The sequence below is a fragment of the Nyctereutes procyonoides genome, unplaced genomic scaffold, assembly GCF_905146905.1.
Source record: "Nyctereutes procyonoides isolate TBG_1078 unplaced genomic scaffold, NYPRO_anot_genome, whole genome shotgun sequence".
Taxonomy (NCBI): Eukaryota; Metazoa; Chordata; class Mammalia; order Carnivora; family Canidae; genus Nyctereutes; species Nyctereutes procyonoides.
The window spans coordinates 2,623,674-2,695,762 of record NW_026575042.1 but is presented as its reverse complement, the minus strand read 5'-3'; the positions used below and the strand labels follow the sequence as shown (position 1 = coordinate 2,695,762).

The 72,089-nt window shown below is 40.7% G+C and overlaps 1 pseudogene; it reads right to left on the bottom strand.

Annotated features, from left to right (window-relative positions):
- Positions 1 to 21,739: 21,739 nt before the first annotated feature.
- Positions 21,740 to 46,274, bottom strand: LOC129507291 (60 kDa heat shock protein, mitochondrial-like; annotated as a pseudogene).
- Between the last annotated feature and the right edge of the window lie 25,815 nt (positions 46,275 to 72,089).

Genomic DNA, 72,089 nt, shown 5'->3' with positions numbered 1-72,089 from the left:
GATTGGTTACAAGGACCAACAAAGACTGTATCAAGTCCACCGGGGCATCTGGTTATCCTGGAGAGAACTGAGCTCACTGGCATTGTCATTATTCCCAGAGATTTATTTTTTCACTGTTTAAATATTCTAAGAAGATATCCAACTCACTTTTTTTGTTTGTTTGGTTTGGTTTTTGTTTTGTTTTGTTTTGTTTTGTTTTTTGTTCTCCTCTGGGCTGGCCTCTCCTCCAGTTGGTTCCTGCATTCTGCACAAGCCATTCACTGGAGAGGTTTTTTTTTTTTTTCCTGTGTCTAGTTGGCCCTCACCCAGCCCACACACACAGCATCTCCATCGCAAACAGGAGGGACCATGCTGGACACTGTGGCCTGCCATTGGAATGTTTCAGGGTTGGATGATGCCCTGGTGTGCCCACTAGACTAACTTCGAGACTATACAAACTGATCTGTTGCTCCAAGGTAGAGCACTCAGGCAGTCTTCCACAGTAGACAAAGTATTACTTGTCTTGTATTCGCTGCTGCCCAGGAGATGATGGCAGCCTGTTTCTAGGCCCATTTACGGATGCCAGAGACAGTGATTCTCGAAGAAGTTTCCAGTTTCTTGATCATTTTTCTTCCCATAAATGTAAATTTTAGAATCTCAAACATAGAGAAAAGTTGCAAGACTAGGAAAGGAATACCCATACACTCTTTATTTAGATTCACTGATTTTAAATTTTAACTTTGTTCCTCCAACACTTCCATTTATGCACATGCACGCAGGGCTTATCTAGACATATGCCTATGAACAATAAAAAAGAAGAAGCAGGATTGAGCAGCAACCCCATCCACTTGCTGTGCAACTGGGCCAAAGTTTTGGGCAACCCAAAACAGAGTTTCAGAGCAGAGAGTGGCTGTTACAAAAGTCCTGTGCTGGGACAGATAGTTGGCCCATGCTCACTCATCAGCTGGGCTGGCAAGTGTGTCAACTTAAGGCTGGGGGTGCTCACTGCATCCTCCTAGCTTGGGGCAAGACCTTTCTTGAGGGAAGATCCAGGTGCAGCCCTGCGACTTCCAGAGAGCCTCACCACTGCACATAACTGTACCAGAGTCTTAGCAACACCTGCAGCATTTCCTATTTGCACATAAACCCCACATGTCCTTGACCCAGGGAGCAGATGTGATGGATACCAGCCCATAGGGCACAGTGCTCACCTGTACATGCAAGCTACCCAGTGAACACTTGCAACTCTGGCTGAAGGCACTTTGGGGGCACAAGACCATGTTCTGTGCATAGCTGGGGAAAGCCAGAAATGCTGGAGAGTTGCTGGCCCTGGAAGCAGCCCTCCTCTGAGGACCAATGGGACTTGGTGGGTACTTGTCCCAGCTTCCTTGCCAGCTCAGGTGGGACCTCCTGAGGTGCATTCTGCACAGTTTCTCAGAGACCCCAGTGGGACCAGGCCTCAGGGGCCCTCCACAGACACCTGCACAGAAAAGCATCCCACATGGACTTCATTCCCTGCCTGAACTCACTTCCCACTCCCTTCAAGGGCCTTCCTGGGCTTTCCTTCCAAATTAACTTGCACTTGAATTTCTTGCACTTGAATTTCTCATCTCAGGGTCTGACTTTTGGGGGGCCCAACTCAAAGCAATGCTCATGCATTTGCCATTTTGCTCTTGAGCAAAAGTGAATTGTTGCAAAGGAGGTCAGGCAGAGATGAATCACTAAGCTAGTGCCTGGGCTGCAGACCATGTGGCTCCTCATTTCACCCAGGCTTGGTCATTTCTACATGAGGTTGGAAGGATGCACTTTTACTTGTCAGCTTTACTTTGTGACCTCTCAAAGATGTCAGAGCATTAACACCCAACAAGTGACTCAACCAGTGAAGAGGGGAGTTTGTAGAACACAGCTCAGAATCACCCGACTGACAGGCTAGTTAGAGTGATAGATACTGGGGTATTTAGAGCTCACTGTCTCATAGATCCCCAGTGGGATTTGCCTGCTGCCCCTCGGGATCTATTTTGGCCTCTTTCCCTGTTTATTCTTCTTACTCCTTCCTGGGATATTTCAAATGAACTACTTTGGCCTAAATCTTTGTCTCTGCATTGGCTTTAGGGAAAATACAAACTAAGATGTCCCTACTTTTCAGATGAGGAAGCTGGCAGACTTCCTCACTGAGGAATCTATTCAAGGTTGAACAGCTATGATTGTAACCCCAAGGAAGTCTGGCTCTACAGCCTGAGTTCTTAATCTCTAACACAGGGGTTCTCAAGATGGGTCGTGCACTAGAATCATCCAGAAGGTATGCCAAACCCAAATTGGGGGGCCCCACTCTTGATGCCAAGAGCTTCTAGGGTCTGGTGAGGCCCTAGAATTTTCATTTCTAACCAGTTTCCAGTACTGTTATTGCTGTTCCCACACGACATTGTAAGAACCACTGCTATAGGACTTAGGCCTCAGTAACTAGGGACTCTGTCATCCTGCTGATGAAGATGTTTGTTAGAATTGATCCCTCTTATCAAGATAGTAGAGCCTATCCCTATGTAGGTTGCATGCCTCAGGGCAACTGAGCCCAGGTGTGATTCCTGCACTGCATGGTGTGCTCACACACACTCCTGCTACACTCAGTGATGTGCTCACACATACTCCTGCCATGCTCCCTGGTGTGCTCACATATACTATATCTGCTCTCCAACCTGTATTTTCTGAGTACCCACTATGGCAGATATTGTACAAAATACTGCAAAGATACAGAAACCTATAAGAACAATATCTACTCTCGGAGAATGTGGATCTAACCTAGGGTGGAACATTCAAGACCGAGTCCAAACCACGCTATTAGGCAGTTGATTTTGGAAGCCACTAGCAGAGGATCTGATGCCTACAATTAGTATCTCAGAACAGAGAAAGCAAAGACCAGAAATTCACCAAGTCAGTCATCAGAGGAAGTGGGAAGTCAAGCTCTGGTGTGGTGGGCACAGGGCAGTGGTGAACTATGGACACTGCTCCTGATTGTGTGATTCCTGTTTTATCTGCAGTTAATTAACAAAGCTTATGGGGTTGCCTCAGAATGAGATTCAATCAGAAAGCCCAAGTCTCTTGCAGTTTTGATTCTGACATTGGAACTCGTTACTCCACATTCTTCATTGTGCTAGCAAAAGGAGATTAATTGATGGGATGAAAAGAAACCATATTAATGGAAGGGACAATATAAATTTGTATTCAGTGAGGCAAATCAGCAGTGCTCTGCGACTACCAGAGCGGGAGGCAAAGAATGGCATGCTAAATTACTCCTGTCTTAGGTTGTCAATTTAAAACACCTTTTGTGCATTCTTTTCTTTAACCAAATACATGTGCATTTCATGCACAGTGTGAAGGCAATACCCGCTAACCTGCAGCGCTAGGCCCTCCCCCAAATATAAAGGGTTCAATAGCAAAGGCTTATAAGTTTAACTAGAGTTGCTTTTATTGGAAACCTTTTCTGTGTATAAATATAAGGTAGCTATTAATGTGTGTTGTGTGCATATGTGCGTGACTTAGTTGCAATTAAAAAAAAAGACTGCAATGGTTTGAATCATAATGATTTGCAACTAAAAATCCATTAGCCCTGTCTATGGATGATGCTAAATATACCAAATGTCAGGATGTGGTGGACTGGAAGGACAGTCTTAAAATAGTTCCTTTGAAAATAGCCCCTCCGGATGGTTTTTCTCCACAGATCTATCTCCTTGACATATATTCCTGGAGAAATAAAGCCAATGATCAGGGAACAGGGCAAATTCTACAGAGGGAAGAACAGACATGAATATTTTGCAGTGTGAGACCTCACGGATCCCAGGCCAGGGGTCCCCACACCTGGGATTGCCATCCAAGTCCTGGTGGCAGGACACCTGGATCTTTTAGCCTGGTGAGACAGCTGACCTCACTGTCAGGTACAGATTTGTTGCAGTTCTGCACTCAAGTTGTTATATGCAACATCTAATGTGCAGACTGTGTCAAGGAAGTATAAACAGGCTTTGGGTGTGGGGCTGAAAGACTCTTGAGGGAGCCACTTGAAATGGTTGGAGGTTGTGGCCAGACTTCCAGCTGCTTACATCCACCTTGCTTTTCCTGGGGGCTCTCCCTTGCTGCTTTGAACCCACTCTACTGGCTTCTTTCTTTTTTATTGCAAGCTCTGAGTGCCAGGGAATTCACTCCCCTAGGAGCAATCTTCACTCAAGGAATTGTTCACTAATACCCCAGCAACTTTGCCCTCAAGTGAGACAGATCTGAGGTGCACGTTTTACATTTATTCTTAGAGTTGCTCAAAGGGACTAACTTTCAGGGTCATCCAGTGGTAACCTGGTTACTCCATAACCTTTATTGACTGCCTTCATTTCCCTATCTTACTTCACCAGTGCCCTCCTGGAATTCCCTGACATCACTGCCAAAATTAACTATTTGTACCCCATTCTCATCTCAGGATCTGCTTCTGGGGGAACCCAAAGTAAGATGAATGTATGACTTCTATTATACCTATTCTGAGTCCTTATATATGTATTTTAACAGAATACAGACAAAAGGGAAAGTGCCAGATATTTGCACTTTTATATGCTTTAATTATATAATATATTATGCATATGATAATTATGCATATAATTAGGTACTGTGACCTAGGGGTAGAAGCTGGAAATTAGATTGATGGAAAGATGTTTGGTAGACCAAGAACAGTATCTGCCTCTAATCATCATCTTCATATTTTCCTTAGATTACAAGTATTGCTTTGGTCTAATTCTACATCTAGGGAACTCTAGTAGGTCAAACCAGCCCACTAAGAAGTTTTTTGTATAAATATTCTTTTGCCAAGGGTTCAGGTGCATGAAGACTTTGGGACTATTGGTCTGGATGAAGAACCAGGCTTGGAAAAGACAAAGGCTGCCCATCTACCCTACCTGTTGTCCTGGCCCTATCCCGAAGACAGGACTTGGCTCATGGGTTTAGCAGCATCAGTGTCACCTGGGAACTTGCTGGAAATGCAGATTCTCAGCCCCTGATGACCTACTAATCAGGATTTGCATTTCAGGAGAGCCCAAGTGCTCTGTGTGCACATTTGCCTCTGGGAAGGGGATGGAGATGGAACTATTCGTGGGCTATTGCTTTTAACTGGGTGGACATATGACTTTGATAAAAGTTTTACACCACCACAAAAAAGGAAATATATGTTTGAGAGTACGATTTAAAGGTGTAAAGTATAAAAACAAAAGAACTAAAAGTTTTAAAAGATACAATAGGTATAAAGGCAGGGTGAAGGCAGGGGAGTAGAACACATTGACCAGATGCTGGAACTTCCACATAGAGGAAAAATATGCAACTCAAGAAATAAGAATAAATATGTTATTTAGAAGAAATGTGGATAGCTACTGGGAAAAAATAGAAGCAGAATCATTTTAAAGCTCTTGGTTCCAGGGAGCAGTATTAGTGGAGAGGTGATGTGCAGGAAAGAAGCTTTTATTTTTATTTTGGGCATTCTATACCGTTTGAATTTTTATTGGAACATGCATACGTTATTTCCTTTGTTATTTATAACATTAAGCTTTAAAAAAGAAGAGAGCTAAATTAAAACTAAAGTACAAGGGCAAGAGGGCTTTTTAGAACATAAAATATTTGGACATATTTACAGGTAGAAGATAAAAGAAAAATAAAAAGATAGAAGAAAAGAGTGGCAGGTAGATCTTGGCCATTTAGCCATGTCTATGCCTCCGCCTGAACTTCCAAAGAACCTTGATTGGAACTTGTTTTTTACTGAATCCCAGAACATCACTATACAACTTTTCTTTGTTAAAATTTATTCTTTTCTTTTCAGTTGCAGAAGCTGACCACCAGTCCCCTCCCTTCCTTAAAGACAATCAATGTTGTTAGTTGGGCATGTTTTGTTTCTCTTTTGGTTAGTTAATGCTACAACACATCATTCTGGTGACACACTGCAATAGACATGTATTGCTTCGTGTCTAGTGTGGTCAGGTCGGCAGCTTTACTCACTTTGACTGGGTTTGCCCAAGTCAGGGGGTCACCTGACTATCAGCCAAATATAAGATAGCGTCATCTGGACAACTATGGAGACTAGGCTCTTGTCCCCCAGCAGACTAGCCTGGGTACGTTCTCTGAGTAATGGAACATGAGAGCAAGCCAGCCCCATTGCTCCAGACTCTCTCCAGCTCCCACTTGATTCAAAGTTATTACCATCCCATTGATTCAAAGCAAACCACATGGCTGAAGTCAGAGTCAGGAAGAGATGGGGAAACAAAGATACATAGCAAGAGTACAGATGTGGGAAAGGGTGAAGCATCAGGACCTTCATTACAATTAATCACACTACTAAGTCAGGAGCTGGAAAGTTATGGACCACAGGCTGAATCTGACCCACTACTTGATATTGTAAATAAAGGGTTTTTTTCTCTATCTATCATCTATCTATCTATCTATCTATCTATCTATCTATCTATCTATCTAAATTCAATTACTTAACATATCCTGTATTATTAGTTTCAGAGGTAGAGGTTAGTGATTCATTAATCTTATATAACACCCAGTACTCATTCCATCACGTGCCTTCCTTAATGTCCATCACCCAGTTACCCTATTTCCCCATCATCCTCCCCTCCAGCAACCCTCAGTTTGGTTCCTATGACTAAGTCTCTTATGCTTTGTCTTCCTTTCTGATTTTGTCTTGTTTTATTTCTTCCTCCCTTCCCCTATGATCCTCTGCTTTGTTTCTTAAATTCCACATATGGGTGAGATCATATGATAATTGTCTTTCTCTGATGTACTTATTTCCCTTAGCATAATAACCTCTGGTTCCATTCCATCCACATCATTGTAAATGGTGAGATTTCATTTTTGATGGCTGAGTAGTATTCCAGTGTGTGTGTGTGTGTGTGTGTGTGTGTGTGTGTGTGTGTGTGTACACCACATCTTCTTTATCCATTCATCTGTCAAAGGACATCTCAGCTCTTTCCATAGTTTGGCTATTGTGGGCATTGCTGCTATAAACATTGAGGTGCAGGTGCCCCTTCAGATTTGCTACATTTCTATCTTTGGGGTAAATCCCTAGTAGTGCAATGGCTGGATCATAGGGTAGCTCTATTTTCACCTTTTTGAGGAACCTCTTTACTGTTTTCTAGACTGGACATACCAGCCTGTATTCCCACCAACAGAGTAAGAGGGTTCTCCTTTCTCTGCATCCTCACCAACGTCTGTCATTTCCTGACTTGTTAATTTTAGCCATTCTGACTGGTGTAAGGTGGTATCTCATTGTCGTTTTGATTTTTATTTCCCTGATGCCAAGTGACGTGAAGCATTTTTTCATGGGTCTGTTGGCCATTTGTATGTCTTCTCTGGAGTAATGTCTATTCATGTTTTCTGCCCATTTCTTGATTAGATTATTTGTTCTTTGGGTGTTGAGTTTGTTAAGTTCTTTATAGGTCTTAGATATGAGCCCTTTATCTGATAAGACATTTGCAAATATCTTCTTCCATTTGTAGGTTGTCTTTGGTTCTGTCAACGGTTTCCTTTGCTGTTCAAAAGCTTCATATCTCGATAAAGTCCCAATAGTTCATTTTTGCTACGATTTCTCTTGCCTTTGGAGACTTGTCTAGCAAGAAGTTGCTGCAGCTAAGGTCATAGAGGTTGTTGTCTATGTTCTCCTCTAGGATTTTGATGGATATCTCACATTTAGGTATTTCATTCATTTTGAGTTTATTTTTGTATCTGATGTAAGGAAATGGTCCAGTTTCATTCTGTATGTGGATGTCCAATTTTCCTAACACCATTTATTGAAGAGACCGTCCTTTTTCCACTGGATATTCTTTCCTACTTTGTCAAAGATTAGTTGGCCATTTCTGGGTTCTCTCCTCTGTTCCATTGATCTATGTGTGTCTGCTTTTGTGCCAGTACCATACTGTCTTGATGATTGCAGTTTTGAAATAGAACTGAAGTCTGGGATTATGATGCCACCAGTTTTGATTTTCTTTTTCAGCATTCCTTTGGCTATTTGGGGGCTTTTCTGGTCCCATATAGAATTTGGATTATTTCTTCAAACTCTGTGTAAAAACTTGATGGTATTTTGATAGGGATTGCATTGAATGTGTAGATTGCTCTAGGTAGCATAAACATGTAAACAATATTTGTTCTTCCAATCCATGAGCATGAAACATTTTTCTATTTCTTTGTGTTCCTCAATTTCTTTCATGAATGTTCTATAGTTTTTGCAGTATATATCCTTTGCCTCTTTGGTTAGGTTTATTCCCAGGTAATTATGGTTTTGGGTGCAATTGTAAATGGGATCAACTCCTCAATTTCTTTCTTCTGCTTCATTGTTAGTGTTTAGAAATGCAACTGATTTCTGTGCATTGATTTTATATCCTGCCACATTGCTGAATTCCTGTATGAGATCTAGTGACTGGGGGTAGAGTCTTTTGGGGTTTCCACATAGAATATTGTGTTATCTAAAAAGAATTAGAGTTTGACTTTTTGCTGACTCATATGCCTTTTACTTCTTTTGTTGTCTGCTGTGGCTAGGACTTCTAGTACTATGTTGAACAGCAGTGGTGAGAGTGGACATCTTGCCGTGTTCCTGGTCTTATGAGAAAAGCTCTCAATTTTTCCCCATTGAGAATGATATTTGCTGTGGGTTTTTCATATATGGCTTTTATGATATTGAGGTATGTTCCCTCTATTCCTACACTGTGGAAAGTTTTAATCAAGATAGGATGCTGTATTTTGTCAAATGCTTTTTCTGCATCTATTGAGAGGAGCATATGGTTCTTGTTCTTTCTTTTATTAATGTAGTGAATCACATCAATTGATTTGTGAATGTTGAAACATCCTTGCAGTACAATAAAAAATCCTGCTTGATCATGGTGAATAATCCTCTTACTGTACTGTTGGATCCTACTCGCTAGTATCTTGGTGAGAATTTTGGCATTCATGTTCATCAGGGATATTGGTCTGTAGTTCTCCTTTTTGGTGGGGTCTTTGTTTGGTTTTGGGATCAAGGTAATTCTGGCCTCATAGAAAGAGTTTGGAAGTTTTTCTTCCATTTCTATTTTTTGAAACAACTTCAGAAGAATAGGTATTAATTCTTTAAATGTTTGGTAGAATTTTCCCCTGGGGAGCCATCTGTGCCTGGACTCTTGTTTGTTGGGGGATTTTTTATTACTGCTTCAATTTCCTTGATGCTTGTCAGCCTGTTCAGGTTTTCTATTTCTTCCTGTTTCAGTTTTGGTAGTTTATACATCACTAGGAATGCATCCAATTCTTCCAGATTGCCTGATTTGTTGGTATATAGTTGTTTATAATATTTTCTTATAATTGCTTGTATTTCTTTGTGTTGGTTGTGATCTCTCCTCTTTCACTCACGATATTATTAATTTGGGTCCTTTCTCTTTTCTTTTTCATAAGTCTGGCCAGTGGCTTATTGATATTATTAATTCTTTCAGTGAACCAGCTCCTAGTTTTGTTGATCTGTTCTACTGTTATTTTGGTTTATATTTCATTGCTTTCTGATCTAATATTTATTAATTTTCTTCTCCTGCTGGGTTTAGGCTCTATTTGCTGTTCTTTCTCCAGGTCTTTTAGGTGTATTGTTAGGTCATGTATTTGAGATCTTTCTTGTTTCTTGAGAAAGGCTTGTATTGCTATGTACTTCCTTCTTAAGACTACTTTTGCTGCATCCCGAAGTTTTGAACAGTTGTGTTTTCATTTTTATTAGTCTTCATTAATTTTTTAAATTCCTCTTTAATTTCCTGGTTAACGCATTCATTCTTTAGTAGGATGCTCTTTAGTCTCCATGTATTTGAGTTCTTTCCAAATTTCCTCTTCTAATTGAGTTCCAGTTTCAAAACATTTTGCTCTGAAAATATGTAGGGAATGACCCAATCTTTGTTACTGGTTGAGACCTAATCTGTTGTGGAGAATGTCCCACGTGCACTCAATAAGGATGTATATTCTGTTGCTTTAGGATGGAATGTTCTGAATATATCTGTTAAATCCATCTGGTCCAGTGTGTCATTAAAAGCCCTTGTTTCCTTGTTGATCTTAGAAGACCTGTCCACTGCAGTGAGTGGGACGTTAAAGTCCCCTACTATTATTATATTATTACCAATGTGTTTCTTTTTCTTGTTAATTGGTTTATATAATTGGCTGCTCCCATGTTAGGGGCATAAATATTTACAATTGTTAGATCTTCTTGTTGGATGGGCCCTTTAAATATTATATAGTACCTTTATTAATCTCTTATTACAATCTTTGGTTTAAAATCTAATTTGCCTGATATAAGGATTGCCACCCCAGCTTTCTTTTGATGTCCATTACCATGATAAGTGGTTCTCCACCCCCTCACTTTCAATCTTTGGGTCTAAAATGAGTCTCTTGCAGACAGCATATTGATGGGTCTTGCTTTTTTATCCAATATGATACCTGTGTCTTTTGACTGGAGCATTTAGCCCATTTATATTCAGAGTAATTATTGAAAGATATAAATATAATGCTATTGTATTATTCATAAGGTCTCTTTTTCTGTATATTGTCTCTGTTCCTTTCTGGTCTATGTTACTTTTGGGTTCTCTCTTTGCTTAAAAGATCCCTTTTAATATTTCTTACAGGGCTGGTTAAGTGATCACAAATTCTTATAGTTTCTGTTTGTCCTGGAATATATATAATTATATATAAACTATAAGAATTTGTGATCACTTAACCAGCCCTGTAAGAAATATATATATAAATATATAAATATAAATATATATAACCAGCCCTGTAAGAAATATATATAAATATATAAATATAAAAATATATATAAATATATGTGTGTATATATAACCAGCCCTGTAAGAAATATATATATGTAAATATATAAATATAAATATATATATTTATATAGTTTTATATATATATAGTTTTATATATATAGTATATAATAACATGCCAGTTCTTTTTGGCCTACCAAGTGTCTGTGATAGGTCTGCTGCCAGCCTTATATTTCTACCTCTGTAGGTTAAGGACCTCTTGTGGTGAGCTGCTGCTTTCAGGATTTTCCCTTTGTCTCTGGGATTTTCAAGTTTCACTATTATATGTCAGGGTGTTAATATATTTCTATTGATTTTGAGGGGGGGTTCTCTGTGTCTCCTGTACTTGAATGCCTCTTTCCTTCCTCAGATTAGGGAAGTTCTCCATTATAATTTGATCCAATATACCTTCTGTCCCCTTCTATCTCTATCTCTCTCTCTTTCCTCTTCTTCTGGGATCCCAATTATTCTAGTATTGTTTTGCTTTATGGTATTACTTATCTCTTGAATTCTCCCCTCATGATTCTAGTTGTTTATGTCTCTTTTTCTCAGCTTTTTATTCGCCATCATTTTGTCTTCTTTATCACTAATTCTCTCTTCTACCTCATTTATCCCAGCAGTTAAAGCCTCTATTTTATTGCATTTCATTAATAGCCTTTTTGATTTTTGACTTGATTAGATTTTAGTTCTTTTATTTCTTCAGAAAGGGATTCTGTAGTGTCTTTATGCTTTTTTTCAAGCCCAGCTAGTATTTTTCTAATCATCCTGAACTTTAGTTCCAACATCTTACTTATGTCCATACAGATTAGGTCCTTGGCAATCAGTACTGTCTCTTGTCCTCTTCTTTAAGGTGAGTTTTTCCATCTTGCCTTCTTGTAGGAAGAGGTCACTTTTCTATTTGTGGAGTAGCAGCTATTCTTTTCTCAGATCTCTAGTTGATTTTGCAGGTATTCAGAATGATTTGATAGCTATCTAGCTGAGTTTCTGAGATCAGAGGAAACTAAGGTCTCCTACTCCTCTGCCATCTTAGACTCCTCTCTGTAAATAAAGTTTTATTGGAAAACAGCCATGATCATTCATTTATGTGTTGTCCATGGCTAGTTTTACACTATGATGGAAAAGTTAAATAGTCACAATAGATATAATATTGACAAAAGTATTTAAACCAGGCTCTTTATAGATAAATATGCTGACTCTTGCTCTAGACCTTTCTAAGCATTTACACATATATATTTATACATATGCCATATTTATTTTTTTTAATTTTACATAAAGAGGAACACATCATACATATCATTTTATAATTTCTTTTTCTGCTTTCTTGGAGATCTTTTTATGTTGGTACATATAAATCTTCTCCATCCTTTTTAAAATCTTTTGCATAGCTTTCTGTTTTGTGAATAAATCATAGTATATTTAACCTCTCTCACACAGAGAGAGGCAGAGACATAGGCAGTGGGAGAAGCAAGCTCCCCAAGAGAAGCCTGAGGCAGGACTCAATCCCAGGACCCAGGGATCACAACTTGAGCTAAAAGCAGATGCTCAACCGCTGAGCCACCCAGGCATCCCACTGCCCTTATATTTTTAATTTTCTGCTATTACAAATAATACTGCAATGACCAGCATTATGTATGCCTCTTCGCATACCTGTGGATTATACTTCTCTAGGATAAATAACTAGACATAAATGGAGAGGGTGACGGGTGTATCTATTTTTTCCAATACTTGAATATGAATCTTTCAAACAGTGAAGATTAAATAAATTTAAGTGAGTACCAATATATCACTATCATTCTACCATTAACATTTTTGTATACTTGTTTTATTACACATCCACCAATTCCTCTGTCAATCCATTAATCTATCTAATTTTCTGATGCATTTCCAAGCAAATTTGAGAAATTATTACACTTCTCCCTAAATGCTTCAACTTGCATATAGTTGACTAGTGTGAAATATTTTTCAGAGTTTTCTTTTTATGTAAAATTCAAGTACAATAAAATATTCAGATATTAAATGAATGTTCTATTGAGTTTTGACAAATGTTATGCCTGTATCACAGTTAAATCCATTAAAATATAGAACAGTAACATCACCCAAAGTAGTTTCCTCATTCTATTTCCTGGTCACTTCCCATCCCCACACAAAGAAGCAATTACTTTTCTGATTGTTTTTTCATCTTTTTGTCTGTTAAACTTCATTTATGGAATAATACATCCTTACCAACATTTAATAGTGTCACTCTTTTTAATTTGAGCTTATTTGGGAGGTGTTTAGTATCTTACTGTTTTATATTGTATTTCTCTAATGACAATTGATACCAAATGTTTTCCAGTACTTAATATATATATATATATATATATATATATATATATATAAATATTTTGCCCATTTATCTCCAGTATTTGTGTTTTAATTGTTGTCAATGTTCATTTTTTTTAACTGTAGTCTATCTATGTCTTAAGGGAATTTGTTTTATTAAGTATAGTTGACAAATAATGTTACATTTGTTTCAGGTGTACAACATACTGATTCAACAAATTCAAACATTATGCTATGTACACCAGAAGTGTAGCTACCATCTGTCCTGATACATTGCTATTACATTATCACTGCCTATATTCTCTATGCTGTGCCTTTTATTCCTATGCCTTGTTCATTCTATGACAAAGCCTGTATCTCTCACTCCCCTTCACCCATTTTGGCCATCCCTCTACCCTTTTCTTCTCTGGCAACCATCAGTTTCTCCTTTGCATTTAGAGATGATTCTGCTTTTTGCTTTTTTACTCACTTTTTCTTGCTTTATTCAAAGTTCTTTATATATGCTGAATCCCAGATCCTTGTCAGATATGTTTTTCAAATATTTTCCTCAGTCTGTGGCTTACATATTTACTTCCTTAACAGTGTCTTTTGATGAGATGCTTTTAATTTTGGTAAAATTAAATTTTTCCATTTTTAAAAGGTTATTGCTTTCTGTAACCTAGAAACATCTTCCTACCCCAATTCATAAGATATTCTTCCATCTTTTTCCAGAAACAATTCATGATTTTAGCTTTTATGTTTAGGTCTCAGAGACATCTTGAATTAACTTTGGTGTATAAAGTGAGTTAGAACATAATTTTTATTTGAATAATCTGCTCTATTTGTTGAAAAAAAATTCCTGTCTACATTGGATTGTTTCAGCATCTATGTTACAAATCAACTAACTGACTGCATAAGCTTGAATGTATTTATGGGCCCATTGTTCTGTCATTAACCTAATTACTGACCTTTATCCCAATACAGTAAGTCTTGAGTATAAGTTTTCTGACTTGGTGTGCCTTTTAAGGATTGCTTTGGATATTCAAGGTTATTTGTTTTTCCATATAAATTTGAAAATCTAAAAAAATTTTTTTTGAAAATCTAGTTGTTATTTTCTTTTTAAAAACTGCTGGTTCAGGCTCCCTGCATGTTGCTTGCTTCTCTCTCTGCCTGTGTCTCTGCCTCTTTCTTTCTCTGTGTCTCTCATGAATAAATAAATAAATAAAATCTTTTTTAAAAAACCCTCTGCTGGGATTAAGATTGAAATGGAGAGAAAACTGAAGATCAAGTTAGGGCTAATTAACATTTTAATAATATTGGATTTTCCAGGTGATTGACATGATGTATTTTTCTATTTATTTAGGGCTTTTAAAATTTATCTCAGCATATTTTCCAGTTTTTAGTCTAAAGTTCTTGTTTAGCTTTTGTTAAAATTTATCCTAAATATTTTTCTTTTCTATTTTTTAAACAATGGAATTTATTTTCTAAAAATTCATTTCCAATTATTTGCTGCTAGTACATAAAAATATAATTCATTTTGGTATATTAATCTGTATCCCATGACCTATATAAATTAACTTCTGAGTTTAATAGTTTTTTTATAGACTCCATAGAATTTTCTAGAATTTATGTCATCTGCAAATAGAGACAGTTTTACTTCCTTCTTTCCAAATATTATGTCATTTATTTATTTTTTTCTTGCCTTACTGCAATGGCTAGCATCTCTAATACAATGCTGAGTAGAAGTGGCCAAAGTGGGTATCATTACCAGTCTTAGGGGTAAAATTTTCAAAATTTTACCGTTAAGCATGATGTTAGCTATGAGTTTTCAATAGATTTGTTTTATTGGGTTGAGGAATATCTTTTATTTCTGGTTTTCTATTAATTGTTATTATGAATAGATGTTAACTATTGTCAAATCCTTTATCTGTATCTGTTCAGATGATCATATATATGGTCTTTCTCTTTATTTTATTAATATGATGAATTTCATTGATTGATTTTCTTTAATGTTAAACCAACCTGCTGCTCAGATAAATATTATTTAATCAGGATACACCATTCTTTTAATATATTGTTAGACCCCAGTTGCTAATATTTTATTAAGGAAATATGTATCTATACTCACAAGGAATATTGGTATGTAAATTTTTTGGTAATACCTATGTGAGATTTTGGTATTGGGATTATATTAGTCTCACAAAATAACTGGGAAATATTACTTCCTCCTCTATTTTTTGAAAGAATTTTTTTTAGTTTAATAAACATTTATTCCTTTAGTTGAACAAACTCTACACACAAAATATATGGTTTAGGATCTCTTTTTGAGTGGAAAGGAATTTAGGTCTCAAGGTTTTGAGCCTGTTTTCTGGAAATCATTTAACTAAGCCCAAGACTCCTGAAAAAAATATAAAAACTGCTTCAAGGAAGCCAGCAATTAGATTTTTAAATTAAACTATGGATTAAGCCAGGAAACTTAGAACTGGGGCAATTCCTCTCCTTTATTTCCTCAAATTCACTCTGGGAAATAGAAAACTCATCTACTGGAAGACAGAATGGAAACAATGTGGTGGTATACCTTACATCAAGGTGGGCACAATTGGGCTGGCAAGTTTATGGAATGGCAAGTATTTTGAGGGGTCTGAATAAGGATGAGAAAAGTTAACTGTGGAGAACACATGTAAGGATGAGAATGGAAACTACTGACATTGACACCAACTATGAGACTTTTCTCAATAGCCTAAGGAAATTGGACAAGTGGGTTGACCTAGAGGAATTAGGACTTGGAATGAGTAATGATGTACTTTTAAAGCCAACCCTATTTTTTCCCCTAAGGTGTCTAGTGGATAAAGACCAGGGATAAAGTATTTAAAATTCTGATCAAAGCTAACTTTACCTTCACACTTAAAAGGCTGATGGTCACCATTTTCCGAATTTGAGCATTAGTTACTAGCTTACAAACCTTAAGGTAAAGTCTTCTCATTTACCTAATGTTCAATTTCCATCAGTTTTCATATAGACCAGAGTAAATACCATTAACTGACTGCTTAGTATAAAATTCAGTATTCTACATGAAGTTGTGGGATAAAACCAGGAGCCTCCACTTTTTATGTGGATTTCAATGGTACTGTGGAGGAAACCCATGCAAATTTGCTTCCATTGTGCAGGATTATTTTCATTTTTAAGAAAACCTTACAACAGGTTTGTTCAATTTTTTAAAAATGGTGGCATTCTTTCCAAAGCAGCAGTTACATAATTGGAACACTAGATTCAATCTAAAAATGTGTTTCCTATTTAACACTGTTCTGCATACAATCACGATTAAAGATTAGGATTGTATAAGATTGATGTTATTTCTTATATGTTTGATACAATTGATGAGTGAAACTATTTGGGCCCAGAATTTTGTGTGCCAGAAGGTTTTTTGTTATTGTTGTTGTTTTAAAGATTTTATTTATTTATTTATTCATGAGAGACAGAGAGAGAGAGACAGAGAGACAGAGAGAGGCAGAGTAATAGACAGAGGGAGAAGCAGGCTCCTCCCAGGAAGCCCAATGTGGACTCAATCCCAGATCTTGGGATCATGCCCTGGGCAAAGGCAGACGTTCAACCACTGAGCCACACAGGTGTCCCTCCAGAAGGTTTTTTTAATGCTGAATTCACTTTATAGTTATAGGATTATTCAAATTTTATCTTTCATCTTATATCCACGTTGGTAATTAGTGTTTGTCAAAAAATTTGAAGGAATTTATCCATTTTTATCTGTTTTTCAGATACATTGGCATAAAATGTTCCCCTCACTTGCCTTTTACATTTTGAAGATTCCTCACAGTTTCTGATTCACCAAAAATATTCCTTTTTTTTTTTATCTAGTGTAGTTATGGATTTATTAGTCTTTATTTTTATTTTCTACTTAATTATTTGGGAACAGGAAGAAGAGGGTAGAATAGAAGCTCAGTCCACAGCCATGCTAAGAAGTTTGGATTTTATGCTACAAAAAATCCAGTCTCAGTTGACCTTCCCAGCTCCAATCTCATCTCATCACATATTGTCTGCCCTGGAACCATGTGAAAGCTCTAGAGTTTCTTCATTTTTCCATGTATCTACAGTCCCTTATGTCTTTCCAATTCCATACCCTCCCATGTGCCAATTTCCTACTCATCTTTTAAGACCTAGAGCGTACCTAATCGCCTCAGTGAAGCATTCATGGACTTCCCCATCAGGGTAGTGAGCCCCTGCTCTCTCTAGTTTATATCTCTATCAGGACACTTCATTCACTGCTCCAGGGTCCAATTTTAAATTTATTGATGTGCTTTTTCCCCCCCCTGCCTTGCTAACTTTGTCTTAGGGCAGGGATTGGCAATTTTTCTGTAAAAAGCCAGATGGTAAATATTTTAGGCTTTACCAACCATACAGTGTGTGCTGTTAACAACCATACAGTGTATTATTCAACTCTGGCATTGTAGCGAAAGCAGCCACAGACATTCCATAAGTAAATGAGTGTTCTCATGTATTCCAATAGATGTTTATTTCTAATAAACATGTGTGTTCCAATAAAACTATTTACAAAAACAGGCAGTAAACTGGATTTGGCTTATGAGCCACAATCTGCTGACCCCTGTCCTAGGGGCCACTCATTATCCACATTGTGGGAAAGAGATTAGAAATGATTAGCAGACGCTGCTAGTGACTCACTCATATCCCCTTACTTTTTACTTTTAGTACTTGCTGCTAACTTGAAATGGCAAACTTCGGCATTTTTGTGTTTGTGAGCAAGCCTGGGGCTTGCTCAGACCTGGAGTCTACTTGGCTATCAATGAACCAGACTGGCAGTGCCAGAGAATTAATGCCCCCTACAAGCTGCTTTCTGCCAGTATGTATCACTTACCTCTTGAATGGATTAACTCTGGGTTGCATGTTTATAGGAGTTAGAACCAACAGCAAATTTGGAGGGAGTACATTCACACAATACTATCCTTGCTACTGATACCAATTGCTTTTGGGCACCCCCAAAGCCACCTTTAGTTACAAAAATTTACCAGAAGGACTCATAGAGTTTACTGAATGCTATTATACTCATGGTTACAATTTATAACAGAGAAAAGAAATAGGTTAAAATCAGCCAAATAAAGAGATGCATAGAGTAGAGTCCAGGAGGGTCCAGATGTGTGGCTTCCAGTTGTCCTCTCTCAGTGGAATCATGGAAAGGATTATCTTTTCTCAGCTATAGTGTCCATGATACACATGAAATATTGCCCACCAAGGAGGCCCACAGAGCCTCAGCATCCAGAGTTTTTATTAGGACTCAATCACATACTGCTTGTATTCCTGACCTTTTAGTCTCAGGCCTAAAGGCTCCACTATAAATTAATTGTTACACTGTTTGGTGGTCAAAGCTGCCAGGCAAAAACTGACACTCCTTCAGGCAGGACATTTCCAGAAGCCTAGAGATCACCTCTCATTAGCCAAGCACAAAAGCCAGATCTCTCTTTGGGTAATGTTAATTCCTCACTACACAGTATTCTACACTGGCTCTTTGAGTTCCCAGAACAGCTAAGTTCCAGTTGCCCATGGTAGTAACTTCTTGACTATATTCTCTTTATTGCCTTCCTACATCTCTTAACACATGTATATTCTTCGCTCCCATGTTGATGTTTCCTGGGATCTTTTCCCAAATAAAGTAAGCACACTTGATTCTTTTTTTTTTTTTTAAGATTTTATTTATTTATTTGACAGAAAGAGAGAGAGAATGACTTGCCTACAAGTAGGCAGAGTAGCAAGCAGAGGGAGAGGAAGAAGCAGGCTCCCGCTGAGCAGAGAGCCTGATACTGGGCTCAATCCCAGGACTCTGGGACCATGACCTGAGCCAAAGACAGATGCTCAACTGACTGAGCCACCCAGGTGCCCTGCACACTTGAATCATTATCTCATGACCTTCTTTTGGGGAACCACACAGGGACAAAATGTTGCAAAAAGTACACAAAAATATCAAGAATTAAATTTTGTTCCAAGACAACAATCTGGCCTGGCTATTGCCTGAGAGATTACATTTTTCAACTGCTTTAGTTCTTATTTATATTATCATTCTCCTTGTCCTGAGAGTCAATTCTCGTAAGGTTCTCTACTAGTACAGGTAAAATTCTTCTGTCAGCCATTAAGATTTAGATGAAATCATAAAAGGGGATAAGATATCCAAATAGAAAAAGAAAGGAAAAAGTCTATGCATCTGAGGCTCCAAGAGTTCTTGGGAGGGAGAAGTGGGTAAGAACAAAACAGATGAGTGAGACAAGCAGGTACCCATCACACACAGAGCCACCTACTATATAAGGGTAGTAGTACCAGAGGAGAGTCTCTACTCACTCCCTTTTTTATGGTTAGGCTTGTAAATCAGTGGTTCTGAAATCTGTGCATCAAAACCGGAACCACTTGGGAAGAAAATCAGACTGATGAATCTGTTGCCTCTGAGAGTGGGGTCTCCGAATTTGTGTATCTCTCAATAGCTATCTGGCTGATTCTAGCATAGCTGGTTATAGTTTGAAAGCCATCTTGGATGATTTGTGAACTCCCACACCTCACCACCCCACCCCACCTCAGCTGCCTAAAATTCTGAATTTAAGTGATATTTGTTGTTATTCTTCACAGTGTGTTTCCTGAAAAGAGCTCCCATTGTCACATCAGTGTTGATCTCATTGAAGGCTCTGGGTCCTATTGTCTTCCTTTGCTTAGGAAAATACTTTTCACTCAAGTAGGAAATGGGTTGTGAACATTTGTAAATAATGCTGACATCCTCCTACCCTTCCTACCTCTTCCTTCCACCTGCACATCCTCAGGGCTGAAAGGAAGAAGAGGAGCCATTGTGTGTCTAAATGGGCTCCCATTTGTACAGTCACAAAACTATGCGCTTAAGCCTGAGTTTTCACATCACGCAAATTAGGGGTAATTTTTTGCTTTATAAAAATTATTCTTTGTTGTACAAAAGGATTCAATGTAGGCTTTCTTTTAATATCCAAGTTCTTTAGTGCATTTCAAATATAATTCAGTTTCCAACAATTCAGTTGACTTTTTTTTTTTTTAGGAATACATTGATTGTGTAAAACCAGGTATGCCAGAAAGTTCCTCATTATTGGTTTTTATGTCTTTGAAGTTCAAGAATGAAATTCTATAAATTCATAGTAGACATTGGAGGACCTGGTTATGGTTTCTAGAAATGGAATCTCCCACTGAGTAGTTCAGATGTAAAAAAAAGCTAAGAAGAAAATCACAGGCTACCCTGAGACCCTATAACCTACACTCATTCTCTACTTTTGATAATGTCATTTTTTAGCAAAAATCATCATTAAAATTTTGCAAAACAATAACTATAGCTGGTATTTCACAAGGTTGTACAAACTTCACCATTATCCATTTGCAGAATTTTTTTCTTTCATCATCTCAAAAAGAAACTCGCTTTTTCTTGTTTTTTCAATTGCATCTAGATTTTTTTAAATATAGTTTATTGAAGCATAAATTGACATACAATGCTACATTGGTTTTAGGTGTGCAACATATTCATTCAACAACTCTATATACTATGCTCACCACAAGTGTGGCTCCCATCTGTCCCCATACAAGGCTATTACAATATCATTGACTATATTCCCTATGGTGTGTCCTTCAGCCCTTTGACTTATTCATTCCAAAACTGTCTCCTTCACCCATTTTGCCCATCCTCCCAACTCCCTTCCTTCTGGCAATCACCAGTTTGTTCTCTGTATTTATGGGTCTGTTTCTGCCTTTTTTGTGTGTACTAGCCTTGTTTTTTAGATTCCACATATAAGTGAAACATACAGTATTTGTCTTTCTCTGTCTGATTTCTTTCACTTAGCATAATACCCTCTAGGTCCATCAATGTTGTTGCAAATGGCAAGATTGCATCCTTTTTTATGGCTGAATAATAATCCATTGTGTATGGAATATAACATGGAATATTGTCATACCTTCTTTATCCATTCACTTATTGACAGACATTTAGATTGCTTCCATGTCTTGGCTATTATAAATAATGCTGCAATAAACATGGAGGTGCATATATCTTTTTCAATTCATGCTTTTGTTTTGTTTGCATAAATACCCAGTAGTAGAATTAATGGGTTGTGTGATACTTCTTTTTTTTTTTTACTTTAAACAAATTTTTGTTACACAAAGGTTGTCACAAATGTGGATATTTCTCTACTTTTTTCATCTACTTTGTACACAATTATTCTTACTCTCCACAGAATGGCTACTTCTGAGCTTCTCATCTAGTGATGGCAAGCACTAAAATCCTGATTTTAACAGAATAGTAGTAAAAACGCCTCAGTGATTTAAGTTGAAAGTAGTACTTTGGTACATGGCTCTTGTACTCAGTTACCAGGAATGTACAAATATCTTTTTATTCAAAAGCACAAAGCAAATTATCTGTAGGTATGGACAGTGACAGCAGTAAACCATCATATGCTGTCAATTGAAACCAGTAAACTGATGGTTACAGTGATTTTCTTAAACATCAGCCAGCCCTTTCTTCAGTCATTTCCTTCAACGGACTTCTCTGGTTATCGTTGAGGAGCTCTGCCTTGAGCTTCCTCTCATAGTTCATTAGTAATGGTAAAGCACTATTCTAGGAATTAGAAAATGTCACCATGCATACCATCTCCCATTCTACCCATTCTGCCCACTCCTAGGTCTTTCTCTTCTTTGGGAACCCTGGTGACTACAACTTCTGCTGTGATTAATAGAGAGGCCACTCCAGCAGCATCCAAGAAAGGTTCTTACAACCTTAGTTGAATCAATGATTCCTTTTTTCCATTATATTCACAAAATCTTCAAGCACAGCATCATAACCAATTTCTGAGGAAGGTCACATAATTTTCTCAACTATCCATGATCCTTCCACACCTACATTCTTAGCAATAGTCACTGCAGGAATTTTGAGTACTCATTTAATAATTTCTATACCAATTTTTTAATCTCCATTAGCTGGGGTTATTGAATGCAAGGCTAGAGTGCACTGAAGCAGGGCACAGCCCCTTGCCAGAACAATGCCTTTTTCAGCAGCAGCTTGTATAGCACCGAGGGCACCTGTAACCTTTTTTCTTTTCATTCACTTCAACATCACTTGTTCCACCAATCTTCAGCACAGCTACTCAGAGAGAGTTTTGCCAGATGTACATTCAGTTTTTCCTTTTCATATTCACTTGTTGAAATATCTAACGACTCAATGATTTCTTTTTTTAAAAAATAAGATTTTATTTATTTATTCAGGACAGACATACACAGAGAGAGAAGCAGAGACACAGGCAGAGGGAGAAGCAGGCTCCATGCAGGGAGCCTGACATGGGAATCTATCCCCGGTCTCCAGAATCAGGCCCTGGGCTGAAGGTGGCGCCAAACCATTGGGTCACCGGGGCTGCCCCTCAGTGATTTCTTGAGTACATTTATCAATTTGAAATGTGCTTGTCATCTTTTCCTTTCAAGAGCATAGCATCAACTCTGGTCACAATGGCCTCTCTAACTTCTCCTAAAGCATGAAGCTGAACATCTGCAAGATTTGGTCAATTCTTCTCCAAATACTGCACCACCAGTACAGTAGCCCTATGTTTAAGTTGGTTCTGTCTATTGTTGCCAAAACCTGGAGTTTTGAGTGCTACAGCCTCAAGACCAAATTTTAGCCTACTCAACAGTGTACTTAGAGTGTTTCCATCAATATCTTCAGCAGTTATGACTAACAGCTTACACTGCCCATCGGCAATTTCAAGAGCAGGTATAATGGATAAGACACTAAAAATTTTCTTTTCACTCAGGAGAACATAGGCATCTCAGAATTCATATTCCTGACCCTTTGATTTATTAATAAAGCACAGAAAAATATAACCTCAATCAAACATCATACCTCCAATAATTTCTAATTCATCATTTAGTGTTTTTCTATCTTTACTGTGATGACACCCTCTCTTCAAACCATTTTCAATAATTTCTAATTCATCATTTAGTGTTTTTCTATCTTTACTGTGATGACACCCTCTCTTCAAACCATTTTCATTGTATCAGAAATGATGTTGCCAATTTCTTAGTCTCTATTTGCAGAAATCATAACAACTTGAGCAATTTCTTCAAGGGTTGTTACACCTTTAGACTACTTAGATTCAGCAATTATAGCATCAACAGCTACCATTTCCACAGGACTAGCACCTTTTCTAATCTTCTTAAAGCCTTCCTTGGCTTTAAGTGTGCTAGTACAGTAGCAGTAGTGGTGCCATCCCCAGCCTCTTCATTTGTATTACTGGCAACAACTGAACAAGTTTAGCACCAATATTCTTATCTTTATCTTCTTATCTATATTTATCTTTTAAGTCAGTGGACTTTGCAACACTATCTGTTGTTACTTTGGGACTTACCCAATTCTGTTTAATAACCACTGTTCTTCCCTTTGGCCCCATATTAATGGCTACAGCATAAGCTAAAAGGTCTGCATTTTGATGCATTAAGGCTCAAATTTTGGCATAAGCCCAAGTGAGATAAGGAGCCAGTGCCCTCTCTGGACACTGGCCTAATTTGGCAAAAGACTGTGTATAATCAAAGTGTTTCTGTGGGGCAGCAGCAGGGGGTGCTGGAAGCTATAGGAGGTGAGTGAGGAATAGAAGGATAGAATGCATGGCATATATGGCCAGAATTGTATATTTCTGTTAGTACTCTCCTACTGTTTTCCACAGTGGCTGCACCAATTTACATTCCCACCAACAGTGTATGAGGATTCCTTTCTCTCCACATCCTTACCAACACTTGTTATTTCTTTTGGATATTAGCCATTCTGACAGGTGTAAGGTGATATCTCGTAGTTTTGATTTGCATTTCTCTGATGACTAGTGATATTGAGCATCTTTTCATATGTTGGCCATCTGTGCAACTCCTTTGGAAAAGTGCCTATTCAGGTCGTTTGTCCATTTTTAGTCAAATTATTTGTGTTTTTTTTTTTTTTTGGTTTTGAGTTACATAAGTTCTTTATATATCTTGGATATTAATCCCTTATGTATCACTTGCAAATATCTTTTCCCATTCGGTAGGTTGCCTTTTTGTTTAATTGATAGTTTTCTTCACCATGCAATATCTTTTTATTTTGGCATACTCTCAATAGTTTATTTTTGCCAGGAAGAAACTCTTTACCCCTTGACCAATAATTCCCTATTCCTTTCTCTCCTCAGCCCATAGTAACCTTTATCATGTAACCTTTTCATCTACTTTCATCTCTGTAAATTTGTTATTCTAGTTACCGCATACAAGTGGAACATATTTTCCTTTTTGTATCTGACTTCAGGGTTGAGTAATATTATATATCTATATCACATTTTGTTTATCCATGCATCTTATGATGGACATTTGAGTTTTTCCATCTTTTGGCTATTGTGAATAATGCTGATATAAACACTGGCATACAAGTATCTGTTTGAGTTCCTGCCCTCAGTTCCTTGGGGTATACACCTAGATGTGGAATTGCTGTATCATGTGGTAAATCTAGGTTTAATATTTTGAGGAACTATCAAAAAACTTTCCACAGAAGCCATACCATTTTTATTCCCACCAGCAATACACAGGGTCCAATTTTTCCATATCCTCAAAACACCGGTTATTTTATTTTTGTTTGTTTATAGTATGTGTGTTCATTTATAACAGGTGTGAAGTGGTATCCCATTATGATTTTTGATTTCCATTTCTCTAATAACTAGGGTTGTTGAACATCTTTTTATGTGCTTTTGGTCATTTGTATGTCTTCTTTAAAGAAATGTCTATTCAAGTCTTTTACCAATTTTTTAATTGAGCCATTTGTTTTTATGTTGTTGAGTTCTTCATATAATCCCATATCACATATATGATTTGCAAATGTATTCTGCACTCTGTAGGTTGTTTTTCCACTCTCTGAGTAGTGTGCTATAATGCACAAAAGCTTTTGATTTTGGTGAATTTACCTATTTTTCTTTTGTTACCTATGTTTTTGGTATTATAACCAAAACCCATAGTCAAATCCAATGTTATGAAATCATAGCAGCTTTTTATGAGAAAAAAAAATGACTTTTGGAATTTTGTCAATTGCCAACAACAACAAACTTTAAAACAGGCATGAATGTTTTAATTCTGTGATGTAGGAATGTTGAAATTTAAGGATGGAAACATTAATTTTTTTAAAAAGCAGGAGTGACTATATTAATAACAGACAAAATGAACTTCAGAACAAATAAAATTACTAGAGAAAAAGAGGGAAGGTATGTGATGATAAAAAGATCAAGCTACACAAAGACATAACAATGCTAAGTGTGTATGCACCAAATCACAGAGTCTCAAAATATATGCAATAAAAGCTGATAAAGTTTAAAGGGGAAATAGACAAATCTGCAAATGTAGTTGGAGGCTTCAATATTCCTTTCTCAGTAAAGGATAGAATTACTAGACAGAAACTCATTAAGGACATAGAAGAATTTAACAATATCATCAATTTACAGAATCTAATTGACATTTATAGAACACTCCACTCAACAATAGCAGAATACACTTTTTTTTTTTCAAAAGCCCATGGGACATTCACCAAGATAGACCATATCTTGGTTCATAATACAAACTCCAACAAGCTTAAAAAATGGAATCATACAGAGTTTGTTCTTTGCCCATAACAGAATCAAATAGAAATCAATAACAGAAAAATAACAGAAAAATCTCCAAACACTTGGAAATTAAACAACATGCTTCTCAAAAGAAAAATTTTAGTATCTTATAATTGAATGAGAATGAAAACACAACATGTCAAACAATGTGAGACATATTTAGAGCAGTGCCAAGAGGGAAATTAATAGCAGTAAATGCTTGAGGAAACACCAAAATAATTTCCACAGAAGCTGCACCAAATAGGAAAGATTTCAAACCAATAATGTAATTTCCTATCTCAGAAAACTAGAAAGTTAAAGCAAAATAAATTCAAAGCATAGAAAGAAAGGAAAAATGAAGATAAAAATAAATATGAATAAAATTGAAAATAAGAACAAAATTGAAAATAAGAACATAATTGAGAAAGATCAATGAAACTGACAAAAATAAAAATGGAGAAGACATAAATCACTTATATCATGAATGAAATTAGGCATATTGCTACAAATATTGCAGTCATTAAAAATAACGAGAATACTATGAACAACTTCATGCTCAGTTTCCTAGAAGAAATTTGACAGCTTAGAGGAAATGAATCAAGTTACTGAAAAACATAAACTACCAAAATGCAGCCAAGATCATCTGAATTGTCATATAACCATTAAAGAAATCAAAATCATCAACAAAAACTTATTTAAAAATTTCCAGGACCAAATGGTTTCACTCAAGAACTCTACAAAATATTGAAGAAGAATTAACACCAATTTTATACAATCTCTTCCAGAAAACAGAAGAGGAGAGAGCAATTTTCAATTCATTTTAGGAGGCTGATACCAAAACCAAGCAAAAGCAGTACAAAAAAAGAAAAGTTTGGGCAGCCTGGGTAGCTCAGCGGTTTAGTGCCACCTTCAACCCAGGCCATGATCCTGGAGACCCGGGATCGAGTCCCACATTAGGCTCCCTGCATGGAGTCTGCTTCTCCCTCTGCCTGTGTCTCTACCTCTCTGTCTCATGAATAAATATATAAAATCTTAAAAAAAAAGAAAAGCTTATGTCAATATCACTCTTCTAAAAAAATATATTCTATTTATTCAGGAGAGAGAGAGAGAGAGAGAGAGAGAGAGGCAGAGACACAGGCAGAGGGAGAGGCAGGCTCCATGCAGGGAGCCCCACGTGGGACTCCATCCTGGGTCTCCAGGATCCCACCCGGGGCTGAAGGTGGCACTAAACCACTGAGCCACCAGGTCTGCCCCAATATCACTCTTGAACTTAGGTGCAAAAATATTCAACAAAAGTTAGCAATCTGAAGTTAAGTATGTATAAGAATTATGCACCATAACCAAGTGGGATTTATTCCACATGTGCAAAACTTGTGCAACATTCAAAAATCAATCAGTTATATCAATTCATCACATCATATAATCATATCAATTGGTGCAGAAAAGACATTTGACAAATTCCAACAACTATTAATTATGAAAACTCTAATCAAGTTAGGAATGGAGGAGAATTACCTCTACTTGTTAAAAAGCATCTGCAAAACCTTACAACTAATAACATACCTAAAGGTGAAAGACTAAATGCTTCCCCCTAAGATCAAGAGAAAACAAGGATTCTGTTCTCACCACTCTTACCCAGTAGAATGCTGGAAGTTCTAGCCACTAAAATAAGACAAGAAAAAAAAAAAAAGTACACAGATTGGAAAGGAAGAAATAAAACTGGCTGTCTTTGCAAATGGCATGATGGTTTATAGAGAAAATTCCGAGGCCACCAAAATATTCCTAGAACTAATACAGAAATTCAGCAAAGTTGCAAGATATAAAATGAATTCATGAATTCAGTTGTATATCTATACACTAACAATGAAGCATAAGAAAGAGAAATCAAGGAATCAATCCCATTCACAAATGCACCAAAAATCATAAGATATCTAGGAATAAACCTAACCAAAGAGGAAAAGGATCTACACTCTGAAAACTATAGAATACTATGAAAAAAACTAAGAGAGACACAAAGAAGTGGAAAATGTACCATGCTCATGGATTGGAAGAACAAATATTGTTAACATGTCTATGCTACCTAGAGCAATCTACACACTCAATCCAATCTCTATCAAAATACCATCAACATTTTTCATAGAGCTGGCACCAACAATTCTAAAACTGTATGGAACAGATAAGATCCCAAATAGCCAAAGGAATGCTGAAAAAGCTGGAGGCATCACAATACCGGAAATCAAGTATCTTACAAAGCTGTTAGCATCAAGACTGTGTGGTACTGGCATAAAAACAGACTCATAGATCAATGCAACAGAAGAGAAAACTCAGAAATGGACTCTCAACTCTACGGTCAGCTAATCTTTGACAAAGCAGGAAAATGGAAAAAAGACTGTCTCTTCAACAAATGGTGTTGGGAAATTGGACAGCTACATCCAGAATGAAACTGGACCATTTCCTTACACCATATAAAAAATAACTCAAAATGGATGAAAGACCTAAATGTGAGATATAAAACCATCAAAATCCTAGAGGAGAACACAGGCAGCAACCTCTTTGGCTTTGACTACAGCAACTTCTTGCTAGACATGTCTCCAAAGGCAAGGGAAACAGTAGCAAAAATGAACTATTGGGACTTCATCAGGATAAAAATCTTTTGCACAGCAAAGGAAACAGTCAACAAAACTGAAAAGCAACCTACAGAATGGAAGAAGATATTTGCAAATGACTTATCAGATGCAGGCTAGTATCCAAAACCTATAAAGATCTTATCAAACTCAATACCCCAAAAAACAAAAAATCCAGTCAAGAAGTGGGCAGAAGACATGAATAGACATTTCTCCAAAGAAGACATACAGATGGCCAATAGATACATGAAAAGATGCTCAACATCATTCATCATCAGGGAAATACAAATCAAAACTATGAGAAGATACTGCCTCGTGCCTGTCAGAATGGCTAAAATTAACAACTCAGGAAATGACAGATGTTGGTGAGGATGCAGATAAAGTGTAATATTCTTATGATGTCGATGGGAATGCAAACTGGTGCAACCACTGGAAAATAGTATGGAGGTTCATTAAAAAGGTAAAAACAGAGGAGTTCCTGGGTGCTCGGTTGGTTAAGCATCTTCCTTTGGCTCAGGTCATGATCTTAGGGTCCTGGGATGGGAGCCCATGTTGGGCTTCCTGCTCAGTGGGAAATCTGCTTCTCTCTCTCTCCCTGCCCCTCACCCCCTTGCTCATGCTCTCTGTCTCTGTCTCTCTCTTTCTCTCTCAAATAAATAAATAAAATCTTATTTTAAAAAGGTAAGAATAGAACTACCCTACAATTCAGCAATTGCACTACTAGGTATTTATCCAAAGGATACAAACACCATGATTCAAAGGGGCACATGCACCCCAATGTTTATAGCAGAAATGTCCACAATAGACAAAATATGGAAAGACCCCAGATGTCCATCAGCAGATGAATGGATAAAGAAGATGTGGAATATATATATAATGGAATATTACTCAGCCATCAAAAAGAGTTGAATCTTGCCATTTGCAACAACATGAATGGGACTAGAGGTTATTAAGCTAAGCGAAATAAGTCAGTAAGAGAAAGACAAATACCATATGATTTCACTTATATGTGGAACTTAAGAAACAAAACAGATGAACATAGGCAAAGGGAAGGAAAAATAAAGTAAGAGGAAACAGAGAGAGAGAGAGAAACCATAAGAGACTCTTAACTAGAGGAAACAAACTGAGAGTTGCTGGAGGGGAGGTAGGTGTGGGAATGGGGTAATTGGGTGATAGGCATTAAGGAGGGCACTTAATGTAAATGACCACTGGGTGTTATATGCAACTGATGAATCACTAAACTCTACCCTTGAAACTAATAATACAGTATATGTTAACTTCAATTTAAATTTAAATTAAAAAAAAGAAAATTCCTAGAACTGATAAGTAAATTCAGCAAGGTTGCAGGACACAAGATCAACACACCAGTATTAAATTGCATTTCTTTTTTTTTTAAATTGCATTTCTATATACTAACAATGGTGATGTGGAAACCAAAGTTAAAAGTATAATATCACTTAAAATTTATCAAAGGAAATGAAAACTTTAAGTATAAATCTAACAGAACACAAATAGCATCATCTGTATGCTGAAAATTGCAAAATACTGATGAAAGAAATCAATAAAAACCTAAATACAAGAATATGTATACCATGTCCTTGGAATAGAAGATTCAACATAGAAAAGATGTCAGCTTTCCCCCCAAAGTGATCTATAGATTTAATGCAATTCCTATCAAAATCACTCCAAGAGTTTTTGTAAATATAGAAAGTCCATTGTAAAATTTATATAGACTAGCACAAGTAAAATAGCTAAACTAATCTTGTAAAAAGAATTAAATGAAAGGAATCACTGTATTTGATATTAGAGCTTGCTATAGATTATTATAGCTACAGTAATTAAGATTATTTGGCATTGGTAAAGGGATAGACACATAAATCAATGGTATTAAATAGAAAACACAGAAGCAGACCTGCACAAATATGCCAACTGACTTTTTATAAATGTGCAAAAGCAATTTAATGGAGGAAAGATAGCTTTTTCAACAAATGATGCTAGAACAATTTGGTATCCATGAGCAAAAAAGAATCATCTCATACCTACACATCACACCTTGTAGAATAATTAACTCAAAATGGGCACAGGCTTAAATATAAAACCATAAATTTCATTTTAAAAATTGGAGAAAAATCTTCAGACTTTATGGATAAGAAAAATTCCTTAGACTTGATACCAAAGCAAGACCCATAGATCGAAAGATTGACAAGTTGGATCTTATAAAAAATGGAAATTTTGCTCTGCACAAGTTCATGTGAAGAGAATGAAAAGACAAGCTACAGATTGGGACAAAATATTTGCAGGGCACATACTTGGAAAAGGACTTTTTAAAAGAATATATAAAGAACTCTCAGAAGAGTGATGATCCCAGAAGATCCCGGAACTTGTCATCCTATAAAAATACCAATTTAATAACCATCCATGCACAGAAAAGCTTAGGAGAGCTCCAAAATTCAGGTCAGTGGCTACAGCACACCAGTGGAATACAGAAATGAGGAAAGTAATTAAGGGTAAGAAAACAGTTTCACTTTATCTGCTTTAGGTTCCCCCAAGCCAGCACAGTGCAGTGACAAGAGAGATCCCCTCAGCCAATGAGCTTTCTTCTGGGGGAAAGAAAGAGCAAGCCCACCCACAGAGTCCAGCGCTGGGTCCACCCATGGTCTCCATCAACTGGCCTGTCCAAAATCTGTGGCTAGGCTGATTGGTTAAGGGCTTTCCCTGACAAAAGCAGGTTATAAAGACTGCAGAGGTGATTGCTTTTTAAATACTCAGAAACAAATGCAAGGCCACAATAATCATGAAGTATTGGGGGAACATGATACCACCAAAGGAACAAAATAAAATGCCAGTTACCAGCTCTAAATAAATGGAGACCTATGAACTGCCTGACAAAGAATTCAAAATAACCATCTTAAAGAAGCTCAGTGAGCTACAAGATAACACTGATAGACAACTAAATGCAACAGGGAAAAAAAATACATGAACAAAATAAATAGTACAACAAAGAGGTAGAAACCATAAAATAAAGGAACCAAACAAATTCTGAGGAATACAATGACTAAATTGAAATAACTTTTAGAGCATTTCAACAACAGACTTCACCAAGCAGAAGAAAGAATTAGTGAACTTAAAGAGAAGTTTGAAATTGTAATGATAATTTGAAATTATCCAGTCAAAAGAAAAAAAATACAGGGAAAGAGCATGAAAAGAATGAAGAAAGCCTGTGAGACTTAAGAAAACCATAAGTAAACCAAAAAACATTGTGTGAGCACCAGGAGAAGAGAAAACAAGGGAGTACAGAATGCTTATTAAAAGTAATAATGAATAAAAACTTCCCAAATCTGTGGAGGGAAATAGCCAGATTCATGAAGTCCAAATGACCCCCAAAATATTGACTCTAAAGAGGTCTATACCAAGACACATTATACTCAAGTTATCAGAAGTCAAAGGCAAAAGTAGTATAGTACACAGGGAGTCCCCAAAACTATTGGCTAGGAAAATGAGAGTGCCTTATTATTATGAGTTTTTACAACCAGAGAAGTTCAAAGATTGAAGTTTTAGAAGTTTGTGCAGTGACTGGGTGGAGCCTAGCACACAGAGCTATGCTCCTGTGGAGGGTGGCAAAGGCCCAGAAGCAGACAGCATGCTCTTGAGGACCCCCCGGGTCAAACGGAGAAAAATAGTTCCCCTTCTTGGAGTGCAGTGGGGAGAGGTGGCACTGTGTCTCAGAGGACAAAAGAGTTGGCAGTGCCATTGTGCTGCCCTGTTCATTAGCATAGGGACAGAGACACCTGCTGAGGGCAGCTAACCTGGATGCTGGCTTTTGCTGTGTTTTACTCTAAACACCAAGTGCCTGTGCATTCATGCAACTACCTTTCTGGGACAAACCAGCCCTAGCCCCAGGATGGTGAGACCCTCCCCCAGAGGATCTGTGTGGGTCCATGCCACACCAGGTCCCTAAAATTTTGAAACTCAGCTAAGGTGCTTGAGATAAAGCACAGGTACACTGTGCTGTCTGGTGGGCAGATGGCTTAGACACAGGGTGAGAGCCGTGATCTATGGGATGCCTGGAACACATGGGAAGAGATTGTTTGCTCTTCTGTGAAGGCTTCCTGGAGAACAGTGTAAGGAAACTCCCCTCAATAGGGACGAGAGAGTGGGTTAGCACTATGTTAATGCTCTGTCCTTCAGCATGGTCAGATGGAAGTGTGCAGCACAGCCACCCACAGCAGAGGCTTGAGCAACTTACACCAAGCCCTGTCCCCCTGTGCCCGGCACATACTTTTTTTTACTAGGGCAAGTGTGCCTGAGAGCCAGATCAGCAGCAGGCCTCTCCCCGAGAAGACCACCAGAGTCCCCCCTCCAACAATCCTCATGTGCACCAAGTCTACTGACCATAGACTTCAGCAAAGTTTCAGCTCTAGTTGCTGTTCTGCTGTTTTAACAAGCAGCCCAGAGCATACCTACTTAAAACTTGCCACACTCTGGACAAGGATCAAACACCCGCCACTGCAGGCAAGGAGAAACTCTGCGAGGACCAGCCTGAGGGAAAGACTAGCCAAAACACAGCAGAGTGCACACAGCATATGCAAGAAACACTTTCTGAAGAGATAGGCACTGGACAGTATATGACCACTTCTTAATAAAGCCATTAGTCTCAGCAGTAGGAAACATAATGGGCTTTCCTAACACAGAGAAGAAGAAGACAGAGACCTAGAAAATGCCAAGACAAAGGAATTCATCCCAAAGAAAGAACAAGAAAAGGTCACAGCCAGTGATCTAATTGAAACAGATATAAGTAATATGCTTGATCCAGAATATAAAACAACAATCATAAGGATATTAGCTGGGCCTGAGAAAAGCATAGAAGATACCAGGGAGTCCCTTACCACAGAGATAAAAGACCTAAAAACTAATCAGGCTGAAATAAGAAATGTTATAACCAAGATGTGAAACTGACTGGATATAATGACCACAAAATGGAAGAAGCATAGAAATGAATAAATGATATAGAAGATAAACTTATGGAAAATAGTGAAGCTAAAAAGAAGAGGGAAAGAAAACTATTGGATCATGAATGTAGACTTAGACAATTCAGCAAATACATAAAGTGTAATAACATTTATATCATAGAAGGCCTGAAAGAAGAAGAATGAGAAAAGGGGACAGAAGGTTTATTTGAGAAATTACAGCTGAAAATTTCCCTAATCTGGAGAGGGAAACAGACATCCAAATCCAGGGGGCACAGAGAACTCCCATCAAATTCAACATAAGCAGGACAGCACCAAGACATATTGTGGTAAAATTTGCAAAATACAGAGATAAGGAAAAAAATCCTAAAAGCAGCAAGGGAAGAGAAATTTCGAACTTACAAGAGAAGACAAATAAGGTTAGCAGCAGACATCCACAAAAACTTGGCAGACCAGAAGACAGTGGCATGATTTATTCAACATGCTGAATGGGAAAAATATGCAGCCAAGAATATTTTATCCGTCAAGGCTGCCATTCAGAATAGAAGGAGATATTAAGAGTTTCCCAAACAAACAAAAATTAAAGGAGTTCATGACCACTAAATCATCCCTGCAAGAAATAATAAAGGGGATTCTTTAAGTGGGAAAGAAAGACCAAAAGCAGCAAAGACTAGAAAGGAACAGAATAAATCTCCAGAAACACCAACTTTACAATGAATACAATGGAATTAAATCCATATCTATCAATAATCCTTCTGACTGTAATGGACTAAATGCTCCAATCAAGACATAGGATATCAGAATGTCTGATAAAAACAAGACCTATCTCTATACTGTCTATAAGAGACTCAGTTCAGACCTAAAGACACCTACAGATTGAAAGTGAGGGGATGGAGAACCATCTATTATGCTAATGGATGTGAAAGAAAGCCAGAGTAGCCATAGTTTTATCAAACAAACTAGATTTTAAACCAGAGACTGTAACAAGAGATGAAGAAGGGCACTATGTCATAATTAAGGGGTCTATCCAACAAGAAGATCTAACAATTGTAAATACTTATGCCACAAACTTGGGAGCACCTAAATATATAAATCAATAACAAACATAAAGAAACTCATTGATAATTATACAATAATATGGGGATCCCTGGGTGGCGCAGTGGTTTAGCGCCTGCCTTTGGCCCAGGGCGCGATCCTGGAGACCCGGGATCGAATCCCACGTCGGGCTCCCGGTGCATGGAGCCTGCTTCTCCCTCTGCCTGTGTCTCTGCCTCTCTCTCTCTCTCTCTCTCTCTCTCTCTCTGTGTGTGTGTGTGTGTGTGTGTGACTATCATAAATAAATAAAAAGATTTTTAAAAAAATACAATAATATTAGGGGATTTTCACATGCCACTTACAGCAATGGACAGGTCATCTAAACAAACAAACTAAATCAACAAAGAAACAATGGCTTTGAATGACACACTGGACCAGATGGACTTAACAGATATATTCAGAACATTTCATCCTAAAGCTGAAGAATATACATTTTTTTTTTAGTGCAGATAGAACATTCTCCAGAATAGATCATATACTGGGTCACAAATCATCCCTCAGCAAGTACAAAAAGATTGAGATCATACATACCATCCATATTTTCAGAACACAATGCTATCAAACTTGAAGTCAACTACAAGAAAAATTTTGGAAAGACCACAAATACATGGAAATTAAAGAACATCTAACTAAAGAATGAATGGGCTAACCAGGAAATTAAAGAAGAAATTTAAAAAGTACAGAGAAGCAAATGAAAATGAAAACAGGACAGTCCAAAAGCTTTGGGATGCAGCAAAAGCTGTCCTGAGAGGGAAATATATTGCAAAACAGGCCTACCACAAAAAGCAAGAAAATCCCAAATACACACCTAAACTTACCCCTAAAGGATGAGAAAAGGAATAGCAAATAAAGCCTAAAGCCAGCAGAAGAAGGGAAATAATAAAGATAAGAGCAAAAATAAATGATTTAGAAACCAAAAAAACAAAGTAAGAACAGATCAATGAAATCAGGAGCAGGTTCTTTGAAAGAATTAATAAATTGGTAATGCCCTAGTCAGACTTATCAAGAAGAAAAGAAAAAGGACCCAAATAAATAAATCATGAGTGAAAGAGGAGAGATAACAACGAATACAGAAATACAAGCAATTATAAGAGAATATTATGAAAAATTATATGCCAAACAAAGTGTGCAGTCTGGAAGAAATTATATCCTGGGAAGATATAATCTACCAAAACTGAAAGAAGAAGAAATAGAAAATTTGAACAGATACATAACCAGCAAAGAAATTGAATCGGTAATCAAAAATCTCCCAACAAACAAAAATATTGGGCCAGATGGCTTCCGAGGGGAATTCTATCAGAAATTTAAAGAAGAATTAATACCTATTCTCAAACCATTCCAAAAAAAATAGAAATGGAAGGAAAATTTCCAAACTCCTTTTATGAGGCCCATATTACCTTGATTCCAAAACCAAACAAAGACCCCTAAAAAAAAATTACAGGCCAATATCCCTAAAGAACATGGATGCAAAAATTCTCAACAAGATACTAGCACACTGAATCCAGTAGTACTTTAAAAGAATCATTCACCACAATGAAGTGCGACCTATTCCTGGATTGCAGGAGTGGTTCAATATCCACAAATCTAACAACATGATATACCATATTAATAAAAGAAAAGATAAGAACCATAAAATCCTCTCAACAGATGCAGAAAAAGCATTTGACAAAGTACAGCATCCATTCTCGATAAAAACCCTCAACAAAGTAGAGATAGAGGGAACATTTTATCATAAAGGAAGGCCATATATGAAAGACCCACAGCTCATATCATTCTCAATGGGGAAAAACTGGGAGCTTTTTCTCTATGGTCAGGAACAAGACAAGGATATCCACTTTCACCCCTGTTGTTCAACATAGTACTCAGCAATCAGACAACAAAAAGAAATAAAAGGCATCCAAGTCAGCAAGTAAGAAGTTGAACTTTCACTATTCACAGATGGAATGACACTCTATGTAGAAAAACCAAAGACTTCACCATTGCTAGAACTGATGCATGAATTTAGCAAAGTTGCAGGATATAAAAGCAACATGTAGAAATCTGTTGCATTTCTATACACTAGTAATGAAGGAGCAGAAAGAGAAATCAAAGAATTGATCCTATTTACAATTGCACCAAAACCCATAAGACACCTAGGAATAAACCTAACCAAAAGGGCAAAAGATCTGTACTCTGAAAACTATAGAACATTTATGAAAGAAATTGAAGAGGACACAAAGAAATGGAAAAACATTCTGTGCTCATGGGTTGGAAGAACCAATATTGTTAAAATGTCTATACTAAAAAAGAAAAGAGCAAACAAACAAAAGAAAATGTCTATACTATATTACTATAAAATAATCTACACATTTAATGCAACCCCTATCAAAATACCACCAGCATTTTCCACAGAGGTAGAATGAAGAATCCTACAATTTGCATGGAACCTGACTAGGCAAAGCAATCTGAAAAAGAAAGGAAAACCTGGAGGTCTCATGATTCTGGACCTCAAGCTATATTACCTAGCTATAATCATCAAGACAGTATGGTAACTGACACAAAGAAAGACATAGATCAATGGAACAGAACAGAGAACCCATAAATGGACACTCAACTATATGGTCAACTAATCTTTGACAAAGCAGGAAAGAATATTCAATAGAAAAAAGACAGTCTATTCAACAAATGGTGTTGGGAAAATTGGACAACCACATACAGAATGAAACTGGACTACTTTCCTATACCATACACAAAAATATACTTTTATAATAGATGAAAGACCTAAATGTGAGATAGGAAACCATAAAAATCTTAGAGGAAAATACAGGCAGCAACCTCTTTGACATCAGCTGCAGCAACTTCTTGCTAGACATGTCTCCCAAGGCAAGAGAAACAAAAGCAAAAATGAATTATTGGGACTTCATCAGAATAAAAATCTTTTCCACAGCAAAGGAAATAGTCAACAAAACTAAAAGGCAACAATGGAATGGGAGAAGATATTTGCAAATGACATATCTGATAAGAGATTAGTATCCAAAATCTATTATGAACCTATCAAACTCAACACACACACACACACAAAAAACAATCCAGCAAAATAAAGGGCTGAAGACATGAATAGACAGTTTTCCAAAAAAGACATCCAGATGGCTAAAAGACACATAAAAAGATGCTCAACATCACTCACATCAGGGAAATACAAATCAAAAGTATGATGAGATACCACCTCACACCTGTCCTATTGGCTAAAATCAACAACACAGTAAACAACGATGTTGTTGGGGATGTTGGTGGGGATACCAAGAGAACTGTCTTACACTGTTGGTGGGAATGCAAACTTGTGCAGCCACTCTGGAAAACACTATGTACATTCCTCAAAAAGTTAAAAATAGAACTATCCTATGATCCAGCAATTGCAATACTAGTTATTTACCCAAAGGATACTGATTTGAAGAGGCACATGCACCCCAACGTTTATAGCAACATAATCAAAATCACCTAATTATGGAAAGAGTCCAATGTCTATCAGTTGATGAATACATAAAGAAGATTGATAAATATAAATAGTCCAATTATCAATTGATTAATGGATAAAGAAGATGGATAAAGAATATATATATATGATGACATATGATATTAAGAATATATGATGCTATCTAAAGAATATATATATATGATAGAATATTCCTCAGGCATTAAAAAAATATAATCTTACCATTTGCAAGGACATGGATAAAACTAGAGTATATTATGCTAAGCAAAATAAGTCAGTCAGAGAAAGACAAAAACTATATGATTTCACTCATGTGGAATTTAAGAAAAGAAAGCAGGTGAACATAAGGGAAGAGAAAAAAAGAGAGGGAAGCAAACCATAAGAGACTCTTAATGGTAGGGTAGAAACTCAGGATTGATGGGGAGGAGGTGGGTAGGAGTTGGCCTAAATGGGTAATGAGTATTAAGGAGGGGACTTGTGATGAGCACTGGGTGTCACATGTTATTAATGAATCACTAAATTCTACTCCTGAAACCAATATTCCACTATTTGTTAATTAGCTAGAAATTAAAAACTTGAAACAAAAAGAAATTAAAAACAAAAAATAAAAATGAAGGAGAGATAAAGACTTTCTCAGATTAATAAAACTGAAAGAATTCATCACTAGACAAACTGAAATAAAAGAATGCTAAACAGTAACATGAAATCTTATGAAAGTATAAACTTTGCTGGTAAAGATAAATATATACAAAAATAGAGTAATGTGATAATGATGGTGTATGAGTCACTTTTAATCTTAGTACGAATGTTAAAAGACAAAAGCCATAAGAATAACTATAACCACAAAAATTTGTAAATGGATATACAATGTAAAAATAAGTAAATTTTGATATAAATAAAATAAAGAAGGGGTTAATAAAAGTGTAGTTTTAATGTAGTTGAATTTAAGTTGTTACCTAGATAGACTTGTATAATAAGAAATTTTATTCAATCTTCATGGTATTTACAAAGGAAAAACCTAGGGGTATTAAAAACATATAAAAGAATCAAAGTATGTCATTAAAAAAAAAAAGCCAAACACATGTCAAATCACAAAGACCGCAAGAATGGAAGAGAGGAACAATGGATTACACACCAGAAAAAAATGAACAAAATGACAAGTGACAATATAAGTCTTTACCTATAAGTAATTACTTTAAATGTAAATGGATTAAACTCACCAATCAAAAGAGATAGAGTGGCTGAATGGATAAAACACAAAATCCAACTATATGCTATTTATATAGATTTGCTTTAGATTTAAGGACATACATAGACCAAAAGTGAAGTGATGGAAAGACATTCTGTGCAAATGATAATCAAAAGAGAGCAAGAGTGTCTATATTTATATCAGATAGAAAATGACTTTACATCAAAACCTGTCATAAGAGACAAGGAAGTTCATTACATAATGATACAAGGATAAATTTTATAGTATTATACAACGATTATAAGTATGTATGCACCCAACAACAGAGCACTTTAAATATATAAAGCAAATATTGACAGATCTGAAGGAAAGATTAGACAACAATATAACAGTATTAGGAAACTCCAATTTCCCACTTTCAATAATGGATAGGTCATCCAGACAAAATCAATAAGGAAACAGCCAACCTGAACAAAATATATTCTGAAGAACCTAATATCCATATACAGAACAGTTTTTTCCAAAAGCAGCAGGATATACATTCTTTTCAAATGCACACAGAACATTCTTCAGGATAGGTCACATGGTAGGTCATAAAACAAGTCTTAACAAATTTAAGAAAACTGAAATCATTCTAAGTACTGTTTCTGAGCACAATGGAATAAAACTAGAAATCAATAACAGAAAACAGAAAAGTCATATTTGAATGGAAATTAAACACACTATTGAACAAAGAGGAAATCAAAAGGGAATTTTAAAAACATCTCAGACAAATGAAAATGAGAACACAACATACCCAAACCTATAGGATACAGCAAAAGCAGCACAAAGATGGAAAATTTATAGAAATAAATGCTTGCATTAAAAAAGAAGAAAGATTAAAAAAATAGAAGATCTCAAACAACTCAACTTTATGTTTCAATGAACTAGATAAAGAACAAATTAAGCCCAAAGTTAGCAGAAGGAAGAAAATAACAAAGGTTAAAACAAAAATAAATGTAATAGAGAATAGAAAAAAAATCAACAAAGCTAAGAATTGGTTTTTGAAAAGATAAAAAAAAAATTGACAAACTCTTAGCTAGACTAAGAAAAAAGACCCACATAATTAAAGTCAGAAGTTAAAGAGGAGATGTTGCAACTCACCCACAAAAATAAAAAAGATCATAAAGGACTATTATGAACAAGTATATGGCAATGAATTGGACAATATCGAAGGAATGTATAAATTCCTAAAAGCATACAACCTATCATGATGGTATCTAGAAGAAATAGAAAGCCTGAAGAGACCAATAATAAATAAAGAGATTGAATCAGTAATCAAAAATTTCCCAAAAAGAAAAGGCCAGGACAAGATCATTTCACAGGTTGACTCTACCAAACATTTAAGGCAGAATTACCAATCTTAAAAATTCTTCCAAAAATAAAAAAGGAACACTTCCAAACTCATTTTATGAGGACAGCATCACCTTGATATCAAGGTCAGTTAAAGACACCACAAGAAAAGAAAACTACAGGCCAATATCCCAGATAAAAAAAGATGCAACAATCCTCAAGAAAATATTAGCAAACCAAATTAAACAGTGCATTGAAATGATCATACGTGATCAAGTGGATTTGTCCCCGGGATACAAGGATAATGCAACATATACAAATCAATCAATGTGATACACCATACTAGCAGCATGGAGAATAAAAGTCATATGACTATCTCAATAAATGCCTAAAAAGCATTTGACAAAATTCAACACCGTCTCATGATGAAAACTCTCAACAAATTAGGTAGAGAAGGACATACTTCAACATGATAAAGGCCATATATGAAAAGTCCACAGCAAATACCATATCTAATGGTGAAAAACTGAAAGGTTTCCCTCTCAGATCTGGAACAAGGCAAAGATCTTACCACTTTCACTTACCAGAGTACTGAAAGTCCTAGCCAGAGATATTAGGTAAAAAGAAAAGAAAAGAAAAGGTATCCAGATCAGAAGGGAAGAAGTAAAATTATGTCTGTTTGCAGATGGCATGATCTCAAACGTAGAAATCCCTAAAGATTTCCTCTTCCCCCAAAAAACTGTTAGAACTAATAAACACATTTAGTCAAGTTTCACAATACAAAATCAGCATGCAAAAATGGGTTGCATTTCTACACTAAAAACAAACTATTCAAAATGAAAATTTAAAAAATTATCCCATTTACAATAGTATAAAATACTTAGTAATAGACTTAACTAGGCAGTTAAAGATTTTTACATGGAAAATTAAAAATTACTGCTGTAAGAAATTGAAGCAGACACAAATAAATGGAAAAGTATCACATGTTCAGGAATGGAAGAATTTATATTGTTAAAATGGCCATACTACCCAAAGCAACTATAGATTTAATGCAATCTCTATCAAAATTCTAATGCTATTCTTTATAGAAAAGAAAAAAAAGTCCTAAAGTCAGTAAGGAACCACAAAAAAAATCCTGACTAGCCAAAGAAATTTGAGCAAGAAGAACAAAGCCAATGACATTAAATTTCCTGACTTCAAAATATATTACAAATTTACAATAATCAAACTGGTTTTATGGTACTGACATAAAAACAGATGTACAGACCAATAGAACAGAACAGAGAGACAAGAAATAAGCCAAACATATATGGTTAACTGATCTTTGACAAAGGTGCCAAGAATAAACAATGGAGGAAGAATAGTCTCTTCAATAAACGGTGTTAGGAAAACTGGATATTCAAATGCAAAGAGTGATATTGGACCGTTTTCTTACACCATACACTAAATTTAACTCAAAAAGGATTAAAAATTTGGAGTGCCAGGTGGAACAATTGGTTAAACATCCAATTCGTGATTTTGGCTCAGGTCATGATGTCCAGGTCCTGGGATCAAGCCCTGTGTCTCCTGTGTCTAGCTCCACATTCAGTGGGGGGTAGGGGGGGTGTCCACTTGTCCCTCTCCCTTTGCCCCTCTCCTTCAACCTGCGCTTTCTCTCTCTCTCAAATGAATAAAATTCTTTTTCAAAAAAAGGATTAAAAATTTAAACACAAGGTCAGAAACCATTAAAGTCCTAAAAGAAAAGATAGGAGGTAAGTTTCTTGACACTGGTCTTGGCAATGATTTCTTAGATGTGGTAAAAAGAAAAAAAAAAAGCAAAAACAGACAAACTAAAGATCTGCACAATAAAGGAAACAATCAACAAAATGAAAGGCCACTGCAGAATGGGAGATATATATGGAAAATATATTTCTGCAAAGGGTTAATATCCAAAATATGTAAGGAACTTCTACACTAAATAGCAAAACAGCAGCAACAACAACTAACCCTGTTAAACATGGGCACAGGAACCAAACAGACATTCTCAAAAGAAGACATATAAATGGGGAACAGGAACATGAAAAGGTGCTTAACATAATTAATCATCAGGGAAATGCAAATCAACTTTGCAAAAAAGATATCATCTCACAAATGTTAGGATAGCTATTCTTATTAAAAAGAAAAAAAGAGATAAGAAGCATTGACCAGGATGTGGAGAAAATGGAACCCTTGTGCACTATTCATGGGTATGTAAACTGGAGCAGCCACTGTGGAAAACAGTACAGTGGGGTATTAAAAAAAAACTAAAAATAGAACTACCGCATTGAACCAAACATCCCACTTTTGGGTATATACCCAAAGGAACTGAAATCAGGGTCTTGAAGAAAGAGTTACCTACAATCCTATATTCATTGCAGCATTTTTCAAAATACCCTACATACTGAAGCAACTTAAATGTCCACAGATGGATGAGTTGATAAAAATATGAGGTATATACACATGTGTATATATATATATAATTTATAGTATATGTGGTATACATATGTATATGTATGCATGTATGTAGATTATATTTGTGTGTATACATAGACAGATGAATATATGTGTGGAATATATTCCATTACACACATAATGGAATATTGTTCAGCCTTAAAGAAGAAAACTCTGGTATTTGTGACAACATGGATGAACCTGAAGACCATTATGCTAAATGAAAGAAATAAGCCAGACACAGAATGACAAATACAACTTGACACCATTTACTGAATCAAACTCATAGACTTGGAGAGTATAATGGTAGTTGTTAAGGTCTGGAGGGAGAAGGAAACAGGGCAATAATAGTCAAAGGGTATGAAGTCTCACTTCTGCAAGATGGATAAGTCCTAGAGACCTACCGTATAGCATATCACCTGTAGTTAACAATACTGCATTTTATACTTAAAATTGTGCCAAGAGGGTCAATCTTATGTTGTGTTTTCATTGTACACAATAAAAACGATAGAGTAGGAGGAAACTTTTGGAGGTGATGGATGTATTTATGGCACAGCTTGTGATGATAGTTTCACAAATGTATACTTATCTCCAACTTATTAAGTTGTGTACATTAAATACGTACCGTTTTATTTATCAATCATACCTCAATAAGGGGCTTTTTAAAAAGAGCTCTCAAAGCTGAAAGTAAAATTCAAAGCAACAACCGCTAATTAGAAAATAGGCAAAATATGTGAAGAAACATTTCATTAAAAGGTTATAAAGATGGCAAATCAGCATATGGAAAGATATTCAGTATCATTAGCTATCAAGGAAATACAAATTAAAACCACAATAAGATATTGCTGCACCTATAAAATTCACTAAAATAAAAAGCAGTGACAATACCAAATGCTGTGGATGAGAGAAGCTGGATGTAAAATGGCACAAGCACTCTGGGACAGAGTATGGCAGATAACTAAAAACGTGCTTACCACATGACTCTGCAATTGCCCTCTTAGGCACTTATTCCAGAGAAATGGAAGAGTTACATTTACACAAAAACTTGCCCACAAATGTTCATGGCAGCTTTACTTGTAACAGCCAAAATCTGGAGACAACCCAAATGTCCTTCCACAGTGAATGGTGAAACAAACTGTATACACTTGTGGAACCCTCATAGCATGGCATAGTATCCAGCAATAAAAGGAATAAACTATTGATACACATAAGGACATGGATGAATTTCAAAGGAATTTTGCTGAGTGAATAAAGCCAGTTCAGGGGTGCCTGGGTGGCTCAGTGGGTTTAGGGACTGACTTCAGCTCAGATCACCATCTTAAAGTCCTGGGATTGAGTCCCAGATAGGGCTCCTAGCTCTAGCTCGGCCAGGAGTCTGCTCTCCCCCTCCCTCTCCTTCTACCCCTCCTCCTACTCTTGCTCTCTCTCTCTCAAATAAATAAACTCTTAAAAAATAAAATAAAGCTAATCTAAGGAGACTACATTACTTTATAATTCCGTTCATATAATGTTCTTGAAATGACAAAATTATAGCAAAACAAGTTAACGGCTGTCAGCTTGTCCCTTCTCTCCAAGCATGGTGGTCTATAAAAGGCAACAGGAGGAATTCTGTGGTAATGGAACAGTTCTGTATCTTGAGGGTGGTGGTGAATACCTACACATTTGACAAGATTCTATGGAACTAAATATATGTGCATAGAGGTAAAACCGGGGAAATCTAAATAATATTGGTGGGTCAAGGCCAATACCCTGGTTGTGATATTGTGCTTTGGTTTTGGGAACTGTTACCATGAATGGAAAACTGGGTGAAGGGTGGACAAGATCTCTGTGCACTGTTTCTGAACAACTGCATGTGAGTCATCTTAACATACTTTAATATATTAAACGTGCGTTTCTGCTGCAGCATCCACTATTGGGGTTCTTTATTCTTATATCAAAAATGTACAGTCCTTTTAAGATGCATTGTCCGAGGCCAGAAAGCCATTTCATAAATTTTAAGAAAGCACCTAGCCCGTAAGTGACACTCCCTCACCTTGCTGCCGGCTAGGCGATGTGCGCAGCACGGAATCGGAATCAGGAGTCCCGGGGGAGATGCCGGCCGTGGCCTCGCGGTATTCAGGTGTGCGTGTGCGTGTGTGTGTAGGTGGGCACTGGTACGAACGTGAGGAAGAGAGGAGAGGGGGAGCTTCTGTTACTGTCAAGGAAGGTGGCCGGCTGATGAAGGTACTGCCCACAGCCAGTGAAGGCTTACGAAGGGTGCTGGCGCCTCGGGAACGCCCTCCCGCTGCATCCTTGGGGCGGCGGGGGGCGGCGGGGGGCGGCGGCCCAACAGCCGGGGCGCAGGGACCGAACCCCCATCCGCAGGAAAAGGTGAGCGCGGGACGGAAGCGGCCCGCAGGCTGGCGGAGCAGCGTGGCCCGCAGTGGCGGCGCCGGGCCTGGACGCTGCAGCAGACACGCCAAGGAGCCTCGGACGCCAGGAGCTCGGCGTAGAGCCGGGGAGGGCGGGGCCGCCCGGAAATCCCGGCGGCGCAGGCCGGGGGCGCGCACACGAGGGGCACGTGGGTGTGGGTGAGCCGCCGCCGAGGAGCGGCGGGCGGGGTGGCTGCAGCGCCCCCGCGGCCCCGGCAGGCGGGCCAGGGCGGGGAGAGCGCGGGGGCCTGCGCCCGGAGGCGCTCTCCGCACGGTCTCCTACCCGCCGCCGGGGCGCCCCCCTCCCCCCCCCCCCCGCCGGTGCGGGAAACCCTGCGGCTTTGTCCGGGGATGGCCAAGGGTGAGGGCGGAGGACCAAGGGGCTTCCAAAGCCGGCGCGGGGGAAAGACGGGGATAGACAGAGACCGGCGGAGCAGCCGAGCTCCGGGGACTGGCGCCGGGGGCTGGCGGGACCAGCGGCTCCACGTGGTGGGCCCGAGCCGTGGGCCTCGGTGCGGTCGCAGGCGGCCGTCGTGTGCGCTGCCTTCGCCGGCACGCGAACGCGGGCGCACGGAGCCGGCTCTCCCCCGCCGCGGGCGGGGTTGGCGCCGGGAGCGCGCGGCGCGGAGCAGGCGGCCCCGCGGGGAAGGTGGGGTGGTGCGCGACTGGGGCGGGGCGGGGCGGCGCGGGGCGGGGCGGGGCGGGGCGAGGGGGCGGCGGGCGCCGCAGGGCCGTGGCCCCGCTGCCGCAGCGGCCCCGCAGTGGGCGCCCCGCGCGGAGGAGGCGCAGGGGGCAGCGAGGTCCCCGCCGCTGGCCGCACTGCGGTCCTCGCCCGCGGCAGAGTGTCCTCGGGCTGAAGGGAAGGGAGGACCATTTAAAGGGACCGGGCGGGCAGAGACTTGCTGGCTCCAGCCCGTGCGAGGGCTGTGGCCGCGGGGACGTGGGAGCTGCGGGGCGAGGGCAGGTGTCATAATGCGGGAAGGCGACCGCGAGCGCAGCGGCGCCTCCGCCGGGGCTGACCTCCCAGGAGCGCCGCGGGAGAGCGGGCGATCCTTTAAACTGGGCATTTCCCACGGTGGTCCTAAACCCAGCATTAACCCCTTCCCAAATCCTACCCCCGACACCGTCAAATTCCGAGTAGTCTAAGTCGGTTCTACCAGCTTCATGTTATGTTTAAAAAAAAAAAAAAAAAAAGACAAAATTTTCGCTTTGTTCACCTCTCCGCCCCCAAGTCCCCCATGAGGCAGCGTTTCACAGTCCGAAGACGTGGTAACTCCAAACCCGCATCAAGTTGCTCTGCGCCCGGCTTTCGCTCCGCACACCCCGGACGGTGCCACCGGGGGACGCTGAAGGCGAAGTCGCGGCGGCCGCCGGGCGCCCTTGACGCCGCCGCCGAGCGCAGTGCAGACAAGCCTCGCGTCCCCTCCCGAGGCGGGCGCTCGGCCCTGCACCGACACTTGCTGTGCGCGTCTGTGTCCCTGTCGGGTAGCGGGGTAGCGTTCATTTCCTCAACAGAGCGTGACCCGGTAGACGACGGACTCGGAATCCCGAGAACCCTCTTGCCCGTGGGCAGCATCCTCCTCCGGACACCCTGCACTTGGCTGCCGCCGGCGCCGCGTGTGCTCCTGGACCCCCCGGGCTCCGTCCTCAGCTCCCCGCTGCCTACCTCCCAGCAGCCCAGAGGGGGCATTCCCGACTTTCCTGTCTCAAGGCAGCAGCTACGTGGTGGCCATCCCCCTTTTCTGTTTGTCAAGGGCAGAGCCCATGAAACTTCCAGGCACCTGTGCCACTCACCTTCCCCCCAAACCCACCGTTTGGGGCGACCTCTCGGGGTGGCGTGTGTGTGTGTGTGTGTGTGTGTGTGTGTGTGTGTGTGTGTGTGAGAGAGAGAGAGAGAGACAGAGAGAGAGAGAGAGACAGAGAGACGCATGTGCCACATGGTAATTCCCGGAAGACAAAGCATTGGTCTGTACAAAGATGGTCCAGAGTTCAAGTTAAAAAAAAAAAAAAAAAAAAAAAGAAAGAAAAAGAAAATCTCAAGGCACTGAGAAAGTGCTTGTCGCCTGCCTCTGCTTCTGTGGCATCTGCATGGCGGAGAAGGGATTTTAACTCCGAATCTCCTCCAGATCCGCTTGGCAATTACCTCCTCTGGCAGTGCCGCATCAAGGGGCCCCGCCGCCACCCCGGACTACAGCCCCTGGTCCCCAGTCCTTGCTGGAGGAGGTGACTGGGCTGTGTGCAGGGGCGGGAGGGGGAGACTATTTTTAATTGTGAAAATTCTGTGTGCTGGTATTCTCTTGTCACAATCAACCCCTATTTTTAAAGCGGCGGCATCATCAAGATTAACACCTGGAAATGGAAAACTTAACCACTTTCCTATTAAAGAGGTGCTGTTTTTATAACCGAGCATTTTTCTTTCCGATGGATTTAACACTTTATTGATAAGACTTCCTCAACCTTTGCGGCTGGAGGAATTGGAGGCGGGGACTTAGGGAGAACACGTTTCTTTTTATATCTGATGTTTCTCTCCACCTCGCACCCCCCACCCCACCCCCACCCCCACCCCCAGTTTACATTGGTCAGATTCTCAGCTTCCTCAGAGGTTCCCTATGTAGCGTTTGTGCCAGAAGCTTTCTGGCTAAACCCCCTTTTCGGGTAAACCTGCTCGGTGCTTGTCCCGCGCCCAGCGAAACCTAGTACCAATGGGTCAGGGGCGCCTGACTTCCATACTGAGTCACAGTCTAGTCGGAAAGGCTCTCGGGGGCGACAGCCGTGTGGCCCAGCTGATGGAGTGGGGAACAGGGGCCGGGGCACCCAGGGACCCGTCTTCCTCCCCGAGGTCCCCTTGGCTCAGCAGAGTTCCGCGGCGACCTCACCCGCGTCCTCGCCCAAACCGAGTACAAAACTACCTTGCACAAAAGTTTGAGAGAATCTAGTGTAGAAACGGAGTTTTCCTTTAAATTTGGTTATAATAAATAATCATCTAAGTGTATCCACACAGCCACCCAAGTGGAGAGCAGATGCCCAGATTCGCGGTCCCCACGTGTTGCTGGCGCTGGCGCAGACGCGTCCGCGGGCACAGTGGCGAACGTGACACCGCATTTTCCCCGAATTCCTGCCTTCCGGGGTGGTGCAGGGCCCGGGGGTGGGGGAAGAGGCTGCGGAATCCGTCCGTACTGCAGGACCACAGCTCGGGGGTGGGGGGTCTCGTACGGCTCCGCTCTCCCACGTGAGGAAAGCAGTGCTCGCTACGGTGGATTCATAGCCGGGCTTTCCACGACCAGAGGAACGTCCCTGCCCGCACCACTAGCTGAATAGTTTTAATTTGACCTTTGTCCTCGGTAACACGCTCCCGGAGACTGGGAACAGGACGCGCACCCCGAGGGCTGCCCTCTCGCTCCTCCGCCCGGCGGCGTGCTTCCAGGGGAGGGTCGGAAACTCGCAGCTCCCGAGGCGCCCCCCTCCCCGTCCCCCGGGAGCGGGCCCCCTGCGACCTAATCCCGGGGCCGTCAGACCTCCCCGGGCGTGGTCCGGGCCCTCCAGGGCCTCGGAATTGGGCGGGGTCTGCAAGGCTTCGCTTTGGGTTCCCTCTGGCACAGGGTGCCGGTGTGCAGAGAGAAAAACCAAAGCAAACCAAAGCAAACCAAAGCAAACCCAGCGACACGCTCCTGAAGTGCCACTGGCATCTGTGGCGGCGGTGGTCTCCGCCGAGTGCCTGCGCCGGGAGACGTGGGGGAGGGTACCGCGGCCGAGGGCAGGGCAGCGTCCCAGCGAAGGCCCGCGGGCTCCCCGGGTTCAGCGGTCGGGAGCGCCCAGAGATGGGGCTGGAGGGGCGGGAGGCTCCCCCGCCTTCCCTGTGTCCCCCGGCTTTTCCAGCAGGAAGATGGGGTGCCCGGCGGGGGTGGGGCGCTCCGGGCCGCGGGGCCGGGCTGTCACGTGCCCCCCTCCCCCGCCACTGCTGCGGGAGTTCCAATCAGAGCGCGCCAGGGGGCTCCTCCTGGGCAGGAACCACCCGGCTCGGCGGCGCAGGGTGGGCCGCCGTCACCTGACCGCCCGCCCCCGCCCCCCGCGAGTAAGGGGCGGTGGTAGCGTCTGCTCGGTTACAAATGGCCCCTCCCGCCCCGCTCGCCCGCTCGCTCGAGCTCGGCGCGGACCCGCCCGGGCCGGGCGCGCTCCTCCCGCCGGCTCCCGGCGTCCCGCCGCCCAGCCCGGAGCGGGCCAGCGGTCCCCGCCGCCCTTGAGGGCGCCGCCGGCAGCCGGCGCGGAGGCTCGCCGGCGGAGGTCGCTGCGGGAGGCTAGACCCCGGCGGCGCGCCGCTCTCCCACCCGCAGGTGAGCGTGCAGGACGGGCGTGGGATGCTGCGGGCACGGTGCGGGGGCGCTTACGGGGCCTCGGTGCAGACGCGGATCCGTGCGACGCGCAGGTTAAGTTTGCAGAGGGAGCCCGAGGTTTCTCTCCCTCTCGGCCTCCTCTTGCTGCTCCAGCGGGCTGGGGTCTCCCGGGAGAGCCTGGGTTTGGGGGAAGGGCTTTGGGAAATTCTTGTCTTGAGATACTTGACAAAGGTTGAAAAGACATATCAGGTGGAGCGTGGAGCTGCAACTGAAGGGTTAGACAGGTGCATTCGAGTGTGCCTGCGGGTGTGCCTGCGGGTGTGTGTGTGTGTGTTTGAGACAGAGAAAGAGAGAGAGAGAGAGAGAGAGACTGACTCTTGGCTAGAAGGATGAGCCCAAGATAGGGCGAAGTCTCTGCGGTGGGTCATTCCATCTCCAGAAGCCACTTAGATGCCAGAGAGGGAAATTGCGCTGCTCTGAGGTGGTCACTGGATAGATGATATGGCAGCAAACCATTGACTTCCTCCCAACCCACACTGGATTTCCGATATGCCCTTATAATAGTAGAAGTGCAGGTGCTTATGAAGAATGTGTGAGATTTTCAGGCACCCAGAAAATATTCCTTTTACATTTTAACTTCTTGGCAGAAATTAATATTAAAAGCGCTGAATCATGCAAAAAGATGTGAAAAATAATGTACTTTATTTTTTTGGTAAAGTTTTTCAAAGCTACTAATATCTGCCTTTCTGGGTGAATGCTTTAAATTTAAGGTATAGGCACTGGATATTTAAAATTCACATTTTGAGACTATGCCCTTGGCTTTATGAGTATTAGCTGCTTTTCTTTCTTTAGTGTGAGTTGTATCCATTCATTATCTCCTACCACCACCACCCCGCGGGGGGGGGGGGGGAGAAAAGAAAACCCAAGCCTTTTTTTTTTTTTTTTTTTTTTTTGGTGTGTCCATGATTGTGAATGGAGTGGAGGAAACAGTCCTCGGAAATAGAAAACATCCCCCTTTGATGAGTGCAATGATGGGCAATTTGATTTGTCATATGCCACTGAAGGGAATGTCAAGCTGATAACATGCAGACTAGAGAGAAAAAGAAACAGGAGTTGCCCATGGAGGGATAAGCCCTAATCCAATTGTGCTAGTCAGTAAAAGAGCTGAAGGAGAGTGCTTCCACATTGGGGCCTGAGTCTTTGGTGGAGGTGAACGGCTGCAGTTTTTGATGCAAGTTCTGAGGTCAGACACCAAGTAACATAAAGATGATTAAAAAAAAAAAATCAGAGTCAGGATTAGTAAAATGGGTGTGTCCAAAGACAGCTCTTGTCCATTTACTCTGGGCTGCACTGTCTGAACTGCTCAGTGGCCTGCTGACTCATAAGGGAACCAGAATGGCTTACAGGGTTGGATTTTACTTGTAGATTCTGAAAGAACTGTACCTGCTGGCCCCCCCTCAATAAAAAAAACAATAATAGTAATAAAAGAAAGAGAAAGCTCCTGCAGACGTCCATAGACAGAAGTCCATTTCCTCTTCCCTTCATTTCTTCAGGGAGGTTTTTCCCGATTCCTTGACTTGTCACCTTCATTTCAATACCTGTCATCCATGCTCATGCACATAAGATTTAGTTTGGCATAAATATTTTAATCTAAATCTTAACATGAGAAATAATGGCACTCCTAAATATGATTATTTCCAAGATATTTGTGAAAGATACTGAAAAACGGGAATATGAACGATTAATTGAGTTTTCTTTGCAGCATAGACTCCCTTAACATTGCATGCAAGACTAGGGAGCCCCACCCTGTTTCTGAGCATCTGCATGAAAGGCCAGGAAAGGATTTCAAGAATTGCAGTGGTGCAGAGAGAGGCAGTTTCTAGGCTTGGGTGTTACATTTACTTAAATGATTGCTAAAATTGTGAAGGGTAGCCTTTAATCCATCGGTGGGTCTTGAAAAGCACAGTGTTATTCTGTTTCACCTGACAGCGTGTTAAATATCCATTTAACTTTCAGGGGTTGATTTTGATAGAAAAGCGATATGAGGTGGGAGCTGCTTCCAAATTTTAAGATCCTGGAGCAAAAAGACATGATTGGAAGGACAATGTCAAAGCATTTGGTAAAGCCAAAAAGTTATTTATTTTTTTTTTTTTGCTCTGATATTTTTTAATTTTTTTTTTTAATTTTTTATTTTTTTATTTATTTATGATAGTCACAGAGAGAGAGAGAGAGGCGCAGAGACATAGGCAGAGGGAGAAGCAGGCTCCATGCACCGGGAGCCTGACGTGGGATTCGATCCCAGGTCTCCAGGATCACGCCCTAGGCCAAAGGCAGGCGCCAAACTGCTGCGCCACCCAGGGATCCCTGCTCTGATATTTTTAATACAATTTATTTACAAAAGTAAGTTTTTCAGAAAGAGGGGGCTCATTTTCAGGCAATAAACCTGCTTGTAGAATAGACAAACACCTGGCATCTCACAACAGACATGCATAAGTGGAGCAAGAAAGATGTGAATGAGCTTACCTTCTCCTGCTTGGTCCTTCAATCAGAACACAGTCATGTCACGTCAGATTAGGAGAAGGCAAGGCATTTCTGCAACAAGACAAGGAGATTTCAAATCTTATTTTAAATACTATGGGAAAGAAAATGTTTTGAGTTGCTCTGAAGAAAGAGACAATCGGTATAAATTCAAGAATCATTATTATTATAGCCATGCTTATCTGCATTGTCTATTGCAGATAGCGGGTCTGACCATGATGAAGAGAGATACCAAGACTTTTTTCTTTCCTTTTTTTAAAAACAACTCAAAAGGATGCCTACTTGATGTTACCATTCATTTTTTAAGACAAATAAATTATTTAAAAAATAGAAAATAATACTTTTCCCCTGATGGCTAGAGTGAAGTAATGTGCTACTAAGTGTAGAAGCAGTAACCAGTTAACAGTATTTTAACAGTTATTCCAGAACGAAGTGAGACTCTAGGTAAAAATTGTATGTTCTCTTGAGAACCAATATGGGTTCAAAGCTGCTAAAACTACCTCCTGTTTTTTATTTTTCCTTTTTTCTTATACTGTCTCTCCTGTCTTTAAAATCCACAAACCACACCTACAAATCCTAGCACCTAGAAGGCTTTGGGGTTTCACTTGGAACACATAATCAGATAAACTGCCTATGATTGTGGGTCATTCTGAAATCAAAACAGATCTCAGCTTCAGCCTCAAGAATCAAATTGGTAGGATGCCTCCAGAGCTTTGCTTAGACACCAGTATCCTGGCATCCTATTTTCAAAAAGGGTCTTTTCCTGGGATCCCTGGGTGGCGCAGTGGTTTGGCGCCTGCCTTTGGCCCAGGGCGCGATCCTGGAGACCCGGGATCGAATCCCACATCGGGCTCCCGGTGCATGGAGCCTGCTTCTCCCTCTGCCTATGTCTCTGCCTCTCTCGCTTTCTCTCTCTGTGACTATCATAAATAAATAAATATTTTTTAAAAAAAAAAGGGTCTTTTCCTAAGATTTGCAGTGATTATTTTGTGGAAGTTAACTCTGCCCACTTGCACAGTTAATTGCATTGTGAGAAGGTTCCAGAACTGTATTTCCTTGAGTTCTGACAGTAAATATGTACACAGCATTGCATGAAGAGCATTCCAGAACACCCACCTCCCAGTGAAGTGAATGCGCTGGCTGAATAAACACCTGGGCTGCTTTAGCCTGCCAACAAATCTCATTTTTTACCGTAGGAGATGGTATTTCATCTAAGCTTTTGTCGGACCCTAGAGAGCTTTGCAGGATGAAGAAGATCTGATGTCTGACTTCCTTTAGAGTTGGCCTCCAGGAATCTACCTTTTTTCCATTTGACAATGTCAGGTTACACATCTTTGCAAGGAAATTGAAGAAAACTCACAATGCTAATCTTATTATAGTGAGTTGTAAGATTAGTAATATCAGTAATATCAGCAGATTTATGTATTTAAAAGTTAATTAATATATTGATATATTTTTCAGTGTGGGAGTATTGGGTTGGGTTAAGTGTTAGTAGGAAGTTGCCTTTAAAAACCATTTGGGGACAGCCCAGGTGGCTCAGAGGTTTAGCTCCGCCTTCAGCCCAGGGTGTGATCCTGGAGACCTGGTATCGAGTCCCATGTCAGGCTCCTGGCACGGAGCCTGCTTCTCCTTCTGCCTGTGTCTCTGCCTCTCTCTCTCTCTCTCTTTCTGTGTGTGTGTGTCTGTGTGTCTCTCATGAATAAATAAAATCTTAAAAAAAAATTTAAAAACCATTTGAGGAGCACGTGGGGTGGCTCAGTTGGTTTAGCATCTGCCTTTGGTTCAGGTCATGATCTTGGGGTCTTGGAATGGAGCCCAGGGTCAGGCTTTCTGCTCAGCAAAGAGTCTGCTTCTCCCTCTCCCTCTGTGATCTCTCTCATGCTTTCTCAAATAAATAAATAAAAATCTTTTTTTAAAAAAAATAAATCATTTGGAAATTGCTACTTCTTAAAAATCATGTGACATTACATACTTGCACCATATATCTCTGCAAAATTAAAGAACACACATTTTGCCACCTATGCATGCATCCTACACAAATTAGAATTGCTATTTAGGATTATTCAGTTATTTATTTTGAGTAGACTTGGGGTAGTGGGGAGCGTCTTTATTTCTTTTCTGGTGGATGTTGCGTTTTGATCCTTCTGTTTTTAATCCTTCTGTTGGGTATCTTCGTACTTACAAGCCTCAAAAAGAGGCAGCGAACAAATGCAGTAGTTTATATTATACATAAAGTATATTTTTTGCAATGTGTCTTTTAGGTTGCTGATTTAAAAGTACTCATGCTCTAGGTTTTAAAACTAAAAATACCATGAGAAATAACTTTCGTCCCAGTGTAGCTCAGGATGCATCTCTTTTGGTCAAATTTCTATAAATCTTCTTTGCTACTTATGGAATTTGGAAACTATCCAGACTGCTATTGATCTAAATATTTTCATCTTACAGGTCTTCCTTTGAAATAGTGGATGGTGACTCAGCTCTTCTGCCTGAGAGTGGTTCAAAATGTAAGTTAAACAACCCAGTAATGAAATATCAATAATTCTGGAGCTCCATGCAAAACAGTTTCTTATTTTTATCCCTTCTGCCCAAGACATTAGCCTCATAAGATACCACTTCCTTGGGTTGGGGGAAGGGGTGCCTAGCTTAGACCGTTTGTTCACCACGCAGCAAGGTAGCGACATTAGTTACCACATTGCCATCACAGCCATGGAATGCCATTCTCCCCTACCCTCCCCAACCTTATAATTTTTCTGGTAATAGAATATGAATCTTTGGTGTCTGGATGATGCTTGAATTGACACTTCCCCAGATGTCACATCTTTCTGGGTGGCCCTGCCTATTCTAATCTCAAGCAGACGGATTCCAGTGTGGACACACATCTAGCCTCAGGACTAGAGTTCTTTTGTGGCCAGATGAAATTCTGTGGCTACTGTCAAGCTCCCTTTCCTACCATATACATTGACTCATATACATTTCTTTAGCTCTGCTGTAAGTCATACTATAGGGATTTGGTAAATTTCATTTATAAAACAGGAAGAGTCAAAATCTGTAGGAGGCCATTTCTGTTTCACACAAAGACACTGGATGGTGCAGGATTTTGCAGATTTCCCAGGGTCAGTCTACCTTTTCCATTTTGCGGATATCAAGTACTTCCAAGTACAGCTCTTTACAGAGGGAGCTATATGTTCTCAGAAAAGGACTCCGTGCTGGGTTAGACCCTTCCCTGCTTTCTTAGAGACCTCAACATGAAATTTAAGATATTTTTGAAAGATTCTTAGGCATTTAATACATTTAATCAATGGTCAGGCCCTAGAAAGCTAATTTTTATTAGGAAACCCATCTGCCCTACCTTTTCTTCCCCTTGCTTTTTTGACTTCCTGTCTCTGTCCCTTTGCCCAGAACATGGATTTCCATGTAATTCCATTCACTAAATATCTCTCCATTTTTGTTTCACTGCAAAGTTTATTGCTAGAGCTGCTAATAGACTTTCAGCACAAATAGTATATTGATCACTTGAAATCTTGTTTGAGCTTGACTGAATATACATAATGGGGTGTCAATTGGGGAAAAAAATCTTATAATAAATGGCAGGCGACTTATATTCATGAGAAAAAATGTCTTGGGCAGCACACGAAATATCATGTTTACTGTAGCATGACAGACTATACCGTTCTCCATCACATTCCACGGGTAGATTTTTAATAGCAGAGGCAAGGTTAGAATACCAAGATCTTGGAAGCTTTCTTTCTTTGTTTATATGGGGAAACATTTTTGTACACTCTATAGAGTATAAACATCTTCTAGAACCACAGCCAGCAAGAAAGATCTTTTCTACCTGAGGAATTCAGAAATTGCAAACAAATCTGTTTAACTTGGTGTATATTTAAAATCAGCAACTGATTTATGCAGTCCATATTTTTTAAGTTTTTACCATGTGTGTATCAGTGCATACACTCACTGTATGCAAATATCATTTTCAATGTGTATATGGGAGAGCACAGTATATTTAGAGAAAAGCCTGCTTTACATAAATTATTCTTAAGAACAACCAAGCAGAGAAGTACCCGTGCGTTAGGAAAACTAAATCTTTTTTTTCCCTTTAAAATTTTCCAGTGAATAATGATAAGTAAAGAAATCTCAATTTTATTGTTTTATGTGCAATTCACTAAAATCTATTTCATGATAGAGCAGTGATTATGATGGTATGTAGTTCCGAGAAAGTGATATTTTTGGTTACTTTCTATAGTTGACATAGAGCTAACTTCCTGACTGCTTGTTGTCTGGGTGGAATCTGGCCACGGAGGGAACACGGAGTTTTGTAGTAGCTGTAATCCTGCTTTATCCCAGGATAGTGGGATCCATTATACTCTTCCACTGGGTGGGGTGCAACCTAGCTTCCATCAGGAGTTCTTTGTCTCCTATAAGTGAATAAAGTCAATGGGGTCTTTGCTAATCGGGTTTTAATTATTGGGTGTTTTTTTTTTTTTTAAATGGCAAAAATCAAATCACTCTCTACACAAATGTCTCTTCCAGTCCTGAGTAGTTTTCAAGAATTTTAAAAGTGTGCTGTGACGGAGTTTTTTTTTTTTTAAATCTCAGGTCATATCAGATAACCAGAAGAATCTACTGCTTATCACAAAAAATGGGTGAAACAGGACAAGTGAGGCTATCAAGGCATAAAAGACATGACATCAGGCCCTGATCATGTCTACTCTTCCATAGTGTTTCAAGAACTTTTGCTTGGTCTTATCTACTTCATTAAAGTGCTTTTGATTTATTTTTTAAGGTTTCCAGTTAGCAGTTAAGACAGTGCAAATTTTGCTGAGAAAATGGGGTTATCTGAGACCTAGCCAGTTCCAGAGGCTTAATAGTATGTGAATATAGGAGACCTATGTGTTTTAGTTATATTTTTTTAGAAGTAAAATCTTTTATCTATATATTCCCTTATGTATATACTAGTTTTGTAACGATTCGGAACTATTTGTCATACGTGTTTTTTTACGCAAAAAGAGGCAATCAAATTTGATAGTTTTAAGCTTGGGGAATTATGCATTGAGATTTTAGCAAAATCGAGGTTATATGAGAACCTTAAACTCGGGAATTAACTATTTGCATAAACTTCATTACTTTTAACCTACAGAGAAATGTATGTTTGCAAATGTCAAAACTGGGACTTATTGGATGTCACCAAATTAAATCCTAGGGAGAAGAAAACTGGAAAGAAAACATTTCCCAGAGAAATTTGAGTCTGAAAACTGCATTTACAGGCCTTGCTGTTTTCTTAAGTTTGGACAGTTTTACAAATTTATTTTAATTAAATGAAGGGATAAAAATTAATAGGACCTAAGGTAGAAGTTCTATGAACTATTTTCTGGTGAAAAGACACTAAAGATTTTATGTTGGTAATATAATACTCAGTTTGGTGATATAAATACCTAGTTTCAATAGATTGCTTTCTAACCAGTCCTTAACATCCTACAGTGAGAATATTTAAAGGCAGAACAAATGTAAGCACATATAGATCTCTTCAGTAGAATTAAAAATAACTTCAGTATACTCACCTGGTCCTCAGTAAAGCTTTTGAATTGTTTCAAATCTTTATTTACTATAAATTTCCAAAACACGGTCACATTTGCAGCTGTTTTGCAGAAATGGACATTATGATTTCTGAGGTTTAATATTTTATATATGCTAAATGGAAATTTGGAAGTAGCTGGAACTCCTGTATTTTTTTTTCTTGTAACTGCTATATTTTCAGAAACTGGAGTCTAAGCTCTTTTCCCTTTGATGCAGCCTAAAGTTACATTCATTTAATAGAAGAACAGCAGTGGGACTATTTTTTCTTTCAACAGTGATTTCAGTAATAGGTAATGGATTAAGGGTAATAATATGCTTTTTAAAAATTGATTTTTTTCACTTTAATAAAAACACATTCAGGCAAAATAAAGAAAAATTACAATGTACTAATTCAGTTATCAGTGAAATAGTTTGACATATACTACTTTTAGTAGATCTAGCTTCACATTTAATAAAAAGTTTATTTTCAGGTGTAACTGCTCATGCCAACAGAAAATCAACAGGCAGTTTGCTTAGGGCATGTACCTTCCAAGCTCTATGTAAGTTAGTGTCACTAAAAGAAACTCTGTGACACAGAGCAAACCTTTATTAAACTCCCATGTGCCTCTTAAGAATTCGTATTCTTAAAAGGATTAGCTGGGGTCACAGTCAGCCAATGACTTTTTGTACTTATTGTTATATTAATAATATATGTACATTGTATGAATTTATAACATATGCATATTGTTATATTTATTAATAGTTAAGTGCTTATGCCATTTCAAGGAGCCTAAACCATTCCAGTTTAATTCAAACCTAATACTGAGAAATAGGCATAAGCAAATGTCCTAACATTAAAGGAAATAGGCTTGACGATTTCCAAGCTTAGTTTTTGTTTGAAATACAATGTGGTGAGAGAAATCATCTATTGATAGGCAGACCCACCATGGTCATGTAGAAATTTGGTGAAAATACTATGTGGTAGACTTTTTGGTTTGTTCTGGTTTTGGAGAGCGTCTGTCTGTGGTGTGTTGGGGATAGGAGCTTTAAGTCTCATTTTTAAAAATAAAAACATCAAGTGAAACCAGTTAGCCTATTTTCAGGTTAAATCTCTTCATCTTGCTGCACTTTGTTCCCCTGGTGACCATGCTTTGCTCACACAGACAACTGTGAACATGCAGATCCATTGTCCGATGGACTTGATTTTGTCTCAGCCAAGCAGAGGGCATACCCCAATCTGTGAATTACGTACCTACATCAAGAATTTGAAAACCCAGTGTCCTAGCAGTGTTATTCTCCAGCAAGGTAACCATACCCTTTCAGAATCTTCATTTTGTTGCTGTGCTCTTCCGTAAATCCCTGCAAACACCCAGATCTTCCCATAAGTTCTTCAAGATCATTTTTCTCCCTTGTTAAAATAAAAGTTAACATTCAAGGTAAAACTTTAAAATATGAAACCTGTGATAGACCCATATTGTTAGGCTCTTCCACCTCTGAAAGTGGTTTGGGGGAGCATGAATTTTCAGCCTAGACAAAGTTCTAACTCAGGCCTTCATGAACACCCTTTAGGAGATGTGTCTTAGCCAAGTGTTTGCAGAACTAGGGTGCTGGTTATAGCAGGCAGACAAACATTTTCTAGGCAAGGACTTAAATAGAAAAATTAAGATAAAAGCTAAAACAGCACAAGGTGAACATTTAGAGAGATAACAATTACTGCTGTTTCTTTGGATATGTTAGCAAATGTAGGAAAACTGGCCAGATTCCAGGTTTTCTTCTTCTTTTTTTTTTTTCTTGTATAGTAGTCTAGGGATGCTGCTAGTGGTGGCCACGATGACTAAATAATCTTAGTTTTCCTAGATCCAAACATGAGGCTGACCAGGTTCCTCCTAGAGCCTACATCTTGAGCAGCATTGTCCAGTGGCACTTAGCTCTGCAATGACAGAAATGCTCTGTATCTGCGCTGTCCAATATAGCACCACTAGCCACGTGCAACAGCCGAGCACTTGAAATGTAGCTAGTGTGACTGAAAAACTGAATTTCTGAAATCTTATTTAATTTTAACTAAGAGTTTAAAAAGCCACATGAAGCTGGTGACTATGTGCGAGATGGCATTGCCTCAAAGCATCAGGGAAGTGAGTCAGGCTTGCCATGAAGTCCCCTTCATGGATAACGTGAGCTAAAGAAAGGCGGCACACGCTACAGAAACCAGAGACGGGTCGGCACCAACCACGGTGTTCTCTGCATGGTGGGCCCTGCAACTCATGGTGGCTCCTGGTGCATTCTTGTTTTTACAGTTTTAAATAGAACCAAATGCTTTCAATCAGGACACAGTCTATGATATTGTCATTGCTCTCTCTCTCTTTAAATTTTAATGTGGTAGGAACACTTAGAATGAGGCCTACCCTCTTAAAAGATTTTTAAGTATACAATCCAGTCTTATTATCTATAGGCATAATGTTATACAGCACATCTCTAGAATGTATTCCTCTTGCATAACTGAAATTTTATACCCGTTGATTAGCAACTCTCCATACCCCCTCCCCCAGCCCCTGGCAACCACCATTCTATTCTTTGCTTCCATGAGTTTGACTATTGTTGCTGCTCCGAGACTCAGCCCCCAACTGGGCACTTAGCTTCAGTTGTCAGAACCTACCCAGACCCTGGCTCATTTGTTTGGCTTTGGGTGTCCACCTGAGGGGCTCTCAGAGAGAATTCTGGCTTTGGAAGAAGGGGCTTAGGGACAAAAGTCTGGATTTGCCCTTTCACAAGGTCCTTCTTTGTGGTCACTCTACCCTGCTGCACATGGTTAGGGCTTCACCATCTGACTGACATGTGGACTCCTGGGTCTGAAGAACTTACCACAATTGTGCTTAAAAAGGAAGCATAGACCCCTTCCATCAAGGCAGGACCGACTGAGAAATGAGGACAACTCGTTGATCCCACAGGCACAGGCCTCTTACTGAAACCAGCTAAAGCTCCCGCCATCAATGTAGAGGGTGTTCTGACTGAATTGACTTTGACATTTTCAGAGTCTGTTCCAGGATGTAAGAGTCACTGGGCTAGTAGACTTTTTCTTGATGGAGCTTGGGGTCTTCAACTCCTACCATCCTAAGACTTTACCAGTAGATATGTGGGGGATGGGGGAGGGGTAAAGGCTGCTTTGCAGTTGTGACCATTCCCTTTGTGTCTGTCCAGGGTGACTCCGTGCAGCCCAGTACCATGGGAAGCTTTTATGGGGAGAGACAGACACCATGGTGGGTGCAGGTGGGTAAGGCAGTAATGTCCTCAGAAGTTCACAGCCTAGAGCTCACCATCTCCCCCTTGGTCCAAGATCTTCCAAACTGGCCCTACCTCACAATCATCTAGGAGATTGTTTACAAAAATACTGAATTAGAACATTTCTTTCAGTTCTCTCAATTCTGTCTTCGTGTTTAGGGGATTTTCAAAACCTGCTTATGCCAGGCCCCGACTCAGACTGAATCAGAATCTCTTGGGGTGGGGTTTGGACACTGCATCTGCGACAGCCTGCATCTGGCTACATCAATAGGAGTTTGCTCTGGGAGGCCGCCACCCCATTTCCCCACTTAGCTTGTACACACTTGTTGGGTACCTGCTGTGAGTCAGGCCCTCCTAGGCCAGTGTCCTTGGCCTCATCCTCTTGGTTGCCTCCTGGCAGCCTCCTCGCTTCTGCTCTGCCCAGTGAGCCCTGGGCCTATGTCTAGGCAATGACTGCTTTAGACAGTCTTCTAGCACCGGTGGGACGTGTCCTTGGGTGTAGGTGAAGTGGTGTGCCCTTCCCACCCTGCTCTCCAGGAATTTGGGGTCGTGTATAATCTCAGCAGCTCCTCCTCCCAGGGTCCAGTGTGGTCCCTGAGCCCTACCACCTCCACTACCATGGTCCCTTGCAGTGTTCTGTTTCTCCAGCCTCTCTGATGCTGACGTCATTCAGGCCTATCTCCTGCCCAGGCTGAGTGAAAAGGCTCCTTGGATTGCTCTTCCCTCCAGTCATCCTTCCAGGCTTGGGGACAGGCCAGTTGTGTCTCCATCATCTGCCCAGCCCTGCCTTCACTGCCCCCTGTCCTTCTGGGCCACTGGTAGGGCTTCTCCACCTGGCAGCCCCTGTACATCATCTGCTCTTCTGCCCTCCCCTTTGTGTTTGCTGATCTGATGACCCTCAAGGCCTGCTTCACTGGGTGCCCGCAAGCTTCTCTTGACGCCTGTGGCTAAACTGCTCATTCCTAAGATCACCACCCCGCATCTTCTCCCACCTCTCTAGTCCTTAGCTCTGTTTCCTCATCTGCCCTGGCTCATATTTGAGTGCCCCCAGGGCCTGCTTCCACCCTGTAGCTCCATCCTGTAGGCAGGAGCCACAGCCCGTCCCTACCTGTCCCTCAGCTCCCAGGACAAGGCCTTTGCAAGGGCTCTCTCTGTATCACACACCCCTACTGAGGTGCCTGTGACATTTTTTAGTGCCCTTGACTGGATGCTCTTGGCAGTGACCCAGGCTTTTGCTTTTCCCCTGACTGTGGATGTGCTGGGCGTTCATCTTAGGCCTCCTAGCCTGCAGCCTCTGCTCTTCTCACTGCTTCCGCCCAACATGCTGCACACACACACACACACATGTATGCACACATGCACACAGATGCACATGTGCACTGTTTTCCCCCTGGTGAACTGTGTTCCTTCCTGCCAGTCCCTCATCCTTCCCTCCCTCCCCATCAAGCTGCTCACCCATACTTGCCTTCTCCGAGCAACCTCCTAGCACTTTGCTGATACTTTTGGAAATTCTTCCACGTCCTTCTTCTTTGAAAGAACAAGAATGTTGATGCATAGCTGGCAAGTCTTTGTAGCGTGGGGTGGAAGGATGCCAGTAACCCTCCTGCTCTTGCCCTCTCACGCTGTGTGCCCCTGTCCCCAGCTTTGTTGACCTGCCGGAACAAGTTGTGAAGTATGGTTCAGCATGCACAGCAGCTCTGTTTTGTGCAACTCCTGGCTGTACCTAGTAAGCCCCTTTCTGGGGCTGCTGCTTTGGGGGTAGCCTCAAGGCACTGAGCTTTCCTTTCCTGGAGATCCCTCAGAGACTGTGGGGACAGCCAGGCCCCTCCTCTGGACAAGTGGATGTTGATGAAGGATGCTGGCTCTGCACCCATTCCCATAGGGAGAAGGGCACATCAAGGAAGAGAGAAATTGTGGGAGGGAGCTGGTCCAGGGCACAGAGGACCTTGCCCATGGGTATTGGTGGTGGGGAGGTTGAAGAAGCTTCCAGAACCCAGTCTTAGTGGAGGAGGAAGAAGGTATGAGACTCTGAGGGACTCTCTGGACCTGTGAGGAGGCGGACGGGCTGAGGGAGCAAGGCTGGCTGGAGGAACTGCACTTGTGGAGGGTATGTTAGCGTGGGGTAGGAGGAGAAGTGGGAGGGGCAGAGGTAAGTACCTGCCTTGCCTGCATAGACTGATCAGCTGGGGGTATTGCAAATGCCTAGGAGGGCCACCGGCCGCCATTTGCTTTCCTCATTCCAACTCTGTCTGTGAATTTTCCCATCTTAGTGCTGCCACACTGCTGCTAGGCAGGTTGAACTGGGGCATGTCCACCCTGGGCTGTGTCATCGTCCCATCATCCCATGCCTGAGCCATGCTGCCCAGCATGTGGAGAGCCTTTACTGCAGGGACCATAGTCAGGTGGGAGGGCTGATGTGGGCACTGTCTCCACCTGCTGTAAATAGTAGCTGACCTACCAATGACCTCATGTGGAAGAGAACTAATCCCAGAGGGGAAATGGCCGCAAAGCACCAGTGGACTGTGGCCCTGAAGATGGCATTACATTCCAAACTTGTCCCTCAGGTAAGAGGCCCTTTGGCAACTTCTGGGGAAAAGCCTGGTCAGTCTCCTGTGCCCTTCTTAGGTCTCCCTGCCGCAGCCTCACCTAGTGCCAGAAGCCGGCCAGGCTCTGGACTGCAGCATGCCTCATATAAAAGCCCCATCCCTTGGCCACCCCATGAGCTCCACAGCCTGAAATGTGTGGATGGCTCTGGGTGGTCCCCTCCATGAGCACCTCCCACCAGCACCTCTCCTCTGCTGTCCATCTCTGGCTGACAATTAAACCAATGATAAAGGACAAATCATAACAAACCTACACAGAAAAATCCTTCTAGGCACAAGAATGGCTCAATCCTCCAGATTAGCACCATTTATATCTTTATTTATAGGCGTTACTGTACTTGAGAATGATCAAACAGCATTGCTTCAAGAAGGTTGTTTGGTCATTGGATTTAAAGTACACAGAGAGGGTTCATTGTCCACAGTCCGAGCTGTAGCCCAGGCCAACAGCAGAGATTTGATCAGAGTTTGCTGAGTAGGTGGCAGAGTGCATGCTGACACAGAGTCAAGGGTCGCATTGGCAGAGCCTTTGTCATGGGGTCTGTGAGCTGGGGGAGGAGGGAATGTAGGCCTGTGACAGGCCCTCTGCAGAATGACACAGCAGCTCGTGTGGGCAGGGGGGAGCTGTTCTCTTGGACTCCCACAAATTGAGAGACGCTTGGTTCATCAATAATTTAAAGTTACAGGGCAGCCTGGGTGGCTCAATGGTTTAGCGCCGCCTTCAGCTCAGGGCCTTATCCTGGAGACCCGGGATCCAGTCCCACGTCAGACTCCCTGCATGGAGCCTGCTTCTCCCTCTGCCCGTGTTCTCTGCTTCTCTCTCTCTGTTTGTGTCTCAAATAAATAAATAAATAAATAAATAAATAAATAAATAAATAAAATCTTTAAATAATAATAATTTAAAGTTACAGTATTGGGAACTAATCTCTTGTGGAAAGGACGGTGGTTATTTCTAACTCTCCAATTGTCGGCACCAATGCACCACTAACTAGTAAGGATGTCCCCACAGACTCCTCTACCCTCCTCTCACAGATAGGTTGACCCGAAGCAGTTGTCTTGACAGAAGCTGAGCGCACATTTGGAGATGGTCTGGAGTGCTTGAGGAAGACTTCCCTGGTCCCATCACCACCTGTCCTCCCAGTGTGATGCCTCTTCTTTGTCTCCCAGCACCCACTCTGCCTCGAGGGGCTGGGGAGAGTCAGGATCATATGCTGCAATTGGCTCAAGCTCTGAGGGCATCAGTTGAATTGGAGATACCCAGGCGTGTGCTCTTTCTCCCCCAAGGTTGAACCTGAATTCGCTGCCTGGGCCCAAGCAGCAGGACCTAGGGCCTAAGGAAGTTGCCTCCTCACCCTCATGACGTATTATTACCGCTGTTGTTAACTATCAGTCTGTAGCGTTTCCTCAGCACTTGATGTGAATATTTTCATTTTATTTTCACAACCACCCGGGTAGTAGGTACTGTGATCACCAATTTGCAAGTGAAGACATTGGCTTAGAGAGGGTAGGCTAGTGGCTCTAGATCTTCTAGATCACGCAACTAGAAGAGGTAGAGGCCAGCCGTGTCTTGTCCTCCCTCTTCAAGGCCCAGACACCGAGTTCCCTCAGGCAAGGCTTTTAGACCAGCTGACCACCTACCCCAGGAATCGAGAGCCTGGCAAAACAAAAAAAGAAGGAACAAACCAGAAGCTCCAATGTGCCTCAGGGGCCTCATTTCCCATCCTCCTCTTCCCAGCCAGGCCTCAAGCCTCTGCAGTCCATCCATGTGACTCCCCAGGACCCACTTTCCCTCGCCTCCATGCATACCATCCTCAACTTTGTTTTCTTAGAGTTTTATTCCTATTAGAAGAAAAGTTTTCTTCATACTGATTTATGCCTGCCTCTGGAGATCATTGGTTGAAGTGTTCCAAAGACTTCAGAACTACTTTTTGTTTCACCGTTAGATTTCTGACTCTGCAAGGTACCTGACCATATGCTATCCATTCTGGATGTTGGCTTCAGTGGAGTGTCTACTCTGAAATTTTTCTTATCCCAGATACAAGTGAAACATTCTGTCTCATGGCAATCTAAACCTCGGTTGGAGAAATGCTAAGAGAAGGGGGAATGGGTTCATGCTCAGTGACACATGGTACCTATCATTCCTGATTCCCCCATCTACCCACGTTAGCAGGAAGAGAAACCAAGGCAGATGCAACCAACTTCAGGGACAGAGGGAGAAAGCAGGATGAGAAACCCGCAACACAGGGCCAGGCACCCAAGTTCATGAGAGTGACCAAGCACTGGCTTGGATTCAGACTGCCTGGGTTCATATTCTGGCCATTCCACTTGCTCACTGCTGGATGCCTTTGACCAAGTTCCTTAATCTCTCTGTGTATCAGTTTCTAAATATGTATGATAACAGCCCTCCCTCCAAGCGTGGTTATTAGGACCAATGAGTGTGTGTGTGTGTGTGTGTGTGTGTGTGTGTGTGTGTGTGTGTGTAAGCACCCAGAGAAAGTGCCTCACACACAATAGTGCTTCGTGTTAGCAATAAGAAGAGACTCATGCCCACAAAGGACTATGCAGAATGATGGCTGTGGATATTGTCACCCACAAAAACCAGTAATAATTCCTGTTTTCTATGGGCAGAAATGGTTGACAGCTCTAGGGAGGTACCCACTTAAAATCAGTAGAGGCCCTGCTGGCCACATTACAGGATTCAGGGAGATTATGTGATTTATTGTTTGTTTAATTTATTTAGGCCATGCTGAGTTCCACACAGTGTCTGAGCTATATTCCGTCTGCTTTCTCTCCATGTGCTGTTGCTTCTTGGTGACTAGACTGTATTGGCATCCGGAGTACCCTCATCTCCCTCATGCCCACATGTACCCCACCCCAGAGTCATCACCCAAGTAAAGGCCACCATCACCACCTTTGAGCCCACACCCTTGGCCTCTATCTGACCCACTTACATCTGTTCTACCCATCTCCAGCCTCTGCTCTCCTCTTCCCCCCTCTACCCCTTGTCCCTGGCCATACGGCATCCACGGTGGTCTTTAGAAACACAAATCTGAAAAAAAAAAAAAAAAAGAAACACAAATCTGATCACTTTATGCTTCTCATTCCCCTCTCCCTGCTGTGGGCTATAGCTTCTTCTATGTTTCTTCATAATACTCTGCAGTTTCACTTTGTACTTGGTGGGGTCTGCTTTGTTCCTTTGGCCCACATTAGCTGGTAAGGGCCACAAGCGCAGGACTGTGTCTGTATTGCTCACCTCTGTACCCCAGCACCTAGCATGGCCTCATGGTCATTGCTTGGGGGCAGAAAGAGAGAGAAAGAAGTCTGAGAGCAGCTAAAGATAGAAATGTCTGGGAGTCTACCTGCTAAGAAGCTAGGAGGACCCATTGAAGGTCACTGGGCTGGTACAGATGAGGTGGGGAGAAGAAAGCCCCAGCACTCCACCCACCTCTGAGAGCCAGGCAGGGCTTCCAGGTCTAGGTAGTGCACATGCTCATGGGGGGCTGGGAAAACAGGTCCTCCTCTCACCAGGATAAAGGTGGCAAGCATGGGCTAGCTCTTGGGGAATGCAATACTGGGTGGGTTAGAGAGGAGTGGTAAAGATTTGTTGAGTACCTTTGGTGCCGTCTTTCTCACACATCATCTCAGTTCAGCTCCACCAAAACATTTTGGGCTTAGTCATGTAGTTCCCAGGTACCTGATTAGAAAACGGAGATTCAGAGAAGCTCCATGCCAGCCTCTCCTCTTCACTCTTGGTCTCAGAGCCAATCCTGAACTAAACAAAGCTACCGCAAAGCAGCAAGGGCTCAAACACCATTTGTCTTAATAGGATCAAATCACTTTATCCCCAGGTCATAGCCAGCATGAGCTCTCACAGTGAGGAACGTTCAGATATGATGATGGTCTGTTAAGCAAAGTGGACAGTTTTTATTTTTTATTTTTTTTGGTGGACAGTTTTTACCTGAAGAATCTGGCAACTGTCTGAACCTGTCCAGGAAAGTGTTGCTTAGCTTCAGCACTGTGTAACTGGCGTGACTCCCCTCATCTGGAGCTCTTGAGGTCTGATGACAAGGTCAGGTGTTGGCAGTCTCCAGATGAAGCACTGACCGGCCAGGAAAACAAATAACAGCGGAGGTGGGTGGGAAAGCAGGACCAAATCTCCCCCTCTGGGTATGGCTCTGCCTGCGTCTCTGTCAGCAGCTGAGGGTTGTGAGATGAGAGCTTCACAGAGCTGTCACAGATGACAGACAATAAATGTGTAAAATAGGCTTTGGTAACCAAGCCATGATAGAAAGATCGTGTGATGGTGGTAGGAGGCGAGTTATAGGCAAAGGAGAAAGATCAAAGGACTCCGAATACAACACTTAGTGGTGGTTCCTGACCTTTTTCTCGGCAGAGGACACAGTCACACCCTTATGGCTCCACTCTTGCTCATGAGCAGGCCCCACTTCTAGATGCTGGTGTTGGTCAGACAGACCCAAGCTCCTGCTCTCCACACAGATGGACTCCTAGGGAGTAGACAGCATCACACAGAGTCCCCTTAATCTGCTCTTATGTAAAAGAGTCTTCAGCTATAGCACCCCTCATGTTGACAGTGCTAGCCCAAGCAAGGAATGGTGGTAGCCTTTAGGGTGAGGGTAGGTAGAGATCAGGTTTGAAAGATGTTGAGAAATAACAAGAGGGCACAGCCTTGCCTTCCGAAAGGAGCCACAAGGCAATCCCATCCCCTTATTAGCTAAACATTCAGAGATCCATATTCCCAAGGGAGAATACCCTGAAATCAGTTGGCACACTCCTGGCCTGGGACTTAGCTTCCCATGTCACCTCATTCCTGTCCCTTTCCCTCTTCTGCAAAAGGGCAGTGCCATTGCATGCTGTAGTACTGCACATGTCAGGTTTGTATAAATGCAAACTAGATTCAGGTCTACAGTATTTTCCTTTCAAACACTGATACTTTAATGGCTTAAGCCACACTGACCCTGTAACTTTATCCGGTAATGTTGGTTTTTAAACTGTCTTGTGATCCACACAAGTAATTCACTTGTGGTCCATGTGGACCACCTCTATGGAAAAAGGATGATTGCACACAGCCAATAATGTTTTGTGCCAAGGCCGGGAAAGTAGACCATGGAAAACTAGACCAGGAGGAGAGTACAGGGCACTGGTGGTTAAGAGGAGCTGTCCCAAGTGGCTGTCCACACTTCCCTAGGGATGCCCCCAGTGATAGGCAGTCACAGGCCTCCCCCAATAGTATCAACTGCCCTGGCTCTTAATTCTGACATAACTTAGCCATAAAGCAAAGCAGCTGGCTCTTCTGTGGGCTGGGGTGGTCCTACTTTAGTCCATTTGTTTTAGGGGTATGGACCAGTGCTCCAATAACTTGACACCTGGAAGTATTGGGTTAAAAATACAAAGGGGAACTCAGGCTCAGAGACTATTAATAGGCCCCAAAAGGAAAATGGAGCTTGTTTTGTAATCAGGTGAACAAAACAGTGATTTCAGTCTGAGTCGAGCCCAATGCAGTTAAGACAAAAAAGCTCAAAGTTTAAACAGCTGTAAATCCTATGAGCACTGGAAGTGTCCTCAACATCCTAAGAGGGTTTTTTGTCTTTGTTTTTAAAGAACTCTAATCACTACAATAAACATTTTTATATGGAAGATAAAAAAATTTTAAATTGAACACTGTAGTCTATAGTCTGTGATGGCTGTAATAATGAGTTTATTTCCATTTAGAATTGGAGGGAAATTGCTTGACATTCCAGTAAAAATAAATTTAAAAAAATTTTTTTTCAATACCAGAGAGAAAATTGTTTGTAATCAATGTGTTCTCCAAATGAAAAATAGTTTAATATAAATTCCTCTTTTTTTCTTCTAAAATGATTTGTTAACATGAGATGTGATGAAGTTTCTCTCTTTGCTCATGTTTTAAATGGCTTTAGAAGACAGTTGGGCAGTGGCTTTTTCTACTGGAAAGGAGTGCCCCATTGTCTCCCCCTTGTTGAATTTATACCTTGTTCAAAACTATTATTTCTTCTATTGATACTTCATTCTGTGGAATACTTGAGGTGCTTCTATGGTGTCTCAGAAGAAGCTCAAGATAGACTTTTAACAAACCCAAACAAGTTCCTTTCTAAATAATGAATTTATTGGGTCCCTTCTTTTAAATGAGATGCTACAATATGGATGCAAGTGTTTCATTACAAAAATGGGATGAATGTATTACAAATACTTTCAGTAAAAAGAAGTACAGTTGGCCCTTGAACAGCATAGGCTTAAATGACGCATGTCTCCTTTTAAAATAAATTTATGGGTAAATGTTTTGGAGATTTACAACAGTTTGAGGAAAACAGATGAACTGCATAACTTAGGAATACTGAAAAAATTAGAGAAAGGCATTATTGTAAAAATACAGTATGTAGTACATGTAAAATACAAAATGCATGTTAATAAGACTGTTTATGTTATCGGTAAGACTTCCAGTCAACAGTAGACTGTTAGTAATCAAATTCTGGGGGAGTAAAGAGTTACGTGGGATTTTGGACTGCACGGGAGTCATGCTCTTAACCCTCACATCATTCAAAGGTCAGCTCTGGTTTGGTTAGTATTGAACACAGGAATAAAATTCCACTGCTTCTCAAGCTCAAGTTAGAATGTCAGTTGCCCCCCAAAAGAGTGATTTTTGCAAAGAGAAATCTGTTTTTAAAAATCAGCAAGCTGGGATCCCTGGGTGGCGCAGTGGTTTGGCGCCTGCCTTTGGCCCAGGGCGCGATCCTGGAGACCCGGGATCGAATCCCACGTCGGGCTCCCGGTGCATGGAGCCTGCTTCTCCCTCTGCCTATGTCTCTGCCTCTCTCTCTCTCTCTCTCTGTGACTATCATAAATAAATAAAGAAAAAAAATTTAAAAAAAAAAATCAGCAAGCTAATTGACCACAGCAGATTTTGAATTCCAGTCCTGACCAGGAAGCAAGAAAAAGAATCCTCAAATGTACTATTAAGAGATGGCTGTGTATGTAGAGAATACAAATGGATTTTAATGTTAGAATAAACACAGCATAAATTTGAAATGCCAATCAAAACACGTGTATTGTCTCCCCTAAGCTGTCATACATTGTTGGATGAACCCTGTCATTGCGCCTTCCGAAGGGTGTAGGTAAATGAGTAGTGGTAATGTGTGTGCCAGGCCCACACGTTCATGTTCACGACAGATCCTCGCTGGCAGCCATGTTCGTCTGTGAGTGGTGAAAAATAAAGGAAATCTGAAGGTGATTCGTCCCATCGTGGGCCTGATAAATTAAAAATTCGTGTGTGTATGACAATAGTTGTATAGTCCTAGGAAAGCGAAGAAGAAAGTGAAAAGCATTAAAATTAAATGTTGCTTCTAACAAAGCTTTTAGAAATAGACAAATATAAATGATATTGATTGATTTAAATTGATTTTTTTTCTTTTTATCTTTTATTCTGGAGAGTCAAGGGAGAGTGACCCAAAGCTTTGGAGGAGCACGTGAGCTGACAGAGTGCTAGTGGCTTTCTGTTTTTATAAGAGCCTGAGCAAATTAGGACATAAATGTTGCCTGAACATTTTCTGTTTTCAGACCTGCAAGAGAAAACAGCACCCGTAAGTGGGAACAATGCCGCAATCTGCTTTGTCTGCATATAGGGACTTTGAATGGACGCTCCAGCTATAAAATACTAAACAATCTCAGCATGCCCCCTTTCCTCATCTCACAAAATTAATTTTAGGAACAGTGTCGTCTAGGGGCTCAATCTTTGTGCATTTCAGCACCGCAGATATGCTCTTTGTACCTAATTTTCTTAAACTGACCAATACTTTCATGGGAAGAAATGAGGAAAATGGTGTGGTGCTGGATATTTATTTTGTGACACTGCCCACAAGGGCGCACTGGCCTGTAGGCTGGATGCCAGCCACCAGCCCATCATTTCTCAGTGAAAAGAACCTTTCAGCTCGGTTACCTCCTGGAGAGAGCTGATTTTCCAGCAGTCAGGCTTGATCTGGGTAAATAATTAGAGAGCTAGAGAGCGAACACATCACCCTAGTGCTGTCTGTGATTCTGCTAATATAGCCAGACCCTGTGATTCCATCACTGCAACAATCTTATGGCTGCTTTTCTCTAAAGCTGCACAGAGAGAGAGAGAGAAGGAGGGAGGGAGGGAGGGAGGGAGGAAAGGCAACAAAGCCAGTTGCTTGCGTTTGTCTTAAAAGAATTAATGACATTTCTCATTCTTTCCGCGGAACCAAGAAAACAGCTGCAGCTCTTTATCTGCTCATAAGAAGGTAACGCTCAGTGTGCCTTCGTCTCCCCAGCACCCTCACCTACCAGGATATGCATGCCCAGTTCAATTACTTCAGCACATTGATTTATTTTTAAAAATGGTATTGCCCCTAGTTTACTGGAATTTGCAGGGCTCTGGATTGTGCGGGAGGATCACATTTCTCATAAAGCAGACCCTGAAGTGGTTAATAGCTTG